Source organism: Oncorhynchus tshawytscha, linkage group LG08, assembly GCF_018296145.1.
Source record: "Oncorhynchus tshawytscha isolate Ot180627B linkage group LG08, Otsh_v2.0, whole genome shotgun sequence".
In the NCBI taxonomy this organism is placed as follows: domain Eukaryota; kingdom Metazoa; phylum Chordata; class Actinopteri; order Salmoniformes; family Salmonidae; genus Oncorhynchus; species Oncorhynchus tshawytscha.
This window is the reverse complement of record NC_056436.1, coordinates 59,644,336-59,716,424: the sequence shown is the minus strand read 5'-3', so window position 1 is coordinate 59,716,424 and position 72,089 is coordinate 59,644,336. Positions and strand designations below refer to the sequence as shown.

At 44.5% G+C, this 72,089-nt stretch overlaps 2 protein-coding genes and 1 long non-coding RNA gene across 4 annotated transcripts in view; 1 reads left to right on the top strand and 2 right to left on the bottom strand.

The window, feature by feature from the left end:
• Positions 1–17,950: 17,950 nt before the first annotated feature.
• On the bottom strand, positions 17,951–34,570 carry LOC112256223 (GDNF family receptor alpha-4). Its single transcript, XM_024429312.2, has 8 exons — positions 34,446–34,570; positions 24,934–25,215; positions 23,942–24,019; positions 23,374–23,725; positions 23,166–23,275; positions 22,761–22,895; positions 22,418–22,554; positions 17,951–18,964 (listed from the first exon to the last, which is right to left on the bottom strand). Exons 1-8 carry the CDS (start codon positions 34,483–34,485, stop codon positions 18,770–18,772), a joined length of 1,329 nt encoding a protein of 442 aa, XP_024285080.1. The 5' UTR covers positions 34,486–34,570; the 3' UTR covers positions 17,951–18,769.
• On the top strand, positions 34,560–35,252 carry LOC112256224. Its single transcript, XR_002954381.1, has 2 exons — positions 34,560–34,641; positions 34,888–35,252. It is a non-coding gene; the product is annotated as an uncharacterized LOC112256224 (long non-coding RNA).
• A 34,821-nt stretch (positions 35,253–70,073) lies between these two features.
• LOC112256225 (histidine--tRNA ligase) overlaps positions 70,074–72,089 on the bottom strand; it is a 4,739-nt gene continuing 2,723 nt past the window's right edge. For both annotated transcript variants that reach the window (XM_024429315.2, XM_024429314.2), the window contains 6 exons: positions 71,904–71,997; positions 71,688–71,815; positions 71,125–71,400; positions 70,887–71,003; positions 70,599–70,745; positions 70,074–70,510 (listed from right to left, as the gene is read on the bottom strand). In XM_024429315.2, the coding sequence (XP_024285083.1) occupies positions 70,451–70,510; positions 70,599–70,745; positions 70,887–71,003; positions 71,125–71,400; positions 71,688–71,815; positions 71,904–71,997 (822 nt within the window). In that variant the 3' untranslated portion in view covers positions 70,074–70,450. The remainder of the gene's footprint in view (positions 70,511–70,598; positions 70,746–70,886; positions 71,004–71,124; positions 71,401–71,687; positions 71,816–71,903; positions 71,998–72,089) is intronic.

Genomic DNA, 72,089 nt, shown 5'->3' with positions numbered 1-72,089 from the left:
GTACATCTGGGGAAATGGACATTCAGGAGATGTCCGTACATTTACAGAATGTTCATGTAGAAATGAATTTTGTAGATCAAATATGACTGTCAGATAGATTGGAATAGTATGGGAGATTGTGTGTGCTCTATTCATTCTATCTTCAACATGCATTTCCAGATACAGCCCTGCCATTAGTTGAAGGCAGCCAATCCAATAGTTCCTGAGATCTGTATTAAAATATATATCTTTCAATCTGTATTCAAATAGTTTTTTAAAAAAGTAATAACTTTCCAAGATCTGTATTCAAATAGTTTTAAAAAGTAGTAATTTTTGGGGATCTGTATTCAAATAGTTTTAAGAAGTAGTCATGTTTTGGGATCTGTATTCAAATAGTTTTAAGAAGTAGTCATGTTTTGGGATCTGTATTCAAATGGTTTAAAAAAGTGGTCATGTTTTGGGATCTGTATTCAAATAGTTTTAAAAAGTAGTCATGTTTTGGGATCTGTATTCAAATAGTTTTAAAAAGTAGTAATTTTTGGGATCTGTATTCAAATAGTTTTAAGAAGTAGTCATGTTTAGGGATCTGTATTCAAATAGTTTTAAAAAGTAGTAATTTTTGGGATCTGTATTCAAATAGTTTTAAGAAGTTGTCCTTTTTTGGGATCTGTATTCAAAGTAACTATTTGTCCCCCAAAATTATGTTTTTTCTTCTTTCAGAAAGCATAGTTCAACCATAGCTAGTTATCCCAGGTCTGACACACATTATTGCTACAGAGTAAAAGGTAGGTCCTTGTTCATGATGTTCATATTGATAATGGAGCTCGCACCAGAAGATGTGTATCATCTTGGCCCTGCAGGACTGACATTATCTACAGTGACTGGCACTCTGATGTGTACAGTACAGCAACCCAACAGGCTCCATTAATTCATAAATCAATTGTAAAGTTTGACTACTGCAGTCAGTCACAGACCCAGCCAAACGCTGTTAGTCAGCATCACAGTGATCACTTACAGTGCTGTGTAAAATGTGTTCTCTCTATCTCGAGCTCTCTCTCTCTCTGTCTCTCGGCACACCCTTTCTCTCAGACACAGACACACCCACCAACCACCCTCACATGCAGTTTATTCTTTTAATAATGATTGTGCCTGGGAGTTGATTTCATGAGCCTCTAGGAGAGAACAGTCTTTTGTGGTGTTTTGTTTATTGTCTCATGGGGGGGAAGAATGAAAAAATAGACAAAACCAACGGGTGTGTGGTGGTAGCGAATGTAATGAGGCTGAAGGAGAATGTGTGTGTGTGTGTGTGTGTGTGTGTGTGTGTGTGTGTGTGTGTGTGTGTGTGTGTGTGTGTGTGTGTGTGTGTGTGTGTGTGTGTGTGTGTGTGTGTGTGTGTGTGTGTGTGTGTGTGTGTGTGTGTGTGTGTGTGTGTGTGTGTGTGTAATCTTGCTCATTGTTGTTGTGTAATGGTTAGACACAGAGGCAGAGACGAAGATTCAATTATTGTAGTCTGTTCTTATTCACAGCCCATGGCAGTACACACTCAAACATATGTTTGTTTAACTATTCTTGTGTGGACCAAACAATTGAATCCCATTCAAAATCCTATTTTCCCTAACCCCTAAACCTAACCTTAACCCTAACATTAACCCCAAACCCCAGCCCTTAACCCTACTTATAACCCTAACCCTAATTGTAACCCTCACCCTAACAACTAAGTCTAAAATAACCTTTTTCCTTGTGGGGACAAGAGAAATGCCCCCACAATTTCCTTGTTTTACTATTTTTTATGAGGACTTCTGGTCCCCACAATAATTGTAAAAACACACACAAGCATTTACACACAGTTGAATTACCGCCTCACATTTCATACATTTCACTAGCTTGACAGGAGCTTAAATATTGTTCAGTGTGTGTGTATGTGTGTGTGTGTGCATGCGTGTGTCTGTGTGTGTGCATGCGTGTGTGTGTGTGTGTGTGTGTGTGTGTGCATGTGTGTGTGTGTGCGTGCGTGCATGCCTCACACATTAACACTCCAAAACAAAGTAATTTGAATATCCCCAAGGAGCAATAACCAAATCTGCCAAAGATAAAATAATGATAATTCTATGAAAAGCAATCTTGGGGCATTTTGTGATTATGATTATTTATTTGAGCCCACGGTACAGTCGGCCCCAGAATAAACGCCACTATCGATCGGTTTTAAGATATGAAAACACCTGCAGACCTCACATCACTCCTACCTGTCTCTCACCTGCTTTCTCTCTCTCCTTCTCCATCCCTCTTTTCCTGTTCCTCTCTCTCAGTCTCCCTGTGTGACCCAACCTAGCCCAACCTAGCCTAGCCCAACCAAGCCAAGCCTAGCCTAACCCAGCCAAGCCCAACCTAGCCTAACCCAGCCAAACCTAGCCCAACCTTGCCTAACCCAGCCAAGCCTAGCCCAGCAAGCCTAGCCAAACCCATCCAGCCCAGCCAAGCCCAACCCATCCTAGCCCAACCCAGCCCAACCCATCCTAGCCCATCCTAGCCTAGCCCAGCCAAGCCTAACCCATCCAGCCCAGTCAAACCCAACCCATCCTAGCCCAACCCAGCCTAGCCCATCCTAGCCTAACCCAGCCCAGCCTAGCCTAGCCCAGCCAAGCCTAACCCAGCCCAGCCAACCCATCCAGCTCAGGCTAGCCCAACCCAGCTAAATTCAGTCCTGCTTAGCAATATGTATTACCATAACAACCTAAGTGACAAGCCTGTCCTCCTTCCCTCCATACTCACCAAACAACCCTCATCCTTGAGAGAGAGAGAGAGAGAGAGAGAGAGAGAGAGAGTAAAAAAGATTGATGACCAGCAAGGAAGAAGATGTAAGTATGAATTATTTACATGCGTAAGGGATTTACAGTATGTCAGCTGGTCAGGTATCGACCCTCTCCCCTCTCTCTGTTGTCTGTACCCTTTCCTCTCATCTCTCTCCTCCTCCGCCCTCTAACCTCTCTTTTTCTCACCTCTCAACTCGCCTGATCTTTCTGTTTCACCTCCCATCTACCCTCCTCTAACCCTCACCTCTTCTCTAGCTTGCTCTCCCCCTCGTCTCGCTGCACTACCTCATCTCTAGAAAAAGAGGAGAATGACCTGACTATGGAGAGAGAAAGATGGAGAGAGATAGGAAGATATTTTGTGCCTAACATTGTGATTGACTGATTTGTGAGTGATTAACTATAATTTCTGTCACAGTCATGTTGTTGGGGTAATTTAAAATGCTATTGGGAAATGTTAAGGTCTCAAATATGACTAGGAGGGGATGTAATAGAACTGTAGAGTATTGACAGAAAGAGAGAGAGAGAGAGGGAGAGAGAGAGAGAGCGAGAGAGAGCAAAAGAGAGACACAAACAACAAGCGTGTGGTTAAAATTGTCTGAGAGACAAGGCAAGAAGTGCCTTCTATGCAATCAAAAGGAACATATTATTCAACATACCAAATCTGGCTAAAAATAATTGATTGTTATAGAACCCATCGCCCTTCATGGTTGTGAGGTCTTAGGTCCACTCACCAACCAAGAATTCACAAAATGGGACAAACACCAAATTGAGACTCTGCATGCAGAATTCTGCAAAAATATCCTCAGTGTACAACGTAAAACACCAAATAATGCTTGCAGAGCAGAATTAGTTCGATACTCGCTAATTATCAAAATCCAGAAAAGAGACGTTAAATTCTCCAACCACCTATTTAAAAAAGTTATTTTTAAAATGTAACTTTTATTTAACTAGGCAAGTCAGTTAAGAACAAATTTTTATTTACAATGACGGCTTACCCCAGCCAAACCCGGACGACACTGGGCCAATTGTGCGCCACCCTATGGGACTCCCAATCCCGGTCGGATGTGATACTGTCATGTCTGCTCCCGCTCATGCCTCCCCCTGGCGCTTGAGGATGCCAAGTTGCCCTGCATCACGCACTCCTGCCATCCATCACACACACCTGCCTTCCCTCGTCACGCTAATCAGCATTATTGGACTCACCTGGACTCACTCATCACCTGTTAATTACCTTCCCTATATTTGCCAGTTCCCAGCTCTGTTCCCCGTGGCTGCATTGTATTGTTTTTGTCTTCAGTATTAGTTTGCTGACGCTGTTCCTGTCTCGTTCCATGTCCGTTATTTATTAAATGTTTGACTCCACGTACCTGCTTCATCTCTCCAGCGTCATCTCATGTGCCAGATACAACCTGGATTCGACTGAGATTCGACTGTGCCTTGGACCACTGGAAGGAAGAGATTCCCAAACATTCCATAACAAAGCCATCATCGACAGAGAAGTGACACTGGAGAAGAGCCCCCTAAGCAAGTTGGTCCTGTGCCTCTATTCACAAACACAAACAGAACCCCACAGAGCCCCAGGACAGCAACACAATTAGACCCAACCACATCATGAGAAAACAAAAAGATAATTTAATGGAAAGAATTGACAAAAAAAAACAGAACAAACTAGAATGCTATTTGGTCTTAAACAGAGAGTACCAGGTGGCAGAATACCTGACCACCGTGACTGACCCAAACTTAAGGAACAGACTTAGTGAGCATAGCCTTGGTATTGACAAAGGCCGCCAAAGGCAGACCTGGCTCTCAAGAGAAGAAAGACACTGCCCACAAAATGAGGTGGAAACTGAGCTGCACCTAATACTTCCTAACCTAATATGGTATGACCATATTAGAGACACATATTTTCCTCACATTACACAGACGCACAAAGAACTTGAAAACAAATCCAATTTTAATTAACTCCCATATCTATTGGGTGAAATACCACAGTGTGCCATCACAGCAGCAAGATTTGTGACCTGTTGCCACAAGAAAAGGGCAACCATTGAAGAACAAACACCATTGTAAATACAACCCACATTTATTTAGATTTATTTTCCCTTTTGTACTTTTAACTATTTGCACATCATTACAACACTGTATATAGACATAGTATGACATTTGAAATGTCTTTATTCTTTTGGAACTTTTGTGTAATGTTCACTGTTGTAACGGTTTTCTAGTGGTGATGAAGAGTCGGACCAAACTGCAGCGTGTCGATTGCGATCCATGTTTATTTAAACAAACGTAAACACGACTAAACACGAACACTACAAACAATAAACTAAACGAAAACCGAAAACAGCCTATACTTGTGTCAACTAACATCAAACAAGGACATTAAGACACTCAGGACAATCACCCACGACAAACTCAAAGAATATGGCTGCCTAAATATGGTTCCCAATCAGAGACAACGATAAGCACCTGCCTCTGATTGAGAACCACTCCAGACAGCCATAGACCTTGCTAGACAACCCACTAAGCTACAATCCCAATACCACCACCAAAACCCCAAGACAAACACACCACAATTACAAAAACCCCATGCCACACCCTGGCCTGACCAAATACATAAAGATAAACACAAAATACTTTGACCAGGGCGTGACAGAACCCCCCCCCTAAGGTGCGGACTCCCGAACGCACCTCAAAACAATAGGGAGGGTCCGGGTGGGCGTCTGTCCATGGTGGCGGCGCGGGACGTGGACCCCACTCCTTTAATGTCTTAGTCCCCTCTCCCTTCGTCCCTGGATAGTCCACCCTCGCCGCCGACCATGGCCTAGTAGTCCTCACCCAGAACCCCACTGGACTGAGGAGCAGATCGGGACTGAAGGACAGCTCGGGACCGAGGCAGCTCGGGACTGAGGGGAAGCTCGGGAGTGAGAGAAAGCTCAGGAGTGAGAGAAAGCTCAGGAGTGAGAGGAAGCTCAGGCAGGTAGATAGATCTACCAGCTCCTGGCTGGCTGGTGGTTTCAGCAGATCCTGGCTGACTGGCAGATCCTGGCTGACTGGCAGATCCTGGCTGACTGGCAGATCTGGAAGAGTCTGGTTGACTGGCAGATCTGGAAGAGTCTGGTTGACTGGCAGATCTGGAAGAGTCTGGTTGACTGGCAGATCTGGAAGAGTCTGGTTGACTGGCAGATCTGGAAGAGTCTGGTTGACTGGCAGATCTGGAAGAGTCTGGTTGACTGGCAGATCTGGAAGAGTCTGGTTGACTGGCAGATCTGGAAGAGTCTGGTTGACTGGCAGATCTGGAAGAGTCTGGCTGACTGGCAGATCTGGAAGAGTCTGGCTGACTGGCAGATCTGGAAGAGTCTGGCGGCGCTGGGCAGACTGGCGACGCTGGGCAGACTGGCGACGCTGGGCAGACTGGCGGCGCTGGGCAGACTGGCGGCGCTGGGCAGACTGGGGGCACTGGCGGCGCTGGGCAGACTGGCGGCACTAGCTGCTCCATATAGGCTGACAGCTCTGGCGGCTTCTTACAGACTGACCGCTCTGGCAGCTCCGTGCTGACTGGCAGCTCCTTGCAGACTGGTAGCTCCTTACAGACTGACAGCTCCGTGCAGACTGACAGCTCCGTGCAGACTGGCAGCTCCTTGCAGACTGGCAGCTCCATGCAGACTGGCAGCTCCATGCAGACTGGCAGCTCCATGCAGACTGGCAGCTCCATGCAGACTGGCTGCTCTATGCAGACTGACATCTCTGGCTGCTTCATGCAGACTGACAGCTCTGGCTGCTCCATGTAGACTGGCTGCTTCATGCAGACTGGCAGCTCGGGCTGCTTCATGTAGACTGACAGCTCTGGCTGCTCCATGCGGACTGACAGCTCTGGCTGCTCCATGCGGACTGACAGCTCTGGCTGCTCCATGCAGACTGACAGCTCTGGCTGCTCCATGTAGACTGGCTGCTTCATGCAGACTGGCAGCGCGGGCTGCTTCATGTAGACTGACAGCTCTGGCTGCTTCATGCAGACTGGCAGCTCTGGCTGCGCTGAACAGGCGGGAGACTCCGGCAGCGCTGGAGATGAGGAAAGCTCTAACAGCGCTAGATAGGCGGGAGACTCCGGCAGCGCAGGAGAGGAGAAAGGCTCCGACAGCGCTGGAGAGGCGAGGCGCACTGTAGGCCTGATGCGTGGTGCTGGTACTGGTGGTACTGGACCGAGGACACGCACAGGAAGCCTGGTGCGGGGAGCTGCTACCGGAGGGCTGGGGTGTGGAGGTGGTACTGGATAGACCGGACCGTGCAGGCGCACTGGAGCTCTTGAGCACCGAGCCTGCCCAACCTTACCTGGTTGAATGCTCCCGGTTGCCCTGCCAGTGCGGCGAGGTGGAATAGCCTGCACTGGGCTATGCAGGCGAACCGGAGACACCGAGCGCAAGGCTGGTGCCATGTAAGCCGGCCCAAGGAGACGCACTGGGGACCAGATGCGTAGAGCCGGCTTCATGGCATTTGGCTCGACGCTCAATCTAGCCCGGCCGATACGCGGAGCTGGAATATACCGAACCGGGCTGTGCACCCGCACTGGAGACACCGTGCGCTCCACAGCATAACACGGTGCCTGCCCGGTCTCTCCAGTCCCCCGGTAAGCACAGGGAGTTTGCGCAGGTCTCCTACCTGGCATAGCCATACTCCATGTAAGCCCCCCCCCAAGAAATTTTTGGGGCTGACTCTCGGGCTTCGCTCTGCGCCGCCGTGTTTTCCTTTTCGACTCCATTCGCCTATAGCCTTCTTCGCACTGCTCAAGCGAATCCCATGCGGGCTCCTGCACTCTCTCTGGGTCGGCCGCCCACCTGTCGATCTCTTCCCACGTCGTATACTCCATGCCATTGCTGTCCATAACGTCCTCCTTTCGCTTCTCCTGCCTGTTACCACGCCGCTCGGTCCGTATGTGGTGGGTGATTCTGTAACGGTTTTCTAGTGGTGATGAAGAGTCGGACCAAACTGCAGCGTGTCGATTGCGATCCATGTTTATTTAAACAAACGTAAACACGACTAAACACGAACACTACAAACAATAAACGAAACGAAAACCGAAAACAGCCTATACTTGTGTCAACTAACATCAAACAAGGACATTAAGACACTCAGGACAATCACCCACGACAAACTCAAAGAATATGGCTGCCTAAATATGGTTCCCAATCAGAGACAACGATAAGCACCTGCCTCTGATTGAGAACCACTCCAGACAGCCATAGACCTTGCTAGACAACCCACTAAGCTACAATCCCAATACCACCACCAAAACCCCAAGACAAACACACCACAATTACAAAAAACCCATGCCACACCCTGGCCTGACCAAATACATAAAGATAAACACAAAATACTTTGACCAGGGCGTGACAACTGTACATTTTTTATTGCTTATTTCACTTTTGTTTATTATGTATTTCACTTGCTTTGGCAATGTAAACATATGTTTCCCATGCCAATAAAGCCCCTTCAATTGAATTGAGAGAGAGAGAGAGAGAGAGAGAGAGACAGACAGACAGAGACAGCGAGAGAAAGAGAGACAGACAGAGACAGAGGGGGAGAGAGAGAGAGAGACAGCGAGAGAGAGAGAGAGAGAGAGAGAGAGAGAGAGAGAGAGAGAAAGAGAGACAGAGACAGAGACAGAGACGCGGATGTGATCGATGGAGGTAGAGAGGGAGAGACAAAAAGGCAGACTGAGAGAGTGATACGGGCTCAGAGAAAGGGAGGTGTAGACAGAGGGAGGGAGGGGAAAGACAGAGAGAAGGACTGAGGGAGAGCGGGAAGGAGAAGACTCTTAAGTACAGTGAGGGGTGCTAGTCTAAATGTTGTGCCGCCACACCTGGGATGTGAAAGCCGCTGACGCCACTAAAACAAATGACAGACCATAAATAAGATGTCAGAAGCACCTTGGGTTATTAACAGAGCGAGCAGCATAGCAGCCAGCGAGGCATAGCCAGGCCAGACAACACACACTGCTGCTCTGTCCCTTACCAACACCATCTCCAAACACACACACACACGGCACCTGGAGGGAGAGAGGGAAAGAAGGAGATGGGCATGGACAGAGAGAATGTGGAAGAACATCCAGGAGAGGGCTTTTGAGAAAGAGAGGAGTGGGGGATTAGGTGGAAGAGAGGATGACAGGATAGGAGCTGTAGTTAAATAGAAGAACAGAGGATGACAGGATAGGAGCTGTAGTTAAATAGAAGAACAGAGGATGACAGGATAGGAGCTGTAGTTAAATAGAAGAAGAGAGGATGACAGGATAGGAGCTGTAGTTAAATAGAAGAACAGAGGATGACAGGATAGGAGCTGTAGTTAAATAGAAGAACAGAGGATGACAGGATAGGAGCTGTAGTTAAATAGAAGAAGAGAGGATGACAGGATAGGAGCTGTAGTTAAATAGAAGAAGAGAGGATGACAGGATAGGAGCTGTAGTTAAATAGAAGAAGAGAGGATGACAGGATAGGAGCTGTAGTTAAATAGAAGAAGAGAGGATGACAGGATAGGAGCTGTAGTTAAATAAATAGAAGTTAAAAGAGAGGATGACAGGATAGGAGCTGTAGTTAAATAGAAGAAGAGAGGATGACAGGATAGGAGCTGTAGTTAAATAGAAGAACAGAGGATAAATAGAAGAAGAGAGGATGACAGGATAGGAGCTGTAGTTAAATAGAAGAAGAGAGGATGAAAGGATAGGAGCTGTAGTTAAATAGAAGAAGAGAGGATGACAGGATAGGAGCTGTAGTTAAATAGAAGAAGAGAGGATGACAGGATAGGAGCTGTAGTTAAATAGAAGAACAGAGGATGACAGGATAGGAGCTGTAGTTTAATAGAAGAACAGAGGATGACAGGATAGGAGCTGTAGTTAAATAGAAGAAGAGAGGATGACAGGATAGGAGCTGTAGTTAAATAGAAGAACAGAGGATGACAGGATAGGAGCTGTAGTTTAAATAGAAGAACAGAGGATGACAGGATAGGAGCTGTAGTTAAATAGAAGAAAGAGAGGATGACAGGATAGGAGCTGTAGTTAAATAGAAGAAGAGAGGGATGACAGGATAGGAGCTGTAGTTAAATAGAAGAACAGAGGATGACAGGATAGGAGCTGTAGTTAAATAGAAGAAGAGAGGATGACAGGATAGGAGCTGTAGTTAAATAGAAGAACAGAGGATGACAGGATAGGAGCTGTAGTTAAATAGAAGAACAGAGGATGACAGGATAGGAGCTGTAGTTAAATAGAAGAGAGGATGACAGGATAGGAGCAGCTGTAGTTAAATAGAAGAAGAGAGGATGACAGGATAGGAGCTGTAGTTAAATAGAAGAACAGAGGATGACAGGATAGGAGCTGTAGTTAAATAGAAGAAGAGAGGATGACAGGATAGGAGCTGTAGTTAAATAGAATAACAGAGGATGACAGGATAGGAGCTGTAGTTAAATAGAAGAAGAGAGGATGACAGGATAGGAGCTGTAGTTAAATAGAAGAAGAGAGGATGACAGGATAGGAGCTGTAGTTAAATAGAAGAACAGAGGATGACAGGATAGGAGCTGTAGTTAAATAGAAGAAGAGACAGGATGACTGTAGTTAAATAGAAGAAGAGAGGATGACAGGAGGATAGGAGCTGTAGTTAAATAGAAGAAGAGAGGATGACAGGAGCTGTAGTTAAATAGAAGAACAGAGGATGACAGGATAGGAGCTGATAGTTTAATAGAAGAACAGAGGATGACAGGATAGGAGCTGTAGTTAAATAGAAGAAGAGAGGATGACAGGATAGGAGCTGTAGTTAAATAGAAGAACAGAGGATGACAGGATAGGAGCTGTAGTTAAATAGAAGAACAGAGGATGACAGGATAGGAGCTGTAGTTAAATAGAAGAACAGAGGATGACAGGATAGGAGCTGTAGTTAAATAGAAGAAGAGAGGATGACAGGATAGGAGCTGTAGTTAAATAGAAGAACAGAGGATGACAGGATAGGAGCTGTAGTTTAAATAGAAGAACAGAGGATGACAGGATAGGAGCTGTAGTTAAATAGAAGAAGAGAGGATGACAGGATAGGAGCTGTAGTTAAATAGAAGAACAGAGGATGACAGGATAGGAGCTGTAGTTAAATAGAAGAAGAGAGGATGACAGGATAGGAGCTGTAGTTAAATAGAAGAACAGAGGATGACAGGATAGGAGCTGTAGTTAAATAGAAGAACAGAGGATGACAGGATAGGAGCTGTAGTTAAATAGAAGAACAGAGGATGACAGGATAGGAGCTGTAGTTAAATATGAAGAACAGAGGATGACAGGATAGGAGCTGTAGTTAAATAGAAGAACAGAGGATGACAGGATAGGAGCTGTAGTTAAATAGAAGAACAGAGGATGACAGGATAGGAGCTGTAGTTAAATAGAAGAACAGAGGATGACAGGATAGGAGCTGTAGTTAAATAGAAGACCAGAGGATGACAGGATAGGAGCTGTAGTTAAATAGAAGAACAGAGGATGACAGGATAGGAGCTGTAGTTAAATAGAAGTAGAGAGGATCAGGTGAAGGTGATGGTAGAAGATGCAGGTGGAGGAATAGAAGAGAGGAAGCGAGGGATGAGAGATAGAGAGGTAATGAGGGGGACAGGAGATAGACGAACAAGAGCAGCACTCATTAAGAATAAAGGCTCCATTAGTCAGCAAACTGTCCGTGTGAGTGTGTGTGTGCTTCCTAAGTATAATGAAGGGACATAAAGTGATGCCACAATGATAGGTAGTGGACACACACATGCACGCACACATGTACTCCCAAACGTGCACACACATATGCGCACACTCCTGGATCTAACTGCAGCAATTCGCACTCACTAACTACATATTGATACGGCAAACAGCACAGACCCATGGTCTGAACGCTGATGAAAGACAAATGAGTTTGTGTGTGTGTGTGTGTGTGTGTGTGTGTGTGTGTGTGTGTGTGTGTGTGTCTGCCCAGAGAGTCAATGGGTATGTGTTCACTTCACAGCAGCCAGCCAAGAAACACAAACAACAATGATAACGCGCAAAGATTAATGAGCTGTACTCCAACAATAATATGCATATAGATGGGCCCTGCATGCATCCTGAGAGAAATCGATAAGGAAGATCATATTCGCCAGTTGTATAATTTACTGGGACATACAGAATGCACAACCACAGCACCGGAAAACTCCTGCAAACACCCTGCAGCTCAGCACTCCAAACATTAGTGCAGTTTGGTAGATTTCAGCCAGTGGTTTGTGCAGGTGGATGGAGATAAATTGCACAGGTGTGAATACACAGATCCTGATAGCTGGAGAGTCCCACAGCGTGTGTGTTGTAATGCAGTGTGTAATGCAGCATGTCTTCGTCTTATTAGGCTGTTTAACCCTTGTGACCCTCTAATGTTACAGGATGCAGTCTGGGGAGAGTGGAGACGGAATCTCATCACTCCCAATGCAAGCCATTTAGACGGAGTAGAATGAGTCATTCTGTACCACCCAGAGACAGACGCTATCTCTCCATCCATTTCTGAATGAAATCCATCCTTATCGGCCTGGCTATTCAGAGCCACCCCAATCTCTGACTGCAGTCTCAGCTATTCAGGGAGTACATGTCTCTCCATTCCAAAACGACAGAGACTAACAGAGAGAGAACTAGAGACAGGGGGCGAGAGAGCTTGAGAAATGAGAAAACTAGAATGTGTGAGAGAGAGAGGAGGATAGCGATAGAGAGCTAGAGGGAGAGAGAGCTAGAGAGAGAGAGTGGACTAAACTGACTAGTAAGGAAGCACAGTAAGAAACTGTGTGTGTGTGTGCACTGGTTGGATTCATACAGACAGTCAGTATCACAATGCAGTTTATTTACTGCCTATATAAGGATGACAGACGCTTGCTTTTAAAGCTGATCTGGAGTCAGATATTAGTTGAGTTTTTCAACCCCCCCCACCGATGCCTGTGCAGTTCCGAGTAGGGTTTTTAACCAGCATTGATCTGATTAGGCTGCAGTCTTCCTTTGTTATCATCAGGGTCGTAAATGTTTAAGGAGCATTAGGAAGCACAAACGAGGTGGACGGAGGAGGGCTTAATGCTTAAATGACCATTACTGGATACCTCTCTCTCCATTTACAGATTAAAAGCTTTACTGGGTCTCCTGCTCTTCCATCTCTCTCCGTCTGAACACTCATCTGTATGAACAGACTCAGGAGGAAAAGTTTGTTGGGTTCCCCAGGGAGGACAGAGGATAAGGTAGAGAGAAAGGAATAGAGAGAGAGAGTAAACAAGGCCTTTAGTCTGTGCCAACGTGCACCACACACACACACACACACTCTCTCAGCCCATGGGCAGAGTGGTCATGGAGGAGCAGAGAGCAGGAGACCTATTCGTTTTGATTAGACACAGTGGGAGAGAAACCTGTCTGATTATTTAATAGGTCTGTGATTGGGGCTCCTCTGACTCACAGACAGTGTATGTTTGTATATCTGTATGTGTCAGTGTTGTTGTGTGTGCACGTCAGTGTGTGCGGTTTAGCTGACAACGTCACCAATGTGGCCGGAAGGCTTGCGTTGTTATGATTCTAAGCCGTCGGATAGCTAGCAACAATGACAGGAAGCTGGCATGTGGGGAATCATGTGGGACTCGTTTCAGCTAGTTGCATCTTGTTATTGATACCATGTCTTGTTTTGAGGGGTTTTGACTGATGTCATGCCTATGCTAAGATGGCATAAAATCACTAGCTAGCTACCTTACAACTGTAATAATGTATTTGAGAGACAACAAGTGCTCATTGTGCAAATGTATTTATGTTTTCAATAAACATTTGGAGAGGGGAAATATAGTTTACACGTTGTCAACAAATCTAAGCCAACGCCGTCTGTTCTGCCCCACAGTTGCACAAGCCTCAGTTTTGTTGCTAAACAACCAACCCTTCTATGCGACCACAGTGTTTGGTAGTTTTGTAGTCGCTCTTCAATGCTTTAATAATGCACTGGAGAATGTACTATTGAGGAGAACTGAGACAAAGCAGAAATACATCACAGTGATTTCATTAACCACACACTGACAAAGACCATTAAACCTGATGTAGTGTTTCAATCGTCGTCATCATCATCATCATCATCATCATCACTGCCATTGCTTCAACACAGTATCACCATGTCAGAACTAGGACAGAGAATTGGTGCATGTGAAGTTCATCTATAGGCCTTTTTATATGTGCCCATTAAATGCAGTCCACTGTTGATGGAGGCACATTGGATAAGTGCCATCTCTGTGTTATTCAAATACCTTTTCTTGACTTGCTCATGTACATGGTCTAGTACATGAGCATTCAACTCTGACCCCACGAGATGATAATTCATTGCTCCCAGCTGGCATCCTAGGTCTAAATCGGTCCCTGGGAGGGGAAGCATGAAAAAAGCAGTGGGAACTGGCTTTCAGGTTCCACATTTGAATTTGATACTCTAGTCAGTGCATTCACAACAGTTCCAGGAAGAGAACGGAAGAAAACGGAAGATCATATATATATTTTTTATTATATTCATGTACACAGTGGAGGTGTGTGTCTGAACTGCAGAGAGAGGAAAATCACATAGCACAACCTGATCCAGACACTGTGCAGGGTGTGTAGAGGAGGAGTCAGAACAGAACCTGTTCTGATGGGTAGGGGGGAGAAAGCTGGCCCTCTCCTGTGGTACACAGACATGCTTAAAGGGAGCAGGGTGAAGAGAATCAGTGTATTAGCATCACGATTTGTTTTCGTATTCTTGAACACCAGCAGAACAGTTCAGTGATCCTGAATGGTCGTTCCTGTCACTTTCCATTGTCCAATCGGCACATAAAAGATAGTGGCGGGAAAGTCTCGCAGCCTGACTAGGAAGAGAGATCGGTCCACTCAGCGTTGCAGCGTTCAGGAGAGCGAGAGAGCGAGGGAGGGAAAAAAAGCCTTTCATCATCATATTGTTGCTGCGCAGAGTAGTCAGGCAGTTCAGTTCTGCCTGCTCATGAATGTGTGTCTCATTTGCAGTCCCAGCGTGCATCCTCTCTCCTCCTGAATACCATTCAGCCCATTGGGCCAGCTACCTGCAGGAGGCAAGGCCCACCGGGTGGAAAAATGCTAAAAAGGGCTGCTTCACCTCTGGAGGTGCTGGGATAGAAAACATCTGATCATTATTCAGCACCATTTAGCATTATTTGGCGCTACAGCAAACAGAGGCAGAGACAAAGCATCACCAGGGATACACAGACAGACAGATGAGTACAGATGCAGCATGAAAACAGTGTAACCATTGAGCATCCTCTGACCTGACAAGAGTCATCCCTATGTTCAAGACACGAACACACCCACACTAAGTCATCCTGATGGCCGCTACACACTCAATACAACATGACATCGTTGGTGGTAATTACTTAATGAGTATGCAGTACAGTACTGTCAATTAAAGATGGGTGATTATTGAAGATGAAAGGTGATTATGAATGTGAAAGCAGGGCAGGGCGGGTATAGAGCATAGAAAACTGGTTGTTCACACACAGAAACACTTTACACAGAAACGCTTCACACAGAAATGCTTCACACAAGGAACACTGAGCCTATGCATGAATACACTCAACGAATGCGAATGTGTCAAAGGTGTGGCGTTAAAGGAGGAGTTTAGGAAGGGTTGTTCTCAAACAAGCCTTTCTGATTTTTGTTTCTGCTGTTATTTGTTTTAAACTAACAGAAACTCTTGGAATGCTGCTCTGTCCTCCTCCACTGTGTGTCTTCCTGTAGCAGCAGAGCTTTGCGGGGAGTTTTGCGAGGCTGTGCTACAGTAGAGAGCTGATGCTTTAGGACCCAGGGAGTGCGAAATAGATCAAGAAGGGTAAGCCAAGCTACAGCACTAACACTGATACAAGCCCGCAGGCCATGTCAGCTCTCACTCTCTCTTCCTCTCCGTCTCTCATTCTCCCCCTCCGCTTTCCTCCCTTCATCTCTCCCTGTACACGTTTCTTACGGAGTGTGTGTCGTGTGTGTCATTCTAGTTCCTTGTGTCCCTTTCTGTTTGTGTTTTTCTTGCTTTGTTTTTTATTTCACTGACTGTCTCTCCGCAGTGAACAGTATAACTAAGCCATGGTGCTGCTAACATTCCTGTGTCAGACCAATGATGGATTACAATGCTCAAGTCCACGGCAATCAGACACCAATGAACTGATATTTAACTGAGTGTGAGTGTGTGTGCGTATGTGTGTGTGGGGGTGTCTGTGTGTGTGTGTGTCTGTGTGTGTGTGTGTGTGTGTGTGTGTGTGTGTGTGTGTGTGTGTGTGTGTGTGTGCATGCGTGTGTATGTGTGTGTGTGTGTCTGTGTGCGTATGTGTGTGTATGTGTGTGTGTGTGTGTGCGTGTGTGTGTGTGTGTGTGTGCATGCGTGTGTGTGTGTGTGTGTATGTGTGTGTGTGTGTGAGTGTTTATGATAGAGCTGTATTACAAGCGAACAAGAACGGTAAAATAATCCCTTCAGCTACCCTCCTACTCTATGTCAGTTGATTTAACGCATGGCTTCTCAACTTATTTATTTCAGTGATATTGATGTAAATGATTGGTATCCTTTTCTCCTTCTCCATCTCTCAGTCTGTCTGTTGGCAGTGGCGAGGTGTCAGCAGACGACAAACGGCTGCAACAACAATTAAAAAATAACAACAGGCCTCGTAAAGACCCCACACAGGCCTGACAGGCACATCAATCTACCACCTATTCTCCTCCCTGCTCTCAATTAACCCCAGAAGGAGATCTGTGAGCGGCTAGCTGACCTTGGTATTAATGATGCTCATGTTCTACGGAATGGAAGCATAGATCTTCATGTAAGCATGTTCCCCTTTCCTTTAGAAAAGAATGACTGATTGACAGACAATATGTGTAAGGGTCTGTTGTTCAGGTGGACAGTTGGTGTGTGTGTGGGGGGGGGGTTATAATTTGATATTAGGGCCTGGGGAGTGATGCAAGATGCATACTGCAGACCTTCCGTCACTTCAGCCCCTCCCTAACCCCACAACCCCCCACCCCCACCCCCCCCCCCACCCCCTCCTTTCTTTGTCCACCACCATCTCCAACCCCTCCGGATGGAAGTTAATTTTACACGTTCCACAGAAATAGAGGAGACAAAAAAAAACATTAGTGTCAGCAAAAGATTTATAAGACAGAGGAAATATAGGGCCAGCGATTCTCCATGGTATGTTTGTGCTCGAGGGTCTCTCTCTCTGTCTGGTTCACTCTTTTTCTCTCTCCCTCTATCGCTCCTCGCCAACGATTTTCCCCCCAGATCTCACCAGAATATGAAGGGCTCAATTCAATCTAACTCGCATTGCAGTATTTACGCAGTAGCTTTTTCCAATGATCAAGTTAACTGACAGATTGATCTTTGGTACTGAATAAAAACCCACAACTACTACCATGGCAACCACTCTCACAGGTATGCTTTCACTTTTCAGAATTAGAAATGTGTGGGAACGGGATGATTATTGTGAACATAAGACACTGGTGGGTTTGAATGAATTCCAGCCAAAGAGTTCACACCAGATCACATTATCTCAATTGAAACAAGTAAAAAGTGCAGAGGAAATGGACGATATACCAGAAACTCACTCCCTCTTTATCCCTTGTATTCTATTGCTCTCTCTGTTTCTCTCTATCTCTCTCTCTGTTTTTCTCTCTCTCTCTGTTTCTTTCTATCTCTCTCTCTGTTTTTCTCTCTCTCTCTGTTTCTTTCTCTCTCTCTCTCTCTCTCTGTTTCTTTTCTCTCTCTCTCTGTTTCCTTCTCTCTCCCTCTTTGTCTCATTCTCTCTCTCTCTGTTTCTTTCTCCCTCTCTCTCTATTTCCTTCTCTCTCCTTCTCTGCCTGCGAGTGTCAACCCCAGACGGGCGTCCACACCTACTGAGAAGATATTAGATTTTTTATTACTCATATTGTTTCAGTTTTTTTGATGATGCTGTTTTATTTGTATTTCTGCAGCTGGTTTTTCTCCCAGGCCTGTGCTGAGTCATTTAGACACAGATAGAGCAATAAACCAAAAGCGCTTGCATTATGAACACCTGCTCTTTGCGTGACAGACTCACCAGGTGAATCCAGGTGAAAGCTATGATCCCTTATGGATGTCACTTGTTAAATCCACTTCAATCAGTGTAGATGAAGGGGAGGAGACAGGTTAAAGAAGGATTTCTACGCCTTGAAACAATTGAGACATGGATTGTGTATGTGTGCCATTCAGAGGGTGAATGGGCAAGACGAAAGATGCAAGTGCCTTTGAGGCGCACCGGCTTGTGTCAAGAACTGCAACGCTGCTGGGTTTTCATGCTCAACGGTTTCCCGTGTGTATCAAGAATGGTTCACCACGCAAAGGACATCAAGCCAACTTGATATAACTATGGGAAGCACAGGAGTCAACATGGGCCAGCATCCCGGTGGAACGCTTTCGACACCTTCTAGAGTCCATGCCCCAACGAATTGAGGCTGTTCTGAGGGCAACTCAATATTAGGAAGGTGTTCCTAATGTTTGGTATACTCAGTGTACATTCCTTCCTAACACTGACTGTAAGCACTTCTCCATCACTGGAGAGTACAGAGGTATGAATGGACAGAGTGAAGCTTGGATATACTAAAGCGCCATCGGACTCATGGTAACCTGTCACTTCTTCACCAAAGGAGGAAATTACTCACATATCATATATCAAGTCACTCAGTTTAACCCCCCTCTGTCACTGTGGAGTTGGTTCACCTCTATGTCTGTCATACACAAAAAGTCTCCATCGGGCAAAACCATCACCTGACAGTGGGAGGTGAAGCAAAAAAAAGAAAACAGACTGTACAAGACTGTCTCAAAAGGAAGAGAGAAGGAAGGAAGCAATAAACACTAGAGGTCCTTTATCTTCTCTTATTTTCTCCCTCCTCTCTCTCTCTGTGCCTTTCTCAGAGTCTCTGTGTCTGTGTGCAAGGGCCCCGCCCCTCCTTACCCCCAGCTCAGAGAGGCAGACAGTAGCAGAAGGAGCAGCAGCAGGGAGGGAGGGGGGGCTGAGGACAGACGGGGGGACACCCCCCCACCCCCAGAACCCAGATTGGACACCGTGGCCTTCTCAGCATAGAGAGGGATCACGTCAAACTGACCCCCCTCCTCCTCTTCCTCCTCTTCCTCACTCTGCTCCACCTGAGATAGAGAGAGATATATATATTGTTAGAGGAGAGGAAGAGAGAATGAGATGAGGGATGAGTGAGGAGAAGAGAGGGGAGAGAGAGAGAGAGAGAGAGAGAGAGAGAGAGAAGGAGAGAGAGAGAGAGAATGGAGCGAGGGATTACAATGTGGAACACGGAGACGAGGGAGAGAGAGAGCAAGAGCAAAGAGGGGAGAGAGAGAGAGAAGGAGGACGGAGTAGAAGGAAGGATTAGGGGAGAGAGTAAAGGAGAGAGAGAGAGCGAGAGAGAGACAGATGGGCATGCATAAATTAATACTGATGAAGTCTGATTGATGCACAGCCTCTTGCGAACACCTTCATCTAATCCTCTCAGAGAGAGAGATGAGGGAGAGGGAGGGAGACAGAGAGAAAGAGAGAAATTAAGAGATGTAGAAAACGTGAGGGAGAGAGAGAATTGAGGAGAGAAAGAGAGAAAGGGAGACAGACAGCCAATGAGAGAGAGAGGGACAAGAGCGAGAGAGAGACAGAGAGAGAGAGAGAGAGAGAGAGAGAGAGGGAGTATTGGAATCCCCCTGGTCTAGCTCGCAGCTCAGATAATCTCTAGCTGTGTTGAGCATGCGGGGAGCAGAGGAGACATAAAGCGCTTCACTGTCATTCTGCTCAATGGACCAGACAGGGTTTAGCAGTCAGCCACCAGCGGTCACTCCTGTGGTCAATGGTCATTCCAGCAGCCTGTTGTCACTGCAGTGGTCAATGGCCAGAGTGCTAGAGGTGTGTACTAGGTTGAACATTCGGTACTTGATGGTTAGTGTTCAGTCAGGTGGTCAGTGTCTAATCGAACGGTCAGTCAGTGGTCAGTCCATCTGTTTGTGGTCAAGCTGGCAGTGGTCAGTCCATCTGTTTGTGGTCAAGCTGGCATTGTTCAGTGCAGGGTTAAGCTGGCCTGGAAGTGGTCAGTGCTGGGTGGAGTGGTATTTTACTTTGCTTTATTTGATTGCCAGTTGTGTGATTAGTGTTTGGAGGAGCAATGTATGTTTCTGAGTGATGGTAATTCAGCTAAAATGGTGAGTCGTTCAAAGTGTTGAGTAATGTTGAATAGTGTTCAGTAATGTAAGGTAGTATTGGGTAGTGTTGAGTAATGTTATGTAGTATTGGGTAATGTTAGGTGGTATTGGGTAATGTCAAGTTATGTTAGGTAATGTTGGGTAGAGTTGAGCATTATTAGGTAGTATTGGTAATGTTGAGCAATGTTAGGTAGTATTGGGTAATGTTAGGTGGCATTGGGCAATGGCAGGTTATGTTAGGTAATATTGGGTAATGTCGAGTAATGTTAGGTAGTATTGGTAATGTCGAGTAATGTTAGGTAGTATTGTTAATGTTGAGCAATGTTAGGTAGTATTGGGTAATGTTAGGTGGCATTGGGCAATGGCAGGTTATGTTAGGTAATATTGGGTAATGTTGAGTAATGGCAGATTGTATTGGTAATGTTAGGTGGCAGTAATGTTATGTTAGGCAATATTGGGTAATGTCGAGTAATGGCAGATTGTATTGGTAATGTCGAGTAATGTTAGGTAGTATTGGTAATGTTGAGCAATGTTAGGTAGTATTGGGTAATGTTAGTTGGCATTGGATAATGGCAGGTTATGTTAGGTAATATTGGGTAGTGTTGAGTAATGTCAGGTAGTACTGGGTAATGTTAGGTGGTATTGGTTAATGTCAGGTTATGTAAGGTAATATTGGGTAATGTTAGGTCATGTTGGGTAGAGTTGAGTAATGTTAGGTAGTATTGAGTAATGTTAAATGGTATTGGGTAATGTTGACTAATATTAGGTAGTATTGGGTAATGTTAAGTAATGCTAGGTAAATTGGGTAATGTTGAGTAAAGTTAGGTAGTATTGTGGGTGGGTGGGGTTATATCCTGCCTGTTTGGCCCTGTCCGGGGGTATCGTCGGACGGGGCCACAGAGTTTCCTGACCCCTCCTGTCTCAGTCTCCAATATTTGTGCTGCAGTAGTTATGTGTCGTGGGGCTAGGGTCAGTCTGTTATATCTGGAGTATTTATTCTGTCTTATCCGGTGTCCTGTATGAATTTACGTATGTTCTCTCTAATTCTCTCTCTTTCTCTCTCTCTCTCTCTGAGAATCTGAGCCCTAGGACCATGCCCCAGGACTACCTGGCCTGATGACTCCTTGATGTCCCCAGTCCACCTGGCCGTGCTGCTGCTCCAGTTTCAACTGTTCTGCCTACGGCTATGGAACCCTGACCTGTTCACCGGACGTGCTACCTATCCCAGACCTGCTGTTTTCAACTCTCTAGAGACAACAGGAGCGATAGAGATACTCTGAATGATTGGCTATGAAAAGCCAACTGACATTTACTCCTGAGGTGCTGACCTGTTGAACCCTCGACAACAACTGTGATTATTTGAACATCTTGGCCATGTTCTGTTATAATCTCCACCCGGCACAGCCGGAAGAGGACTGGCCACCCCTCATAGCCTGGATCCTCTCTAGGTTTCTTCCTAGGTTCTGGCCTTTCTTGGGAATATTTCCTAGCCACCGTGCTTCTACACCTGCATTGCTTGCTGTTTGGGGTTTTAGGCTGGGTTTCTGTGCAGCTCTTTGTGACATCAGCTGATGTAAGAAGGGCTTTATAAATAAATTTGATTGAAATGGGATATTGCACAATGTTAAGCAATGTTATGCAGTATTGAGTAATGTTATGTAGTATTGGGTAATGTTGAGTAATGTTAAGTAGTATTGGGTAATGTTAAGTAATGTTAGGTAGTATTGGGTAATGTGGAGTAATGCTAAGCAGTATTGGGTAATGTTGAGTAACACTAGGTAATGTTCAGTAATGTTATGTAGTATTTGGTAATGTTGAGTAATGTTAGATAGTATTGGGTAATGTTGAGTAATGCAAAGTAGTATTGGGTAATGTTGAGAAATATTAGGTAATGTTGAGAAATGTTAGGTAGTATTGGGTAATGTTGAGAAATGTTAAGTAGTGTTGGGTAATGTTGAGTATTATTACGTAGTATTGGGTAATATTGAGTAATGTTAGGTAGTATTGGGTAATGTTGAGTAATGCTAGGTAGTATTGGGTAATGGTGAGTAATATTAGGTAATGTTGAGAAATGTTAGGTAGTATTGGGTAATGTTGAGAAATGTTAAGAAGTGTTGGGTAATGTTGAGTATTATTACGTAGTATTGGGTAATATTGAGTAATGTTAGGTAGTATCGGGTAATGTTGAGTAATGTTAGGTAGTATTGGGTAATGTTGAGTAATATTAGGTAATGTTGAGAAATGTTGGGTGGTATTGGGTAATGTTGAGAAATGTTAAGAAGTGTTGGGTAATGCTGAGTATTATTACGTAGTATTGGGTAATATTGAGTAATGTTAGGTAGTATTGGGTAATGTTGAGTAATGTTAGGTTAGCATTGGGTAATGTTGAGTAGTAGTACTCACAGCGTTGTTACTGAGCTCATCCTGGGCGTTGTTGCTGAGTTTGTTCTGCTGGTCCAGGGGGGAGGGGCGAGGGGAAGGGGGAAGAATGCTCTCCACTGGCCGAGGTGGAGAGCTACCCATGGTACTTATGGAGTGCTCTGTGAGACGGACAGATAGACACAGTACATTACATATTGTGTGTGTGTGTGTGCATGTTCACATGAGTGCATGAGAGCGAGTGTAGCTGACCATGTGACAGATTGATGGATTGAAGTGTCAAGTAGTAAATGAATTGCTTGCCGTATGAAAATTTTATTGATTGGTTAGATGGTTAATTGACAGGTAGGTGGATGTATAGACTCACCCAGACAGACGTTATTGGTGAACATGTTCTGGATCTTCAGGCAGTTCTTCCATTGGTTGCCACTGCCCTCACAATTGCACCACAGGGCCACGTCCATAGTGCTGTTGCTAAGGTAGTTGGGGGTCATGATGGTGCCTGGAGGAGGGGGTCAAAGGTTACAGAGGTCAACTCCTACTGCAAAAAGTCAAGTCCTACCGCTGGCCATCTGACGCCCCACTCACCCACCCCTGACATGACCCGATAACACCCTCTTGTCATCTTTATCACTCTCTAGTGGTCCACCCAAATCTATATCCTAGAATACTCTTTATTCTCTCCGTCTCTCTCCTCCCTCATCTCACCCCTCTCCATCCTTCATATATCTGCATCGCTCGTTCTCCTATAGCCTCATCTCATCTCTCTTACCGATGAGTCCAGCGTAGGATTTGAGGCACACTGTTCCACTATCTCTGAAACAGGCCGAGGGGGAGTGGCCGGAGGACTGGCAGTTATGCTGGAAATCAGCCAGTCTGGACCTGAGACAGACACACAAACACACACGTACACATATGAAAATGTGAGCGCTTATAAGAGACAAATGTGTTTATGTGTGCGTACATGTTGTGTGTCTGACCTGCAGAGTTGGTCCCTCGTGCAGGAGCTCTGCAGATGCAGACAGTTGGGCTGTTCCCCGTCTCTCTCCTGGTAGGAACAGGAAGGGACAATGGTCTTCCTGCGTCTCTCCCCACACAGTTTGTCAGTACAGGGGCAGAACAACAACCCCAGGCTGTACTCCCCTGGGACACGCTCCAGGAAGCGCCGCAGCGCCCGGTGGCACTTCTGCCTGTTGCAGTGGTCCGAGCCTGGGACGCGCTTAGTGCAGGCCAGGACGTACTCAGACCTCAAGGACCCGCATTTCTCATACAGACCACAGTCCTGGGCTGCCTTCAGACACGCGTTCTGTCCATCTAGAGGAAGAGAGGAGGCTGAGAGAGAGAGGGGAATGGGGAAAGATAGAGAGGAGGAGAGATATAGAGAGGAAGAGGAGAGCGAGGGAGATAGATAGAGGAAAGAAAGTAGACATCTGGTCACTTGAGGGCTGTGTAGATGAGTTTATTGATTGGGTTTTGTAGTGTATTGATATATTGAACAGGAGTGCCTGAGGGTTTTAATGTAATGGGGGAGATTGTGTCGTTGGCTACCTGCGGCCACTATGGAGGCCATGTGAGACATTTCCACTGGCGAGTCGTCATAGGGAGACGCCTCCAAGTCCTCATAACCTACATGATCACAGAGGAGAACATCACATTACAACCTCATCATGACAACATCGGAGACAACGTTATATCACAACCCAACACCATGATATCGCATTGTAACCTAACCATGACACGCAGGAGAGATCACCACGTAATCTATGCATCCCTAATCGTATCATAATCTCCCCACACCACAGGAGACTGAATCACAAGATAACGGAACACGCAGGGAAACATCACATTATAACAGGGACTCAAATCAGACAACCACCATTTCATTATATTCACACAGCTTCTGCCAACATCATAATAACACCTACTCTTAAAATCTATCATGGATATATTTACCTAATAATAGGCATGTTGTTCCAGATTTGAAATAATTACATGGGTGTGGGTACAGCCTAAATATACATATCTTATTCTGTTCATATGTAAATCCCGGTCATTATTTTTCATAATGACACGGTAGGGGAGAGCACTCGCTCTGTTGTGTTAGAGTAGTGTGTAATTACCATATGCATGGTGACTAACAGGGCATGGGGAATAACTCCATTAGCTGTCATTCACCCTCATCGATGTGCGGACGGAATGGCACCCTATTCCCTACGTAGTGCACTACTTTTGACCAGGGCCCATAGGGAATAAGGTGCCCACTATGTAGGGAATAGAGTGCCATTTAGGACGCAGGCAGACGAGTGGCCGTGCTTTGACAGTAGCATCACACAGTGGCTGTAGGGTCGGGTCACAGAGGAAGGCTAAGGGTCCAACCTAGTCGTGGCCAAATGGTGAGTCAAGAACCAGTGGTGCTAGAAGTCTATACTGAATCCTTACTTCTACAAGCTAGTAACAAGCATACACATTTATGTCACACACACACACACACACACACACTTTTCCCTTTTTCACACACGCTCACATGTACACACACTCACTCTGCAGGATCCTGATACTCCAGTAGACTCGGAGGCAGTGCTCCTCTCTGCGTGCGCCGCGCTGACACTTGCAGGCCAACAGGGGGGGGTAGTGCAGGGCGCTCAGGGCCTCCAGGCACCCTATCCTGGCCTTGCTCCCCTGCGGAGCCACCTCCTCCTCAGACACACAGTACCGCAAGGTGCTGTACAGCTCCTTGCACTGGGGATCTGCTTCACACCCACTCTCTGCCTCCACACAGTCCATAATGCCCGGGGGGAGGGGCGGCAAGGAGGTGACCACATCTAGAGAGGGGAGACAGAGAGGGGAAGGGGAGGGGGAGAATGGTCAGCCATCTCTACATTCAAAGACTCAATCATGAACACTCTTACTAACACTTGTAAGGCTGCTTCACGTGATGCGTTGTCTCTACCTTCTTGCCCTTTGTCATGTTGTGTTGCTACCGTGTTGTTGTCATGTGTTGCTACCATGTTGTGTTGTTGTCTTAAGTCTGTCTTTATGTAGTGTTGTGGTGCCTCTCTTGTCGTGCTGTGTGTTTTGTCCGTTCTTTTTAGGTTTAATCCCAGCCCCCGTCCCGGCAGGAGGCCTTTTGCCTCTTGGTAGGCCGTCATTGTAAAAAATCATTTGTTCCTAACTGACTTGCCTAGTTTAATAAAGGTTAAATAAAATGTTTTAAAAAGCCATATTATATGGATGACATTGTAAATGGTCCTCACAATATGGCAGCCAGGGAACCCACTACAGAATGTTGCTTTGGAAAGGGAATGTCCATTCTACAAATATATTTCTCAAATACCATATCCAGGCTGTATCACATCCGGCCGCGATTGGGAGTCCCATAGGGCGGCGCACAATTGGCCCAGCGTCGTCCGGGTTTGGCCGGGTTTGGCAGGGGTAGGGGAGGGTTTGACCGGGGTAGGGGAGGGTTTGGCCGGGGTAGGGGAGGGTTTGACCGGGGTAGGGGAGGGTTTGGCCGGGGTAGGGGAGGGTTTGGCCGGGGTAGGGGGTTTGACCGGGGTAGGGGAGGGTTTGACCGGGGTAGGGGGGGTTTGACCGGGGTAGGGGAGGGTTTGGCAGGGGTAGGGGAGGGTTTGACCGGGGTAGGGGAGGGTTTGGCAGGGGTAGGGGAGGGTTTGACCGGGGTAGGCCGTCATTGTAAATAAGAACTTGTTCTGAACTGACTTGCCTCGTTAAATAAAGGTTAAAAACATGTTTTTTAAATCACTCTGTGCTACAATGTATTTGTCTTCGGGATGAATGCACTGACACTGAATATGAAAAGCCAGTACTGTCCTCTTATATATTTCATTTGCTTGGATGTGAAGGAATTTTCATTGAGTGAATCTAAATGTATTGTGATGAGTGTTCCATATTGTGTGGAGAAAAGCCAGAGCTTACACAGCACGAGGCTTCATATTTGGAAAATACTTCATATTTTACCCCCAAAAATGTTCTGCATTATATTTTTCGCTGCTCTCCACTTTAATTTGTAAGCCAAAAGCAAAATGCTCCCTTGGTAAAATTCAATGGCTCACGCACAGACCTACACACACACACACACATGCTCTGAGAGAGACCTTTTTGCGTCTGGTTTATGCTGTGGGGGAGACTGAGGGGCGGAGCCTATCATAACTACAAAACACAACACCACACATCCACAGGAGGGGGAAGAGCAATCTGTCTGTGACACACGCACACAGACACCCTGCCACACACGCACACTAGATGAATGAAGTGGTTGAGAGAGCAAAAAGAGATTAATATTCAACAGAGCAGCAAATATAAATCGAATATAATGAGTTTCATGAAATAGACTACCCGAGACACTAGGCACAGCATAGATCAACGGGAGAATGCAAATCGACTAAATAAAGTACAGTGGGGTGCATGTACGCTTAAACACCAGAGCACCAACTACAAAAACGAATGACCCAGGTCACTTAAAAACCTGGAAGCTCATCAGACTTCCCCCTAAACCAGTCACGTGTTGCCAGACATACCAGGCGAATCACTCACTGTCACATGACGTCACATTGACCTCATCACCTTTCAAAAGGAGAAGCTGAGGGCCAGTATGTATGTGGATTATAAGACATTATAAATGCTCATACACATGTTTACAGCCAAGTTATAAAGCATTACACCTATAAGGTTTAAGTAGTGTTCCCGTTTCACTTGTAACTGATCCTGGGCCAGTTCTGAGGTGTTGTTCATTAATGGGGCGGCAGGGTAGCCTAGTGGTTAGAGCGTTGGACTAGTAACTGGAAGGTTGCAAGTTCAAACCCCCGAGCTGACAAGGTACAAATCTGTCATTTTGCCCCTGAACAGGCAGTTAACCCACTGTTCCTAGGCTGTCATTGAAAATAAGACTTGGTTAGGGATAGGTCACGGATTGGGAGAGCTGGCTCTAGATCAGTGGTTATGGGTGCAGTGCAGTTTTATCCCAGAGTTCAGTTCAAGGAGCAGTGAGGTGTGATGTCATGCAGTCCCCATGGGTACAGCAGAATGGGCATATGACAGGCTTCCAGTGAAGATAGACACATACACACCAAATTTCCCAGCCAAGGAGACAAAATCCGTACACACCATCTGTTGCTCCTGTGTTTGAGATTCCAAATCCTTGTTCTCAACAAACACACAAACGTGCCCTAGTCTCTCTCTCTCTCAATTCAATTTCAATTTAAGGGCTTTATTGGCATGGCAAACATTTACATTGCCAAAGCAAGTGAAATAGATAATAAACAAAAGTGAAATAAACAATAAATTTTTTTACAGTAAACATTACACTTACAAAAGTTCCATAAGAATAAAGACATTTCAAATGTCATATTATATATATTTATATTTATTATATATATATATATATATTTAGTGTTGTAGTTAAAGTACGAATGGGAAAATAAATAAACATAAATATAGGTTGTATTTACAATGGTGTTTGTTCTTCACTGGTTGCCATTTTCTTGTGGCAACAGGTCACAAATCGTGTTGCTGTGATGGCACACTGTGGTATTTCACCCAGTAGGTATGGGAGTTTATCAAAATTGGATTTCTTTTTGAATTCTTTATGGGTGTGTGTAATCTGAGGGAAATATGTGTCTCTATCATGGTCGTACATTTGGCGGGAGGTTAGGAAGTGGAGCTCAGTTTCCAACTCATTTTGTGGGCAGTGTGCACATAGCCTGTCTTCTCTTGAGAGCCAGGTCTGCCTTCGGCGGCCTTTCTCAATATCAAGGCTATGCTCACTGAGTCTGTACATAGTCAAAGATTTCCTTAATTTTGGGTCAGTCACAGCGGCCTCTCTCTCTCTCTCTCTCTCTCTCTCTCTCTCTCTCTCTCTCTCTCTCTCCCTCTCTCTCCCTCTCTTGCTCTCTCCCTCCCCCTCTCCCTCCCCCATCTCTCTCTCCCTCTCTCTCTCTCCTTCCCTCCCTCCATCTCTCTCTCTCTCCCTCCCTCTCCCTCTCTCTCCCTCTCTCTCTCCCTCCCTCCATCTCTCTCTCCCTCTCTCTCTATCCCTCCCTCCCTCCATCTCTCTCTCTCTCTCTCCCTCCATCTCTCTCTCTCTCCCTCTCCCCCCCTCTCTCTCCCTGCCTCCATCTCTCTCCTCTCTCTCTCCCTCCCTCCCTCCCCCTCCCTCCCTCCCTCCCTCCCTCCCTCCCTCCCTCCCTCCCTCCCTCCCTCCCTCCCTCCCTCCCTCCCTCCCTCCCTCCCTCCCTCTCTCCCTCTCTCTCTCTCTCTCTCTCTCTCTCTCCCTCTCTCTCCCTCTCTCTCTCTCTCTCTCTCTCCCTCCCTCTCTCTCTCTCAAACCCCCTGAAACATACGACTAATAAAACTTCAAACGTGAAACACACACCGACCTTGGCTGTCCTTGTCCCTATCTGAACACACAATCCATATTCCAAACAAAATGTTTTATCAACCCTATCATCACATCTGTACACTATGTATACAGCGCATTTGGAATGTATTCAGGTGTGCCTTGTTAAAAATACATTTGTGGAATTTCTTTCCTTCTTAATGTGTTTGAGCCAATCAGTTGTGTTGTGACAAGGTAGGAGGGGTATACAGAAGATAGCCCTGTTTGGTAAAAGACCAAGTCCATATTATGGCAAGAACAGCTCAAATAGGCAAAGAGAAACAACAGTCCATCATTACTTTAAGACATGAAGGTCAGTCAATCCGGAAAATGTCAAGAACAAGAACTGTTCTTATAGGCACTTTAGTATTGCCAGCCTAATCTCAGGAGTTGATAGGCTTGAAGACATAAACAGCACTGTGCATCAAACAATGCTAAGAGCTGCTGGCAAACACAGTAAAGTGCTGTTTGAATGGATGCTTACGAGCCTATTGCTGCCTACCACCGCTCAGTCAGACTGCTCTATCAAATATCAAATCATAGACTTAATTATAATATAATAAACACAGAAATACGAGCCTTTGGTCATTATTATGGTCAAATCCGGAAACTATAATTTCGGAAAACAAAACCTTTATTATTTCAGTGAAATACGGAACCGTTCCGTATTTTATCGAACGGGTGGCATCCCTAAGTCTAAATATTGCTGTTACATTGCACAACCTTCAATGTTATGTCATAATTATGTACAATTCTGGCAAATTAGTTCGCAACGAGCCACTGTTGCATATACCCTGACTCTGCTTGCACTGAACGCAAGAAGTGACACAATTTCCCTAGTTAATATTGCCTGCCGACATTAATTTCTTTTAACTAAATATGCAGGTTTAAAAAAAAAAATACTTCTGTGTATTGATTTTAAGAAAGGCATTGATGTTTATGGTTAGGTACATTTGTGCAACGATTGTGCTTTTTCGCGAATGCGCTTTTGTTAAACCATCACACGTTTGGTCAAGTTGAGGTAGGCTGTGATTCGATGATAAATTAATAGGCAACGCATTGATAATATGCAATGCAGGACAAGCTAGTTACCCTAGTAATATCATCAACCATGTGTAGTTAAGTAGTGATTATGTGAAGATTGATAGTTTTTATAAGATAAGTTTAATGCTAGCTAGCAACTTACCTTGGCTCCTTGCAGCCACCAGGTCCTTTTGATGCTGCACTCGTGTAACAGGTGGTCAGCCTGCCAAGTAGACCATGCCGATTAATCGGTTGACCTCTAAAAGAAACCACTACTAAAGGACACCAATAATAAGAAGAGACTTGCTATGGCCAAGAAACACAAGCAATGGACATTAGACCGGTGAAAATTTGTTCTCTGGTCTGGAGTCCAAATTGGAGATTTCTGGTTCCAACCGTTGTGTCTTTCTGAGACGCGGTGTAGGTGAACGGATGATCTCCGCATGTGTATTTCCCACCTTAAAGCATGGAGGAGGAGGTGTTATGCTGTGGGGGTGCTTTGATGGTGATACTGTCTGTGATTTATTTAGAATTCAAGGCATACTTAACCAGCATGGCTACCACAGAATTCTGCAATGATACGCAATTCCATCTGGTTTGGGCTTAGTGGGACTATCATTTGTTTTTCAACAGGACAATGACCCAACATACCTCCAGGCTGTGTAAGGGCTATTTTACCAAGAAGGAGAGTGACGGAGTGCTGCATCAGATGAGCTGGCCTCCACAACCACCGGACCTCAACCAAATTGAGATGGTTTGGGATGAGTCGGACTGCAGAGTGAAGGAAAAGCAGCCCAAAAGTGCTCAGCATATGTGGGAAGTCCTTCAAGACTGTTTGAAAAGCATTCCAGGTGATGATGGTTGAGAGAATGCCAAGAGTGTTCAAAGCTGTCATCAAGGCAAAGGGTGGCTATTTGAAGAATCTCAAATATAAAATATATTTTGATTTGTTTAACTCTTCTTTGGTTACTACATGAATCCATGTGTTATTTCATAGTTGTGATGTCTTCACTATTATTCTACAATGTACAAAATAGTAAAAAATAAAGAAAAACCCTTGGATGAGTAGGTGTTCTAAAACATTTGACTGGTAGTGTATATACATTTGAAAAAATTTCTAAAAACCTGTTTTTGTTTTGTCATTATGAGGTATTGTGTGGAAATTGATAAGGAAAAAAAACTTAATCCATTTTAGAATAAGGCTTTAATGTAACAAAATGTTGAAAAAGTCAAGGGGTCTGAATACTTTCCGAATGCACTGTACCTTTTTCATGCATGTTTTTTTATTTCCCTTGTCGTCATCCCTCTTCATGAGGAAATCATAATGGAGTTTACAGTTCCGTCTAGGTTGTTCCAAATGATTTCAATCATTTTCTGATTTGAACGAAACCATTCATACATGTTTTTCCATGGTGGAAGTAGTCAGCAAGTGACTTTTTGGACCTGATTGTGTCTTCACCACTGAAAAAGATAAACTGTTCAGTTTGATATCATTTGAAAGCTTAAAAGCAGGTTTGTCAAACAATTCTAGGATTTCTTTAAAAAATGTTTGAATGAAAAAAATGAATGTAAATGATCTAAAAATGTGTAAACTCCCCCCAAAAATATCATTTTCAGAAATGTTATACTTTAAGACCCTATTTTACATAATCCGAGGTGTTTGTGTTGTGCCCAACATTGGTTGAGACACTGCATAGTCTTGAATACATGGTGGGTGTCATTTCAACCATAGAAATGGAACTCATAGAATGGACCTATCCCTTCAGACCCCTGCAATTTAGCTGGTACACCACTGACATTTAAATTGAATTGAAACTTTAACTTCCGATTACTACCAGAAACATGTCCACCGGTCCACCCACTGTTGAAAGTTAACTTGGGAATGTCTATTCTATTATCTATAGTTCTGTGATTTCAGTAGGTTTCATATGGAAGATAGATAGTTTAATTTATAACAATGAATATTCCCACTCAAGTCAACATTCTACGATGTGTGGAACTCCAACCATCCATGTGGTACCATATGAAAGTTGAAATTTCAACATTATAGTACATTTATAAACAAAAACATGACACCCATGCAGTATTCTGGGTGGGGTGGCAGGTAGCCTAGCAGTTAGAGCGTTGGACTAGTACCCAAAAGGTTGCAAGATCAAATCCCTGAGCTGATAAGTTAAAAATATGTTGTTCTGCCCATGAACAAGGCAGTTAACCACTATTCTTGTCGTTGAAAATAAGAATTTGTTCTTAACTGACTTGCTTAGTTAAATGAAGGTCAAATGTAAAAAAAAATCTATATGATAAACTGGGTGATTCCAGCCTTAAATGCTGATTGGCTGACAGCTGTGGTATGACAACAATTTATTGTTACTGCTCTAATTACATAGGTAACCAGTTTATAATAGCAATAAGGCACCTCGGGAGCTTGTGATATATGGCCAATATTCCACGGCTAAGGGTAGTGTTCAGGCACTCTGCGTTGCATCGTGGGTAAGAACAGCTCTTTGCCGTGGACTATTTGCATTGTTGCCCCCCCCCCCAACCCCTCTTTTACGCTGCTGCTACTCTCTGTATATCATATATTCATAGTCACTTTAACTATACATTCATGTACATACTACCTCAATTATCCCAACTAGCCGGTGCCCCCGCACATTGGCTACCTGGACTATCTGCATTGTGTCCCGCCACCCGCCAACCCCTCTTTTACGCTACTGCTACCCTCTGTTTATCATATATGCATAGTCACTTTAACCATACCTACAAGTACATACTACTTCAATTAGACAGACTAACCGGTGCCTGTATATAGCCTCAATACTGTTATAGCCTCACCACTGTTTTTTTCACTGTCTTTTTACTGTTGTACTTATCTATTGTTCAACTAATACCTATTTTTTAATAAAAAATTGCACTGTTGGTTAGGGCCTGTAAGTAAGCATTTCACTGCAAGGCCTGTTGTATTCGGTGCATGTGACAAATAAACTTTGATTAGATTTGATATTGGCCATATATCTTACCCCCTCAGGCCTTATTGCTTAAGTAAGCTGTACCTCAACAAATGACGGGCTCAACACAAAAACAACCCAGATGACGTAAAATACAGTCTGAGCTACAATATATCTGAACATTATTTTTAAAATTATTTACACGTTTGTAGATAACTGACTTTAAAGCTTAAAAAAAGATTGTTTTTATGAAGATTTGTATTTATTTATATAAATCATAAAGCAATTTGACCACCCTGTTTGTAAGCTTTCAAATGTTATCAAACTGAACCGTTTTCTTTTTCAGTGGTGAAAACATGTCTCATGGTAGGGTGGGGTATGCAAAATGGGTCAACTTTGAGCACCTCTATCTCCTGAATGTGTTGGTATTCAGGTCCAAAAAGTTACTTTCTGACCACTTCCACCATGGACAAACATGTATGGAAGGTTCAAATCAAAAGGGGTGCATTGAGAAAGTGATTCAAATCATATGGAACCTCTTTATGACCTTTTCCAAAGCCATGCTGTTCAAACCCCAGCCTCCCGCTATGCGGTAAAATCCCCTCCGAAGGAAATATCAGGTGGGCTGGAGTCTAGGCCTAATACACTTTGGAACACCTGTCACCGGAGTGTGTGACACGAGATGGGCGCGCGCCCCGGGAGGCAGTCAACACATAGTGCGCGACCCCGCCGTGTGGCGCCCAGTCCCGGTGTCTGTCTCCGCGGCTATTCAAACACACCTGGACGCGCATCTGGCCACAAGCACCTGCGTTGCCGATAAGACGTCAACCTCGATTCCGCTGTTTGCACACCGGTGTCGGTTGAATGCGCTTCCTCATTGAACAACAACTTTACAATTTATTCTGATGTGCGGTTGGAGGTGAGGTGGAATTTGTATTAAGATTTTTTTTAAATCAAGAGACCTGTAAGCCAAAAAGGTGTTCGCGTTAATCAAAACACGTTCATTCGGGACGAGGGAGAAAAAGACACCGCGCTGATATACGATGCGACCCTTGTCGACTAGGCCTAGACCAGCACATCAAACACACAATAATTAACTCGGCTAATAAATACAACTGTCGATCCGTGGGGGAATTATGCGTGCAGCCTATGCCTTAGTCGGCAGCAACTCACAGAGGGAGCGGAGGCTTGGGGATGCCAACTTCCGAATATCCAAAAATAGTGGTTGTAACAAGAGATCATCAACCTTTGCCCAAAGTCTGGAATGGAAATGTCTTAAGTATTTTCCGTAATCAGATCACAAAGTTGAAATTCAAGTCGTTTCCATTTGTTTCCTAAAGTCTCTAATTTCATCAAATATTCCTGCTGTCATAAAGGTTTTATTAAGAGCAGCCTAGATTCAAGGAATACAATCCTTGCAAAGAGTACATTTATTTGGAAAATTAGAAGCCATGCCTGTATCCAAAGCTCACTGAAAACGCGCATTTGAGCCATGAATGTCAAATGTTAAATCAAAGAATTGGCGTTGTGGGCAATTAGCCTTATTACGTCTTCAGACTTTAAATACGATATTAGTAAGGTGTCATGATTGCCGATACAATCATATTGCTAAAAAAGTGATTTTAAGGCTAGAATGACTGACGACAAAAATGGATGTAACACCATTGGACCCCTTCCTGCATCTTACCTTGTATGAAGATGCTGAGCAGTATTCCGAGGAACAACATCTCCGTTATGGGGCGGGAAGAGGCACGGGGACACGGAAAGGGAGATGGAATTTGGACTTCGTGCGTTTGCTCCGCCACGGCTCTATTCGCCCGCACACGACCCGCGTCACTCCGTTCAACGTTACATCCAGCGGGAGTCACGCTCCACAGTTCTGGGTACGTGTTGCTGGTGTATAGTCCTGTATAACGATTAATTCCTTAGATTACACTGGTTGAGAAAACAGCTAACATAGTTTGACTGTCACCACCGCCAAAGTGCGCAGCGTGTAGCGCGTGCACCGATAGACTGAACACAATTAACCAAGACTCCCAAATACAGCTGTGGAACATCAGGTTACTCTGCATCCATAGATAGTGTCAAAATTAGAGAATATTTTTCTAATGCCATTTCTCTCTCCGCAGTGGCACTAGAGGAGCCCGTCTACATGCTGCCGGAGACGTCGGGAGACCATGAGGATGACAGATGCAGTGCAGTTGGGTTATTAACCGGCGGTCCCTCCTCCTCGCGCTCGTCCGTTCACTGTGCGACAGTGGGTTAAATGCCATACACAGCTGCGTCCTGATGATTGGCTCAGAAGTAGAAGTTCTCAGATGCGACCACGGGGGACATATAGTAAGGGGTGTACCAGGCTATATTAAGTATGGACATATTCGAGTGTCCTCATAGTTTCAAACTAAATAGGATTTCATGGACGTTTGTAATTTCATGTAGCTTACCATATTACAACAGCAATGTCTGAATACAGGTCCCCTTATCTTCAGACTAATGACACGATGCCCTGGTGTGTTTGTAAATATTGACCTTCAGACTTTCCTGTCAACACCTCTTACTGTTGTGAAAGATATTGGCTAGTGCACAGGCTATGCTATCATGGCCCCATATCTGTCTGTGGCTTGCCAACTCAAATGCTTATTGTCAAGCCAAACACTCCCTTTATATTGACTGACAAACTTTTCCATTCGGTATATTCTGTTGCTGCCATGCAATGCCATTCTATTCTATTTCACAGTCTATTCTGTTCTGTTCTATTCTATTGAGGGGGTGAGCGTTGAAGTGGATGTGTAGCCTAATGTGCAAGTGGAGAAGAGGCTCAGGGAGGTTTATGGCCGGGCAGCCATAAATAATCATGACAGAAGCGATGAGAGGAGGATCATGAGTCTTTAAATTATTCACGCAATTTCATAATTGGCAAACTCACTGGCTTGAGAACTGTGTAGTTTACGAGCTGGAATCTGCATGCTAATGAAGCCAACCTGTCAGGATGTCACTGATTATAAGACAATGGAACAAGAAAACAATTGGGGTGCTTATGAAAAACATTAGCCTACTGTGTTAGGCCTACTGGTTTCTTGTACAACGATGTTCAGAATATTCAACTTCAAATTTCTAGACCGATGAGAGAGACAGAAACACACCCTATATGACTTCTGCTGTTGCTGGTATTCACAATCCGGTATTCACTGCTTGTTTGCTATTTTCAACATCAAATTGCCAACAGCAATCATTGGTGGTGTCATTTTAATGATGACACACACAGACATCCACATGTTATGGTCTTGTCCGGTCAAATAAATGACAGGCCTTTGTGTTGTCACCCCAGAGGTCGTATAACCCTACAGCCTGCTGGGTAATCACCAGGACCTATCCATTCAGCTAATCAGGGAAGAGATCCTGGACAATACTATGACAACACTGTGACAACACAATGTAACAGCTTCACCACCATCTGGCTAGAATTACTGTTCCACCTTCCTTCTCAACTACCTCTCTCCCTCTCTCTATTCTCTCTTCGACCACCCTTACCAAGGTTTCCAAACAGCTTCTCCCAAACGCAACCTTCTCTGTCTTCCCCGGTTCTCTCTCACACTAGTCCTGCTAAAACTGCTGTCTACTACAATAATATCATACTGTACACTAATACCATTATCCTAAATCAGACCAGATTTATAGACTTATCTTTTCATTAATGTGTACTATGCCTTTGCATCAACATCCATTTGAAAAGGGGGAGAGACATGACCCACTGGCACAAACGTCAATTCAACGCCTATTCCATGTTAGTTCAATGTAATTTCATTGAAATGACGTAGAAACAACGTTGATTCAACCAGTTTGTGCCCAGTGGGGAGGAGAGTAGGGTGAATATCCACACAGGCATATAATACCCAGATATTGTTACAAAATCTCACAAACAATTTCACACGCAATTTCTCTCACTCTCTCTCCCGTTTTATATTATTTTTAGTTCCACTTGATATGGCAAATGACAAAACAATCAAAGGCAGTGAGACGGTAGTTTAACAGCTCACAGCACCAGGAAGACAAAACAAACAAGACATTCAGTGAAATCTACACGATACAGGGGGAAGTGGATACTGAAGGCATTCATCTGAAATGTGTCTTCCTCTCTGTGATTGATTGATTGATACATTTTATTTGACCGTTTAAAACCTGACAGGGATCCTATAGACTTATTTCCATTGTTGCCCCCAAATTCCACGGTGCAAAAAAAAAGAAAATGACATAGATACAGACACATTGAGATACAGACACATTACAGAGATGCAGACACATTACAGAGATGCAGACACATTACAGAGATGCACACATTACAGAGATGCAGACACATTACAGAGATACAGACACATTGAGATACAGACACATTACAGAGATGCAGACACATTACAGAGATGCAGACACATTACAGAGATACAGACACATTGAGATACAGACACATTACAGAGATGCAGACACATTACAGAGATTCAGACACATTACAGAGATGCAGACACATTACAGAGATGCAGACACATTACAGAGATACAGACACATTGAGATACAGACACATTACAGAGATGCACACATTACAGAGATGCACACATTACAGAGATGCACACATTACAGAGATGCACACATTACAGAGATGCAGACACATTACAGAGATGCAGACACATTACAGAGATGCACACATTACAGAGATGCAGACACATTACAGAGATGCAGACACATTACAGAGATGCACACATTACAGAGATGCAGACACATTACAGAGATGCACACATTACAGAGATGCAGACACATTACAGAGATGCACACATTACAGAGATGCACACATTACAGAGATGCACACATTACAGAGATGCACACATTACAGAGATGCACACATTACAGAGATGCACACATTACAGAGATGCACACATTACAGAGATGCACACATTACAGAGATGCACACATTACAGAGATGCACACATTACAGAGATACAGACACATTACAGAGATGCAGACACATTACAGAGATGCAGACACATTACAGAGATACAGACACATTGAGATACAGACACATTACAGAGATGCACACATTACAGAGATGCACACATTACAGAGATGCACACATTACAGAGATGCAGACACATTACAGAGATGCACACATTACAGAGATGCAGACACATTACAGAGATGCAGACACATTACAGAGATGCAGACACATTACAGAGATACAGACACATTACAGAGATACAGACACATTACAGAGATACAGACATTACAGAGATGCAGACACATTACAGAGATGCAGACACATTACAGAGATGCAGACACATTACAGAGATGCAGACACATTACAGAGATGCACACATTACAGAGATGCAGACACATTACAAAGATACAGACACATTACAGAGATACAGACATTACAGAGATGCAGACACATTACAGAGATACAGACACATTACAGAGATACAGACACATTACAGAGATGCAGACACATTACAGAGATTCAGACACATTACAGAGATGCAGACATTACAGAGATGCAGACACATTACAGAGATACAGACACATTACAGAGATACAGACACATTACAGAGATGCAGACACATTACAGAGATTCAGACACATTACAGAGATGCAGACACATTACAGAGATGCAGACACATTACAGAGATACAGACACATTGAGATACAGACACATTACAGAGATGCACACATTACAGAGATGCACACATTACAGAGATGCACACATTACAGAGATGCAGACACATTACAGAGATGCAGACACATTACAGAGATGCACACATTACAGAGATGCAGACACATTACAGAGATGCAGACACATTACAGAGATGCAGACACATTACAGAGATACAGACACATTACAGAGATACAGACACTACAGAGATACAGACATTACAGAGATGCAGACACATTACAGAGATGCAGACACATTACAGAGATGCAGACACATTACAGAGATGCAGACACATTACAGAGATGCACACATTACAGAGATGCAGACACATTACAGAGATACAGACACATTACAGAGATACAGACATTACAGAGATGCAGACACATTACAGAGATACAGACACATTACAGAGATACAGACATTACAGAGATGCAGACACATTACAGAGATGCAGACACATTACAGAGATGCAGACACATTACAGAGATGCAGACACATTACAGAGATGCACACATTACAGAGATGCAGACACATTACAGAGATGCAGACACATTACAGAGATGCAGACACATTACAGAGATGCAGACACATTACAGAGATGCAGACACATTGAGATACAGACACATTACAGAGATGCAGACACATTACAGAGATGCAGACACATTACAGAGATGCAGACACATTACAGAGATGCACACATTACAGAGATGCACACATTACAGAGATGCAGACACATTACAGAGATACAGACACATTACAGAGATACAGACACATTACAGAGATGCAGACACATTACAGAGATACAGACACATTACAGAGATGCAGACACATTACAGAGATGCAGACACATTACAGAGATGCAGACACATTACAGAGATGCAGACACATTACAGAGATGCAGACACATTACAGAGATACAGACACATTACAGAGATACAGACACATTACAGAGATGCAGACACATTACAGAGATGCAGACACATTACAGAGATGCAGACACATTACAGAGATGCAGACACATTACAGAGATACAGACACATTACAGAGATGCAGACACATTACAGAGATGCAGACACATTACAGAGATGCAGACACATTACAGAGATGCAGACACATTACAGAGATGCAGACACATTACAGAGATGCAGACACATTACAGAGATGCAGACACATTACAGAGATGCACACATTACAGAGATGCAGACACATTACAGAGATGCAGACACATTACAGAGATGCAGACACATTACAGAGATACAGACACATTACAGAGATACAGACACATTACAGAGATACAGACACATTACAGAGATACAGACATTACAGAGATACAGACATTACAGAGATGCAGACACATTACAGAGATGCAGACACATTACAGAGATGCAGACACATTACAGAGATGCAGACACATTACAGAGATGCACACATTACAGAGATGCAGACACATTACAGAGATGCAGACACATTACAGCGATGCAGACACATTACAGAGATGCAGACACATTACAGAGATACAGACACATTACAGAGATACAGACACATTACAGAGATACAGACACATTACAGAGATGCAGACACATTACAGAGATGCAGACACATTACAGAGATGCAGACACATTACAGAGATGCAGACACATTACAGAGATGCAGACACATTACAGAGATGCAGACACATTACAGAGATGCAGACACATTACAGAGATGCAGACACATTACAGAGATGCAGACACATTACAGAGATACAGACACATTACAGAGATACAGACACATTACAGAGATACAGACACATTACAGAGATACAGACACATTACAGAGATGCAGACACATTACAGAGATGCAGACACATTACAGAGATGCAGACACATTACAGAGATACAGACACATTACAGAGATACAGACACATTACTGCAGACACATTACAGAGATGCAGACACATTACAGAGATGCAGACACATTACAGAGATGCAGACACATTACAGAGATGCAGACACATTACAGAGATGCAGACACATTGAGATACAGACACATTACAGAGATGCAGACACATTACAGAGATGCAGACACATTACAGAGATGCAGACACATTACAGAGATGCACACATTACAGAGATGCACACATTACAGAGATGCAGACACATTACAGAGATACAGACACATTACAGAGATGCAGACACATTACTGCAGACACATTACAGAGATGCAGACACATTACAGAGATGCAGACACATTACAGAGATGCAGACACATTACAGAGATGCAGACACATTACAGAGATGCAGACACATTGAGATACAGACACATTACAGAGATGCAGACACATTACAGAGATGCAGACACATTACAGAGATGCAGACACATTACAGAGATGCAGACACATTACAGAGATGCAGACACATTACAGAGATGCAGACACATTGAGATACAGACACATTACAGAGATGCAGACACATTACAGAGATGCAGACACATTACAGAGATGCAGACACATTACAGAGATGCACACATTACAGAGATGCACACATTACAGAGATGCAGACACATTACAGAGATACAGACACATTACAGAGATACAGACACATTACAGAGATACAGACACATTACAGAGATACAGACACATTACAGAGATGCAGACACATTACAGAGATGCAGACACATTACAGAGATGCAGACACATTACAGAGATGCAGACACATTACAGAGATGCAGACACATTACAGAGATACAGACACATTACAGAGATACAGACACATTACAGAGATGCAGACACATTACAGAGATGCAGACACATTACAGAGATGCAGACACATTACAGAGATGCAGACACATTACAGAGATACAGACACATTACAGAGATGCAGACACATTACAGAGATGCAGACACATTACAGAGATGCAGACACATTACAGAGATGCAGACACATTACAGAGATGCAGACACATTACAGAGATGCAGACACATTACAGAGATGCAGACACATTACAGAGATGCACACATTACAGAGATGCAGACACATTACAGAGATGCAGACACATTACAGAGATGCAGACACATTACAGAGATACAGACACATTACAGAGATACAGACACATTACAGAGATACAGACACATTACAGAGATACAGACACATTACAGAGATGCACACATTACAGAGATGCAGACACATTACAGAGATGCAGACACATTACAGAGATGCAGACACATTACAGAGATGCAGACACATTACAGAGATGCACACATTACAGAGATGCAGACACATTACAGAGATGCAGACACATTACAGAGATGCAGACACATTACAGAGATGCAGACACATTACAGAGATACAGACACATTACAGAGATACAGACACATTACAGAGATACAGACACATTACAGAGATGCAGACACATTACAGAGATGCAGACACATTACAGAGATGCAGACACATTACAGAGATGCAGACACATTACAGAGATGCAGACACATTACAGAGATGCAGACACATTACAGAGATGCAGACACATTACAGAGATGCAGACACATTACAGAGATACAGACACATTACAGAGATACAGACACATTACAGAGATACAGACACATTACAGAGATACAGACACATTACAGAGATGCAGACACATTACAGAGATGCAGACACATTACAGAGATGCAGACACATTACAGAGATACAGACACATTACAGAGATACAGACACATTACTGCAGACACATTACAGAGATGCAGACACATTACAGAGATGCAGACACATTACAGAGATGCAGACACATTGCAGAGATGCAGACACATTACAGAGATGCAGACACATTACAGAGATGCAGACACATTACAGAGATGCAGACACATTACAGAGATACAGACACATTACAGAGATGCACACATTACAGAGATGCAGACACATTACAGAGATGCAGACACATTACAGAGATGCAGACACATTACAGAGATGCAGACACATTACAGAGATGCAGACACATTACAGAGATACAGACACATTACAGAGATGCAGACACATTACAGAGATGCAGACACATTACAGAGATGCACACATTACAGAGATGCAGACACATTACAGAGATGCAGACACATTACAGAGATGCAGACACATTACAGAGATGCAGACACATTACAGAGATGCAGACACATTACAGAGATGCACACATTACAGAGATGCAGACACATTACAGAGATGCAGACACATTACAGAGATGCAGACACATTACAGAGATGCACACATTACAGAGATGCAGACACATTACAGAGATACAGACACATTACAGAGATGCACACATTACAGAGATGCAGACACATTACAGAGATGCACACATTACAGAGATGCACACATTACAGAGATGCAGACACATTACAGAGATGCACACATTACAGAGATACAGACACATTACAGAGATGCACACATTACAGAGATGCAGACACATTACAGAGATGCACACATTACAGAGATACAGACACATTACAGAGATGCACACATTACAGATACAGACACATTACAGAGATGCACACTACACATTACAGAGATGCACACATTACAGAGATGCACACATTACAGAGATGCACACATTACAGAGATGCAGACACATTACAGAGATGCACACATTACAGAGATGCAGACACATTACAGAGATGCACACATTACAGAGATGCACACATTACAGAGATGCACACATTACAGAGATGCACACATTACAGAGATGCACACATTACAGAGATGCACACATTACAGAGATGCACACATTACAGAGATGCACACATTACAGAGATGCACACATTACAGAGATGCACACATTACAGAGATGCACACATTACAGAGATGCACACATTACAGAGATGCACACATTACAGAGATGCAGACACATTACAGAGATGCACACATTACAGAGATGCACACATTACAGAGATGCACACATTACAGAGATGCAGACACATTACAGAGATGCACACATTACAGAGATGCAGACACATTACAGAGATGCACACATTACAGAGATACAGACACATTACAGAGATACAGACACATTACAGAGATGCACACATTACAGAGATGCAGACACATTACAGAGATACAGACATATTACAGAGATACAGACACATTACAGAGATGCAGACACATTACAGAGATGCAGACACATTACAGAGATACAGACACATTACAGAGATGCAGACACATTACAGAGATGCACACATTACAGAGATGCAGACACATTACAGAGATACAGACACATTACAGAGATGCACACATTACAGAGATGCAGACACATTACAGAGATGCAGACACATTACAGAGATGCAGACACATTACAGAGATGCAGACACATTACAGAGATGCAGACACATTACAGAGATACAGACACATTACAGAGATGCAGACATATTACAGAGATGCAGACACATTACAGAGATGCAGACACATTACAGAGATGCAGACACATTACAGAGATGCAGACACATTACAGAGATGCACACATTACAGAGATGCAGACACATTACAGAGATACAGACACATTACAGAGATGCAGACACATTACAGAGATGCACACATTACAGAGATGCAGACACATTACAGAGATGCAGACACATTACAGAGATGCAGACACATTACAGAGATGCAGACACATTACAGAGATACAGACACATTACAGAGATGCAGACATATTACAGAGATGCAGACACATTACAGAGATGCAGACACATTACAGAGATGCACACATTACAGAGATACAGACACATTACAGAGATGCAGACACATTACAGAGATGCAGACACATTACAGAGATGCAGACACATTACAGAGATGCAGACACATTACAGAGATACAGACACATTACAGAGATGCAGACACATTACAGAGATGCACACATTACAGAGATGCAGACACATTACAGAGATGCAGACACATTACAGAGATGCAGACACATTACAGAGATACAGACGTAGATTACATAGATTTCTATTGCTCGATCATTAGCCAGCTTTTGACATTCATGAGGTTATTGTCGGCATGGCTTTGAGTTGCTGTGGTAGTTTGTTCCATTCAACTTCGCCGGTGTACACTGAGTATACCAAACATTTGGAACACCTTTCTGATATTGAGTTGCACCCCCTTTTGCCCTCAGAACAGCCTCAATTTGTTGGAGCATGGACTCCACAAAGTGTCGAAAGCGTTCCATTGGGATGCTGGCCCATGTTGACTCCAATGCTTCCCATAGTTGTGTCAAGTTGGTTGGATGGTCCTTTGGGTGGTGGACCATTCTTGATACACACAGGAAACTGTTGAGTGTGAAAAACCCAGCAGTGTTGCAGTTCTTGACACAAACTGGTGTGCCTGACACTACCATACCCAGTTTAAAGGCACTTCAATCCTTTACCTTGCCCAGTCACCATCTGAATGGCACACATACAATGAGTATACAAAACATTAAGGACACCTGCTCTTTCCATGACATAGACTGACCAGGTGAATCCAGGTGAAAGCTACGATCCCTTATTGATGTCACTTGTTAAATCCACTTCAATCAGTGTAGATGGAGGGGGTAGACTAAAGAAGGATTTTTAAGCCTTGAGACAACTGAGACATGGATTGTGTATGTATGCCAGTCAGAGGGTGAATGGGCAAGACAAAATATTTAAGTGCCTTTGAATGGGGTATGGTAGTAGGTGCCAGGAGCACTGAAACACTGCTGGTGTAACAGTATAACTTTAGACCGTCCCCTCGCCCATACCTGGGCGCGAACCAGGGACCCTCTGCACACATCAACAACAGTCACCCATGAAGCATCGTTACCCATTGCTCCACAAAAGCCACGGCCCTTGCAGAACAAGGGGAACCAGTACTTCAAGGTCTATAGCGCGCACCACCGCTAACTAGCTAGCCGTTTAACTGGGGGTTTTCAAGCGCAACAGTTTCCTATGCGTATCAAGAATGGTCCACCACCCACTGGACATCCAGCCAACTTGACATAACTGTGGGAAGCATTGGAGTCAACACAGGCCAGCATCTCTGTGGAATGCTTTCAACACCTTGTAGAGTCCATGCCCCAACGAATTGAGGCTGTTCTGAAGGTAAAAAAAATCATTAACCTGTCTCCTCACCCCTCACCCTTCATTGAAGTGGATTTAACAGGTGACATTAACATGGGATCATAGCTTTCACCTGGTACCTTGGGGTTCCTAATGTTTTGTACACTCAGTGTATAAAAAGGTGTTCTTACCAGATAGACTCTTAACTTTAAAATGTACAATGGACCAAGAGACCAGAGGTGGTAGAATGGAGTGATGGGGTTGGGTTGTAGGGTTTGAGCATAGCCTGAAGGTAGGGAAGGGCAGTTCCTCTTGCTGCTCCATAGGCAAGTACCATGATCTTGTATTGGATGCGAGCTTCGACTGGGAACCAGTGGAGTGTGCGGAGGAGTGGGGTGACATGGGAGAACTTGGGAAGATCGAACACTAGGCAAGCTGCAGCATTATGGATAAGTTGCAGGGGTTTGATGGCACAAGCGGGGAGCCCAGGCAACAGTGAGCTGCAGTAGTCCAGACTGGAGATGACAAGTGCCTGGATTAGGACCTGTGCCACTTCTTGTGTGAGGTAGGGTCGTATGTTGTAGAGCATAAACCTGCAGGAGCGAGTCACTGCTTTGATGTTTGTAAAGAACAACGGGGTGTTATCCAGGGTCACGCCAAGGTTCTTTGCACTCTGGGAGGGTGACACAGTGGAGTTGTCAACCGTAATGGAGAGGTCATTGAGTGGGCAGGCCTTCGCCGGGAGGAAGAGCAGCTCCGTCTTGTCGAGGTTGAGCTTGAGATGGTGGGCCGACATTCAAGCTGAGATATCTGCCAGGCACGCAGAGATACGTATCGCCACCTGGGTGTCTGAAGGGGGGGGAAGAGAAAAGTAGTTGAGTGTCATCTGAATAGCAATGAGGAGAGACCATGTGATGATATGACAGTGCCGAGTGACTTGGTGTATAGAGAGAAAAGGAGAAGGCCTACAACCAAGCTCTGGGGGACACCAGTAGTGAGAGTATGTGGTGCAGGCACAGATCCTCTCCACGTCACCTGGTAGAAGCGACCTGTCAGGTAGGATGCAATACAACAGTGTGCAGAGCCTGAGATGCCCAGTCCTGAGAGGGTGGAGAGGAGGATCTGATGGTCGAAGGCAGGGGATAGATCTAGGAGGATGAGAACAGAGGATAGAGATTTAGCTTTGGCAGTGTGGAGAGCCTCCGTGCCACAGAGAAGACCAGTCTCGATTAAGAGACCCGTCTTGAAGCCTGACTGGTTAGGGTCAAGAAGATCGTTCTGAGAGAGACAGTGAGAGAGTTGTTCAGAGGCAGCATGATCAAGTGTTAATCTATGCCAGATTAAGTGATATGACATGCTATTCTACAAATTACGTCATAAAGGAAAATGTCCCTAGCGGACAAAACAGATATGACAGCTGGTTGCCCAAAGAAAAGGGGGCTGGGTTTGAGTGAAAGAGTGGGAAGACTGAAGAACAAAGGGAGAAGCGATGTCTCTATCGGGACGTAGGCAACTACTCCATCGTAAATACAGAATCGTATACATTCTAAATTACCGCCCATTTGGAAAAGGAAAATGCAATAAATATTTACTCTGAGCTGCGCTTCAGTAGGTTGGTGGTAGATGGAAGGCCGTGATGCCCAACAGAGTCCTTTGTCCTTTGAAGAATGTCTCTGGTGGTAAACAGGTTACGTTGTAGTAACGTCGTTGTGTGGTAGATGGGATACTCTGTCTGTTCTTTCCTAGCCCATGTTTGCAGCTGCTGTTGCTAACTCAACGGCTAGGAGGTATCACTTCTGTAGTGAATAAGAGTTCAAAGTTCATACCATTCGCAACCAAAGCTCACGCTGAGGTTGGCTTCGTTCTGTAGTTATTATCTGAACCCTTCTGACATCGGATCGTCATCCTAATGTACCCGGAACAGATAGTTATATTGTCGTCAAGGCTTTATATAGGAAGGGAGAGGAGGGTGTGTTTCATAGTTTATAACCAATGTCTCTTCACATGGGCGGGCCACTGAGTCGGGCCTAATTCACCCATGAAAACCCAATTCTCACATTTTAGAAGCTAAAATCACAATTCATCCCCATCCCAAATAATTTCATATTCAAACATTTAAATTGCACAACAATTCCATGTGAATCTGATAACTATAATGTGTAGACTTTCCACTGTTCTGTTTATGCCATCCTATCATTGATGAGCATGTCTCAGATGACAACCGAACTGACATCATATTCATTAAGTACCAATGCATATGTTCAACTGGTTGGATTACCAAAATATAGTTAATTTCCCCCCACCTTCTGATGTTCCCAGAATCTCTGTTTAACAAAGGCTATTATAGAGTCCCTCTGTAGAGTCAAGAGAGAGGGAAGGGAGAAAGGTATTTATTGGGGGGGGTCATAAACCTTACCCACAGGCTGACATCATGACAGTCCCCCTATGTTAGGTTCAATCTTGCGATTAACCTGCATGTTGCCAACCAACATAAAATTGACCGTGGGTTGTCCTGGTTGTGGACCATCGTTGTGGTCCCCATCTGGTGGTTGACCCGGGTAGGGTTTATGCGAATGAAGTCCGCTCCAAGGCTGGGCAGCATATGTCCAGTTGGTGATCGCTGTTGCAGTGCCCCCTCTGGTGGTCGACCCGGGTAGGGTGTCTGCAAATGAAGAAGTCCGCTCCAAGGCTGAGCAGCGGATGTCCGGATAGCGTTGCCGTTCCAGACCCGTCATCTGGTCTTCCAGACTGGAAGATCTGGGCAGTAACTTAGGCAGATGTTAACGCACACACACTCATGAAATATATCATTACATTTCCTCCCAAATGAGCAGCGTTGTGGCACTAACTGATGGTTGTATGGGGAAGTTGTTTATGGCTCTATCACTTTCTACATGCCGAAGAAAATGACACAAAATGAATGAAAGCATAAACAAAACAAAATATAGTTATGCCACCTTAATCATCTAATTGGACTGTATTCTATCTACGTCCATGGTCTTGGCAAAATGACCCTATCATGGCATTGTCTAATGTCATATCTAGGGCTTTCCTAATTTGCGGGGTGTGTTGCTTAGGGCACTATCCTAAGTGGATAACTACATGATAAGTCTACAGCTGTAAGGCACTAGTTTTGGGCAGTCTACAGGGATGACCTATGGACTTCTGAGAAGAAAACTAGTGAATGCTGTAGCTGTAGAGTTGAAGGCCTCAAAATAAATGTTAAACTTCACTAAGGCTGGTATTTTGATCACACCCTTAAGTGATACTAGCAAAAATCCTAATTGGATGTTCCGTTGTGCATGTGCGTTTATGCTTACGCAAGCGCACATGTCAAGGGAAGGAAACCAAGTGTCCTGGCAGATTACCACTTGGTCAAAATGAGTCTGACGTAGTCAGGTAATTTTCAGGTCAATGCCTGGAGGTCAGTCAGAATTGGTGTCGAGGGAGTCTGTAGTGGTTTTACTACTAGTCACTGTCTTCCACTATTGTAGTGGCGGTAGGTATGAAGAAGTCTACTTCATAGCTATGTTATCCACGGAGGAGCTAACCTCATTACGGAAGTACTCTAAGTATTAGACCAGTCGTACGTGGTGTGATCATGGTTCATGACTTCTAATAACTTTTCTCCTGAACGGAGGGTTCTATTTATTAGTGGCGTGTGTTAACCATTAGAAGAGTGCAATGGAGATTCCCTTCCCCGTGTTGCACTCTGAGTGACTCCTATGTCACTATTATCAATAGCAATTTAACTTGTGAGGTTACTAATCCTCTTACTGAGTGTTGCTGGACTGACTGTCGTATTGGTACTGGTACTCAAGGGGTCCAGTTGTCCTACCGATTTATTCTGAAATGTTATCCTACAGGAATACACGATTAGAGCATTTTACTAGTTGTCTTGTAGTGACTACAACACATGGCAAGGAATGATTATTGTTGCCATTTGTTTTGGAGGTGGACAAGTCCACTGGACTTCCTTTACGACCAGTGTGGTACACCTCAGTACTATCTTAGATGTGTTCTAAGATAATCCCCGTCTGGGGGCCTGTCTGCTCCTCACTGTTCTCAAAGGGGATTTTACAACTAGATTTGATTTATGCTCTGGTGGCCTCGTACGGTGTTGTCCATAGTCTCAACCCCCCCACCGGCCTCGATAAGGCTCATCATGGGTCTGGGCTACTATTCCCCCCCTTTGTGTCTCGGGACCCCCCCACCAGCGGGTGGTGTTGGTATCCGAGGCGCAAACGAAAAGTTCGGACCCTATGTACGAGTTGTCAGTGGCCACATTATTATGCGAATGGCTGTAACCTTTCAACCAAATCTCCTGGTGTTTGTGCTTCAACACCCTCAGTGGCGGTCGAGGTCTGCCAGTCACCACCTTGTCCGCGTGTGGCAACCTTTTCAGTACCTGCAAACTGAGATGAGGATATCGGTCTGTGATATCGCAAAGTGTTTCACCAGTGGGGGTCATCGAGTCAGTTGCTGGACTGACGCCATTAGTGTCATTGTAAGGGTTGACAGTCCCCCACAAAGCAGAAGGTGTATCATCGGAAGCAGAGTATACTCTGCGCATCAATGTTTTTCTTGCTGAGACGGCCGCAGTGCTTGCGGAAGTGTACGAAGGGCAAGAGAAGTTAATCTCAACTACCGTATTGCACGACTGCAAGGAGGAGGGAAGTTGCTCATTCACAGAGACAGCTGGCTCGAAATCATGACAAGAATGCTCAATCAGATTGGCTGATGGAATGTGTCGAGATATTGTAATATCTCCTTGGATCGGATTCTGCACCAAGAGGTTTCTAAACGTCTTTCTCCCAAGGGTTGCTTTCGACAGATACCCCTCGTGAATGACTGCGTTGCAGCTAGCATTAGAGGAAGACAGTGTGGTCAGTGGAGAAGGCACTGCAGCCTGTGACCATACCTGGTTGGTTTTCCAATGGGAGTAACCGATCCATCAAGTCTGCTCCAAGTAGCAGGGGTACAGTTGAGGCTGGTAACATACACAGGGTGGACGAGCAATACGTCCTTGAAGTGTAGTTTCAGCATGACTCTCAATGTGAGAGGCAAGGTAGTCTGAGTGACCCCTCAAAGTGTAGTGTCGCATCGTTCCACTTTTAACCAACGTTTAGTTGGCTTCAAAGCTCTTTTGAGATCATTTAACAATGTTTGAGAGATGAGTGATATTGTCGCACCCTAATCAATTAGCGCATGACAAGTTAAGCAGTCCTCCAGGACTGCAGGTATGGTCGTTTCGATTCGTGTTTAGTGGACATATTCCCCACAAAGTGGAGTGATCGTTCGCAATGACGTGATGTGTCATTTCTGTTCAGCAGATCGACTTTTCAGATTTTGAGTGGGCTTGGCTTTAATGAAGCATTTGACCTTTTTCTTCGCAACCTTCGTATCAGAGTCTATAGACAAAGCCTGTGGGCTTGTTTCTTGATCAACAAGCGGGCCCTGGATAGGGTCTCGAGTGAGAGCGGGAGAGATTTTAATTTTAACGTCTTTGCTATGGGTGTTAATTCCTGCAGACCTGGTGTCCGGTAATTCCTTGTCTAGTCCTTGTGACTTATCTTTTACCCTTTTCGCAAATGTTTCTCTCTTTAGTTCTTCACGTAGTGGAACTTCTGGAGAACATTGGTCTACGTTTTGATCATCCTTCAACCCTTTCTTACCCTTGTGCTCTGACACTTTGTGTGGGTTGGAAGCAGGAACGTAGCGAACAGGTCGATTGTAGCGGTAGTCGTTTTTATGGCGACGTACTTAAGTTATTTCGACCACGGTGGTTATTGGATTTGTGGTTTTGTGGTAGAAACGGTTGTTATGCGTCATCTCTCAACGCTCCAATAGCTGATAATGCACCCTCTAACTGGAGTGAGTGCTCCTGGTCAAACTTCAAAACCGAGTGGTAGGACTCTTAGCGTTGCAAGCTTTTGATGCCTCAAAAGCTGTGCTTGCAAGCTCTCTGAGTTGTAAGATAGGCAAGCCAATGTGGGCTGCAGGGCCCAAGTAGGTAATGAGGGTGGGATACATGTTCGACAGAAACATTTGTTTAAATGGTAACCGGTCTTCCATTCTTGTTTCAGTGAGTAGGCCAAAGTAAGCTGAACGAAGCCTATGATAGTAAGCTTGTGGGTGTTCGTTCCGAGCTTGTTTGACCATGTTAGCCAGTGAGCTATCGTGTTTGCTAGTCACAGAACCACTGAATTCTAATTTCAAAGCTGTGGCAAGTTTAGCGTAGTCATTTAGCACGTGTTGCTGTTGTAGGTGAATAAACCTTGTCACGTGTCTATTTGATGTTCGATTTAACAGGTAAACCCTGTCAGAACGTTCTGCGTTCTGGTAGCCACCCAACGCGTCCTCTATGTCAGCTAGGAACGTCTCAGTATCGTTTGGCTGTCCTGGAACGGGGTCAAAGGTGGGGAAATTCTTGATGAGTTTGTCAAGGTATTCCGTGTCAAGCGGGCGGAGAGGGTTGGCTTCATCCTGTGGGGAAAGTGGGGCCGAAAGGCCAAGAGGAGAAGCCAAGCTTAGGCTTTGTTGGCCAAGAGGCGCCATATTACTCAGTGTCGAATGGCCAAGAGGAGAAGACTGAGGGACACTTGATGGAGACAATGTCTGAAACCTATTGTCTTCACTCCTTTGAGGCTGCGGTTGCTTGGATGGGTAGTCACGCTGAAGAGCGTGACCATTCTGGATTTCCTCCAGATGGTACCTAAGGGTGGTATTCTGCTGCATTGCAGAGTCCACTTGAGAGCTTAGAGTACTGATTTTGGACATGTGTTGCACTTGCTCCTTTCGGTCTCAAACTGATCTGTCATGGTTTGCAGATAGAGGTCTTGAGTACGGAGCGAAGGATTCTGTGATGAGATTTCTTCCGTTTGCTTAGAAATCAAGATTTCCATCTTTATCACATGAGTTCTCTCATCATTAATTTGGTCAGTGACTTCAATGAGTTCTGCTGATTTGTCATCCAACTTAGTCATTGTGTTCCCTGATTGATCGTCTTTGGTCTGCAGGATTTGGAGTCGAACATTGTTACCTTGTGTAGCGTTCGACAAAACCGCCTGCATGTTATCAAATTGTGCACTCCTGTTTGTAGATAACTCGACAGATTTATCTGGTTTGGACTGGACTACATCGTATTTAGTTTTGGCTAAATCGAGTTGTTCCTGGAGACAACGATTTTGTTGGAGAGTTTGTGCTCGTTCATCATCATATGCAATTACTTTTAATTGTTCAGATTTCAAACGCAGTTCCTCGACTAGAAGAATGTTTTAATTTCATGCTTTTGTCAATAGTTGCTCAGTTCGCTCTACCTTCATGTTAGCCATGTATGGCACATGCTTCAGCTGTGCTCTGTGGTATTGGACTGATGCCACATTTTTATGGCGATACATAAGTGCAAAAGTGGGGAAAACTGTCACAAAGCCTGTGTTTGATGGTTGATTTTGGAGAGCGTTCGCAATTTCGCCTGTTTTTTCGCTAATGGCATAATTAGGGTTGGTATCGCTGCTGAGGTCAGAGATCAATCCTTTTATGGGTGGAGGTTCACTAATTAGCAGAGGAGTGGTGACCACCTTTGATAGCTTGCACATTATTAGAAATATTTAGAGGAAAAATGTTCCTATTTTTTTTCAAAGTTTGGGTTTGGAATTCATTGGAAGCTGCAAAGACAAGTTTAATCTATTAATAGATGTTGAAGAACTATCAGAACCGTACCAGTAATGTGGAAGTTGGACGTGAATTAATTTGCAAAAGCAAATTGAATTAATGAATCAATGCCAATGATTAATCCTATCTGGGTAGGCTATCTGGGTATTACACTTTAATTCACCTGAGATGTTGCTTCACCCAGGTTAATATGAGAAGTTTAAAAGTGTCTCATTTGATTGGAAGAACATTAAATTATGTTCAACAATTGAACTTATTAAATTGAATGAGACGATAATCCATGCAATCTCCATTGATTGGATATCATAAGTGTAAAAAGTAGATCAAATGTTGGGAAATTTCACCACTATGGTACACTTCTCCCTAAGGCCGAAGCCACATGGGATTCCCGCTGGGGCGGGACTTCTGTCCGTACTGGATTACTGAATGGTTTTGAAAAAAATCAGATTTTATTGATTGATCAATTTAATTATAAATCTGACCTGTATAGGCTATTTGGGAATTAAACTTTATTTAACCTGAGAAGTTGCTTCATCTAGGTTAGTTTGGAAAAAGTTTACAATGTCTTATTTAGAAAACTCATCAATTTGGATATTATTTAAAAGATCCATTTAAGAATGTAAATCTGGCAATTTCACTTATTAGTTCAATTGGATAAGACATTGATATCCGTCTGTATATCATAAGTAATGACTTGAGTGTAACCTGAATAATTCTTCATGAAAGAATATACTAGGGCCCACTTCAGCGGTCACAGATTGTACCCGCTGAAATCAAACGGAAGTACAAAAGGGCGGGACTTCCGTTCCGCGAGGCGGAGTAATTTCAATGTGGCACAAGAAACAAAATGGCGAATGTTCCCTTTGTTAGCTTTAGTATCTTGTGCAAGCTAACCCTACTTTGTACCTGCAAAATGCAACACACAGGATTCCCTTAACAAGGGAAAGGTTTTACTTATAACGTATTATGTTCAAACCCTTTTTGGCGTTATTTGACAATGTTTTAACCGGAACTCGCGGCAAACAATGAAAAGCACCGTGGTCTCCTCGCGTGGAAGATAATTATCGCGACAGAGATAATTATCGCTGGTCAAGCTAATATCTCCTGAATGTCAATCGGCTGGCTCTTTGTCCTTTCTCGAGAAATTAATAATGAGCGAGACTACACGCGTCTGAAACACGCGAGGCAGAAATAGCCCTGCGTTTGGCCAAACGCTCTATTTCTCAGATTTCTATAATTGGCTTTATCAGCCCTCATACAGAAATGTATTCGCTTACGTTACCCACTGACTACGTCAGAACACAACACGAAGGCATTTCTCCAGAGCGCACCAATAATTCCTGTCTTTAACTTCCATAATGTGTATAATAAACTTGGTATATTATGTAAACCTTACCCACAGGCCAACGTCATGACACCTGTCTGTAGGTTTGGACGTCAGAGGAGTCGAGTGTTGGTTTCTTGAGGAGGGGAGCACCTCGGGCCATTTTGAAGTCAGTGGGATGCGTTGATGAGGGAATTGACGAATGGGAGAAGGTCTCCAGAGATGGTCTGGAGAAGTGAGGAGGGGATGGTGTCCAGCGGGCAAGTTGTCAGCGGCCGGACCTCACTAGTCACAGCATTTCAACTGGAGAGAGGGGGAAAAGAGGTCAAGGCATAAGGTAGTTCTGTGTGAAAGGGAGGAGAGTAGGGTTGAAGAGGCAGAATCAGGAGAAAGGAGGGTGAAGGACATAGCAGAAAGGAGAGATGATAGGATGGAAGAGGATAGAGTAGTAGAAGAGAGAGAGCGAAGATTGCAACGGCGCGTGACCAACTGTGTAGGGGCTGAGTGCTTAAGGTTGGAGGAAAGGGGGACAGAAAAAGAAACAAAGTAGTGATCAGAGACCTGGAGGGGGGTTGAAGTGAGATTATTAGGCGAACATCCTCTAGTAAAGATGAGGTCAAGTGCTTTGTAACAGTATTTTTATTGGAATTTCACAATTTTCACCCATATTAAGAGATACAACAACAGAGACAAAGCACACAAAAAAAACAGCACTCACTTACACATATCTACGCATATATATATACATACATACACACACATACATACATATACATACACTCATGCATATACACATATATACGCGTATGCACACACATACACACACATACATACATACCACACACACCCACACATACGTACACCATTTTCCTCTTCCCGCTCGGTGCTTCTCTCACCCCATCCCCATCATTGCGTCTCTCAATACATACATTTTAAACAAACTTACAAACAGAAATTAAACAAAAAAGCTCAGTTTAAACCAAGAGGTTAGGTTCCACACATGGAACGTACAGTGTAGTTCTGAAATACATAGATCCCCGCCATTCTAAGAGAATCCTTGCAGCATAATAGCTGATACCTCAGGTTCTAGGTAATTTAGATGAGGTTCCCATACTTTGTAGAACTGGTCTGTTTTAGAATGCAATGTACATGTCAGATATTCCAGAGGCACCCATTCAAATAGTATCTTATGCCAATCTTTAATAGAAGGAACCTTATCACTAATCCACTGTAAAAGGATGTTTTTCCTCGCTGCGAAGGTAAGGATGTTGTAAAGCCTCCTTTTACCGACAGAAGTAACATGCCTACTAGGTAGACCTAACAGTAAAGAAACTGGGTCAAATTCTAGATCAACCCCTAGGATCTTTTAAATTTCTTGCAGAACACCAGACCAGTATCTTTGTATTTTGGTACATGACCATAAACAATGTGTTAGGGTGCCTGTATCAGTTTTGCATTTAAGACACTGAGAGGAAGAGGAACTGGGGCTAAAAGCATGTCTGCGATTTGAGGATATATGCAATCTGTGTATTATTCTTAATTTCAAGTGCTTTGTGAGTGGGAGGTGACTGGGAAAGGGTGAGGGCAAAAGAGGAAAGGAGGGGAAAGAGAGTTGCAAAGGAATCGAAGGCAGACGTCGGGAGGTTGAAGTTGCAAAGTACGAAGAGCGGTGAGCCACCGTCAGGAAATGAGCTTATCAATGTGTCAAGTAATTGAGGAACTCTCGAAGGGAACCTGGTGGGAAATAGATGACAGTAATGTTACGCTTGAGTGGAGAAGTAAAAGTGAAAGCATGGAATTCAAATGAGGAGATGGACAGGTGCGAGAGGGAGAAAAGAGAACATTTCCATTTAGGAGAAATGAGTAGCCCTGTGCCACCACTGTGACGACCAGATGCTCTCAGACTATGAGAGAAAACATAGTCCGATGAAGAGAGAGCATCTGGAGTTCTCGTACCATGTGTCCATAGAAAGAGAAGTGGGCTAAGAATGCTCCACTGCGGGACCCCACAGCTAATCCCCTTTGCACAAAGAAAGTTTTCCATTAAATCCACCATTTGGTCTCTACCTGTTAAATGGGACTCAACCCAGTTAATTGTCCTGCTGTTAAAACCAAGGGCTTTTTACTTGTAGAGAATCTGCATTCTGCAGATCCAGCATTACCATTCCACAAAAATGTCCCCTTTCTCCTGATGAAGTCCGTTAAAACAATAGACGTGTCAGTGGAAAGTCATGCTATTAGCACATTCATAAAGACCTATAGACGTGTTGGTTGTTTTGCAACAAAACCGACACGTGCGGAAAACAGACGGGGTTGGCTTAGATTGTTGACAACATGTAAACTATATTTCGTCTCCAATGTTGATAAAAACCCTAAATAAATGTGTACAATGAGGACTTCTTGTCTCTCAAATAGATCGTTACAGTTGTTAGCTGTTCCACACTCTCCGCAGCCGATGTGAGTAAGACCTTTAAACAGGTCAACATTCACAAGGCCGCAGGGCCAGATGGATTACCAGGACCTGTACTCCGAGCATGCGCTGACCAACTGGCAAGTGTCTTCTCTTCACTGACATTTTCAACCTCTCACTGTTTGATTCTGTAATACCAACATGTTTCAAGCAAGACCACCATAGTCCCTGTGCCCAAGAACACTAAGGTAACCTGCCTAAATGACTACTGAGCCGTAGCACTCACGTCTGTAGCCATGAAGTGCTTTGAAAGGTTGGTCATGGCTCACATCAACACCATTTTCCCAGAAACCCTAAACCCACTCCAATTTGCATACCGCCTCAACAGATCCACAGATGATGCAATCTCTATTGCAGCCACACTGCCCTTTCACATCTGGACAAAAGGAACACCTATGTGAGAATGCTATTCATTGACTACAGCTCAGCGTTCAACACCATAGTGCCCTCAAAGCTCATCACTAAGCTAAGGATCCTGGGACTAAACACCTCCCTCTGCAACTGGATCCTGGACTTCCTGACGAGCCGCCCCCAGGGTGGTAAGGGTAGGTAACACACATCCGCCACGCTGATCCTCAACAAGGGGGCCCCTCAGGGGTGCGTGCTCAGTACCCTCCTGTACTCCCTGTTCACTCATGACTGCACGGCCAGGCATGACTTCAACACCATCATTAAGTTTGCCGATGACACAAAAGTGGTAGGCCTGACCACCAACAATGACGAGACAGCCTATAGGGAGGACAGAAACCTGACCATGTGGTGCAAGGACAACAACCTCTCCCTCAACGCGATGAAGACAAAGGAGATGATTGTGGACTACAGGAAAAGGAGGACCGAGCATGCCCCCCTTTCTCATCGATGAGGCTGTAGTGGAGCAGGTTGAGAGCTTCAAGTTCCTTGGCGTCCACATCACCAACAAATTAACTTGGTCCAAGCACACCAAGACAGTAGTGAAGAGAGCATTCCCCCTCAGGAGACTGAAAAGATTTGGCATTGGTCCTCAGAAGGTTCTACAGCTGCACCATCGAGAGCATCCTGACGGGTTGCATCACTGCCTGGTATGGCAACTGCTTGGCCTCCGACCGCAAGGCACTACAGAGGGTAGTGCGTGCGGCCCAGTACAACACCGGGGCCAAGCTTCCTGCCATCTAGGACCTCTATACCAGGCGGAGGAAGGACCTAAAAAAATTGTGAAAGACTCCAGCCACCCTGGTCATAGACTGTTCTCTCTGCTACCGCATGGCAAGCGGTACCGGAGTGCCAAGTCTAGGTCCAAGAGGCTTCTAAACAGCTTCTACCCCCTGGGTAGCTGGGTAGCCATTTGATTAGATGTTCAGGAGTCTTATGTTCAGGAGTCTTACATCTAATCAAATGGCTACCCAGACTATTTGCATTGCCCCCCTCTACGCTGCTGCTACTCTCTGTTATTATCTATGCATAGTCACTTTAACTCTACCTACATGTACATATTACCTCAATTACCGCAACTAACTGGTGGCCCCGCACATTGACTCTGTACCGGTACCCCCCAGTGATGCCAACTTAGCAATTTTGTTGCTAGATTTAGCAACTTTTCAGACTGCCCCGGCAACTTTCTTTACAGACAGCACCTAGCAACAAATTTAGCTACTTTAATTTTTTTATTTGGAACTTTTAGCAACTTTTGAAAAGTGACCTAAACGCTAAAATTCACGCATTTTCCCTCGAAAATGATACAAAAACGGTGTTCTTTGTCACACACTCAGTCACAACACACGTGCTTGGCTGCAAAAGTGCATTGTGCGTGACGTCAGCAGCAGGCGCTCAGTTCGTGTACAGGCAGCAGCAGGCCAGCAGCAATTTCAGTAAATTGCAAATCATTGTTGGCTGACTGCAGCAGCAGTAGTACGGGTTCAACGAGCCAAACCCAATGAATATAGTTGGTCACGAATGTTTGATCTTGAACAAAACTTACAACATCAATCAACATGTCTCAATCAAAATTGTACAGCCAGAAGTACAGAAAGGATTGGGAGTCTGTACCTGAACAAATGTCAAATCATATTTTTTGCTGAGACGGCCAGTCAATTTGAGTAACGTTATTATGTATTCTACGTAATGACGCAGTTTTACGTTATCACGCAATGACATCACAACGTCATTTAGCAACTTTTAGCAACAAATCAACCTGCCTCTAGCAACTTACCCTGAAAATTAGTTGGCAACACTGGTACCCCCTGTATATAGCCTCACTATTGTAATTTTACTGCTGCTCTTTAATTATTTGTTACTTTTTTGTGTGTTTTCTTAAAACTGCATTGTTGGTTAAGGGCTTGTAAGTAAGCATTTCATTGTACGTTTGTATTCGGCTTGTGACAAATAAGATTTGAGCCATATTAACATTAACATGAAATCAGTCAAAACACATCATCAAAACAAGACATGGTGTCAAAAACAAGATGAAACTAGATGAAATGAGTCACTTACGATTCCCCAGAGGGCAGTTTCATTGTTGGTAGCTATCTAACCATACAGAATCACAACAACTCACAGACTTCTGCCCCATTGAAGCGTGCACAGTGTTCTCGTGATGTTGTCAGCAAACCCATACACATTATAGATTCCCTCAAACGTCAATGACACCATATACAGACTTACTCTGAAATAGATTTGTTCTTATCCTCATCCGTCTACACACAATACCCCATAATGACAAAGCAAAAACCAGTCTATAGAAATTTTTTCAAATGTATAAAAACACGGAAATATCACATTTTCATAAGTATTCAGACTCTTTACTCAGTACTTTGTTGAAGCACCTTTAGCTGCCATAACAGCCTTGAGTCTTTTTGGGTATGACGATACAAGCTTGGCACACCTTTATTTGGTGATTTTCTCCTACCTAGCTTTCCGATTTGGTCCTGCCGTACATACAGTGCCTTGCGAAAGTATTCGGCCCCCTTGAACTTTGCGACCTTTTGCCACATTTCAGGCTTCAAACATAAAGATATAAAACTGTATTTTTTTGTGAAGAATCAACAACAAGTGGGACACAATCATGAAGTGGAACGACATTTATTGGATATTTCAAACTTTTTTAACAAATCAAAAACTGAAAAATTGGGCGTGCAAAATTATTCAGCCCCCTTAAGTTAATACTTTGTAGCGCCACCTTTTGCTGTGATTACAGCTGTAAGTCGCTTGGGGTATGTCTCTATCAGTTTTGCACATCGAGAGACTGACATTTTTTCCCATTCCTCCTTGCAAAACAGCTCGAGCTCAGTGAGGTTGGATGGAGAGCATTTGTGAACAGCAGTTTTCAGTTCTTTCCACAGATTCTCGATTGGATTCAGGTCTGGACTTTGACTTGGCCATTCTAACACCTGGATATGTTTATTTTTGAACCATTCCATTGTAGATTTTGCTTTATGTTTTGGATCATTGTCTTGTTGGAAGACAAATCTCCGTCCCAGTCTCAGGTCTTTTGCAGACTCCATCAGGTTTTCTTCCAGAATGGTCCTGTATTTGGCTCCATCCATCTTCCCATCAATTTTAACCATCTTCCCTGTCCCTGCTGAAGAAAAGCAGGCCCAAACCATGATGCTGCCACCACCATGTTTGACAGTGGGGATGGTGTGTTCAGGGTGATGAGCTGTGTTGCTTTTACGCCAAACATAACGTTTTGCATTGTTGCCAAAAAGTTCAATTTTGGTTTCATCTGACCAGAGCACCTTCTTCCACATGTTTGGTGTGTCTCCCAGGTGGCTTGTGGCAAACTTTAAACAACACTTTTTATGGATATCTTTAAGAAATGGCTTTCTTCTTGCCACTCTTCCATAAAGGCCAGATTTGTGCAATATACGACTGATTGTTGTCCTATGGACAGAGTCTCCCACCTCAGCTGTAGATCTCTGCAGTTCATCCAGAGTGATCATGGGCCTCTGGCTGCATCTCTGATCAGTCTTCTCCTTGTATGAGCTGAAAGTTTAGAGGGACGGCCAGGTCTTGGTAGATTTGCAGTGGTCTGATACTCCTTCCATTTCAATATTATCGCTTGCACAGTGCTCCTTGGGATGTTTAAAGCTTGGGAAATCTTTTTATATCCAAATCCGGCTTTAAACTTCTTCACAACAGTATCTCGGACCTGCCTGGTGTGTTCCTTGTTCTTCATGATGCTCTCTGTGCTTTTAACGGACCTCTGAGACTATCACAGTGCAGGTGCATTTATACGGAGACTTGATTACACACGGGTGGATTGTATTTATCATCATTAGTCATTTAGGTCAACATTGGATCATTCAGAGATCCTCACTGAACTTCTGGAGAGAGTTTGCTGCACTGAAAGTAAAGGGGCTGAATAATTTTGAACGCCCAATTTTTCAGTTTTTGATTTGTTAAAAAAGTTTGAAATATCCAATAAATGTTGTTCCACTTCATGATTGTGTCCCACTTGTTGTTGATTCTTCACAAAAAAATACAGTTTTATATCTTTATGTTTGAAGCCTGAAATGTGGCAAAAGGTCGCAAAGTTCAAGGGGGCCGAATACTTTTGCAAGGCACTGTACCTACACATACACTACGGTCACAAGACGCAGGCCTCCTTGCTGTCCCTAGAATTTCTAAGTAAACAACTGGAGTCAGGGCTTTCTCCTATAGAGCTCCATTTTTAGGGAATGGTCTGCCTATCCATGTGAGAGACGCAGACTGGGTCTCGACCTTCAAGTCTTGATTGAAGACTCATCTCTTCAGTAGGTCCTATGATTGAGTGTAGTCTGGCCCAGGAGTGTGAATGTAAACAGAAAGGCTCTGGAGCAACGAACCGCCCTTGCTGTCTCTGCCTTCCCCTCTGTCCACTGGGATTCTCTGCCTCAAACCCTATTACAGGGTCTGAGTCACTGGCTTACTGGTGCTCTTCCATGCCATCACTGGCTTTCTGGTGCTCTTCCATGCCATCACTGGCTTTCTAGTGCTCTTCCATGCCGGGGTGCGAAGGGTGCGTCACTTGAGTCACTGATGTGATCTTCCTGTCCGGGTTGGCGACCCCTGCTGGGTTTGTGCCGTGGGGGAGATCTTCGTGGGCTATACTCGGCCTTGTCTCAAGATAGTACGTTGGTGGTTGAAGATATCCCTCTAATGGTGTGGGGGCTGTGCTTTGGCAAAGTGGCTGGTGTTATATCCTGCCTGTTTGGCCCTGTCTGGGGGTATCGTCGGACGGGTCCACAGTGTCTCCCGACCCCTCCTGTCTCGGTCTCCAGTATTTATGCTGCAATAGTTTGTGTCCGTGGGCTAGGGTCAGTCTGTTATATCTGGAGTATTTCTCCTGTTCTACCGGTGTCCTGTGTGAATTTAAGTATTCTCTCTCTCTCTTCTCTCTCTCGGAGGACCTGAACCCTAGGATCATGCCTCAGGACTACCTGGCCTGATGACCCCTCGCTGTTCCCAGTCCACCTGGCCATGCTACTGCTCCAGTTTCAACTGTTCTGCCTGCGGCTATGGAACCCTGACCTGTTCACCGGACGTGCTACCTTGCCCCAGACCTGCTGTTTTCAACTCTCTAGAGACAGCAAGAGCGGTAGAGATACTCTGAATGAAAAGCTAACTCGGCTATGAAAAGCTAACTGAGATTTACTCCTGAGGTGCTGACCTGTTGCACCCTCTACAACCACTGTGATTATTATTATTTGACTATGCTGGTCATCTATGAACATTTGAACATCTTGGCCATGTTCTGTTATAATCTCCACCCGGCACAGCCAGAAGAGGACTGGCCACCCCTCATAGCCTGGTTCCTCGCTAGGTTTCGTCCTAGGTTCCGGCCATTCTAGGGAGTTTTTCCTAGCCACCGTGCTTCTACACCTGCATGGCTTGCTGTTGGAGGTTTTAGGCTGGGTTTCTGTACAGACTTTGTGACATCAGCTGATGTAAGAAGGGCTTTATAAATAGATTTGATTGATTTCTCTCATTATTCTCTGCAGATCCTCTCAAGGTCTATCAGGTTGGATGGGAAGCATCACTGCACAGCTATTTTCAGGTATCTCCAGAGATGTTCGATCGGGTTCAAGTCTGGGATCTGGCTAGGCCACTCAAGGACATTCAGAGACTTGTCCCAAAGCCACTCCTGCATTGTCTTAGCTGTGTGCTTACAGTCATTGAACTGTTGTCCCAGTCTGAGGTCCTGAGTGCTCTTGAGCAGGTTTACATAAAGGATCGCTCTGTACTTTGCTCCATTCATCTTTCCCTCGATCCCGACTAGTCTTCCAGTCCCTGCTGCTGAAAAACATCCCCACAGCATGATGCTACCACCACCATGCTTCACCTTAGGGATGGTGCCAGGTTTCCTCCAGATGTGACGCTTGGCATTCAGGCCAAATCTTGGTCTTTATCAGACCAGAGAATCTTGTTTCTCATGGTCTGAGAGTCCTTTAGGTGCCTTTTGGCAAACTCCAAGCAGGCTGTCATGTGCCTTTTACTGAGGAGTGGCTTCCATCTGGCCACTCTACCATAAAGGCCTGATTGGTGGAGTGCTGCAGAGACAGTTGTCCTTGTGGATGGTTCTCCCATCTCCACAGAGGAACTCCATCGGGTTCTTGGTCACCTCCCTGACTAAGGCCTTTCTCTCCCAATTGCTCAGTTTGGCCGGGCGGAGAAAGAGTCTTGGTGGTTCCAAACCTCTTTCATTTTTAGAATGATGGAAGCCAATGTGTTCTTGGGGACCTTCAATGCTGCAGACATTTGTTAGTACCCTTCCCCAGATCTGTGCCTCAATACAATCCTGTTTCGGAGCTTCACGGACAATTCCTTCGACCTCATGGCTTGGTTATTGCTTTGACATGCAGTCAACTGCAGGACCTTGTATAGACGGGTGTGTGCTTTTCTAAATCATGTCCAATCAATTAAATTTACCACAGGTGAACTCCAATCAAGTTGTAGAAACATCTCAAGGATGATCAATGGAAACAGGATGCACATGAACTCAATTTCGAGTCTCGTACCAAAGGGCCTGAATACTTATGTAAATAAGGTATTTCTGTTTTTTATTTGTAATAAATGTACAAAAATTGCTAAAAACATATTTTCGCTTTGTCATTATGGGGTATTGTGTGTAGGTTTATGAGGGAAAAAATTATATAATCCATTTTAGAATAAGGCTGAAACGTAACAAAATGTGGAAAAAGTTGGCACTGAAGGCACTGTTCACAACGACACATTCATGTGCACCCACAAACACGCACAGACACAGACACACATCCAATGATGCCAGCAGCATACCACCCTGCATCCCCACTGCTGGCTTGTCCTGGCTAAATTCCCCAATCTGGCCCTCATACCATCATGGTCACCTAATCATCCCCAGTTTACAATTGGCTCATTCATCCCCCCTCCTCTCCCCGTATCCATTTCCCTGGTTGTTGCTGTAAATGAGAATGTGTTCTCAGTCAACTTCCTTGGTGAAATAAATAAACATACAAATGTATGCAAAAAGTTTCCATGTAGGTTTAATTGAAAATCTCCTTTATATTACAGTCACACTGGGATGGTCAGGTCAAATTTAAGCTCAGTTCTACTGCCTCAACACACGCTGCTCCACACACTTCCTTATTAAACATCTGCTGGTGGCTGTGTTTTAATGTTGTCACAGTACATAGACACGTCTCTCCTGGTGAGTGACTGCTCGGCTCCACGCGTATCACTATCAGGAGCATCAGGGGGCGGGGGTTGGGAGGTATGAGGGAGGGAGGGAGGGAGGGAGAAAAGGAGAGCAAACACATCCCTTTGAGAAAGAGCCTCCAGAGCTAATATTGACCAACACGCTCAACTACACACAGTAATACAAATTAGCTACAGTACTGACCCCCGCACAAAGGACACATGTTATCACCTGGTTGAATTAGGCCCGTCTGCCACTGATCAGCCGTGCCCAGACACACATCTACTGGGAGGGAGAGAGAGAGAGAGAGGGAGGGAGACTGAGAGATTTTTCACAACTGGAAAAGATGGAAACCTAGTCAGTTACACAACTGAATGCATTCAACTGAAATGTGTCTTCCGCATTTCACCCAGCCCCTCTTAATAAGAGAGGTGCGGGGGATGCCTTAAATCGACATCCACGTCATCAGAGCCCGGGGAGCAGTTGTTGTCGGGGGTTAATTGCCTTGCACAAGGGCAGAATGGCAGATTTTTCCACCAGGGATTCGAACCAGCAGCACTTTGCTTACTGGCCCAACTGAGCGACATACACACGTACACGTGCACACACACACACACACACACCATAAAAAAACATGACAGAACACAGTAAATCCTACTTTTAAATATCATTGAATCTAGTAATCTGGCTCTATACACAGGTACCATAAAAACAACACATTTTATTGACCAACAAGTGGCTTCTTTTTCACAGTATCTATAGTTATTTTCAAGAAAGACCAACTCCAAAACATACTGCATAAATAAAATGCTGATACATATTCTGAATGCTGCCGAGGTAACCGTTTGAAAAATACATGAACAAAGTCCTGAGTAAGAAAAAGCCCTGCTAGCCCTCAGCAATTCAGAAGCCAACATCAAGGTCCTTCTCATAACCAAGCAAATACACTGAGTGTACAAAATATTAGGAACACCGTTCGCCCTCGGAACAGCCTCACTTCGTCAGGGCAAGGACTCTACAATGTGTTGAAAGCGTTCCACAGGGACGCTGACCCATGTTGATTCCAATGCTTCCCACAGTTGTGTCAAGTTGGCTGGATGTCCTTTGGGATGGTAGACCATTCTTGATGGTCGGGAAACTGTTGAGCGTGAAAATACCCAGCCGTGTTTCAGTTCTTGACAAACCGGTGCGCCGGGCTCCTGAGACCATACCCCGTTTAATGAACTTCAATATTTTAGTTCACCCTCTGAATGGCACACACATCCATGTCTCAACTGTCTCAAGGTTTAAAAACCCTTCTTTAACCTGTCTCCTCCCCTTCATCTACACTGATTGAAGTGGATTTAACAAGTGACCTCAATAAGGGATCATAGCTTTCAGCTGGATTCACCTGGGCAGTTTATGTCATGGAAAGAGTAGGTGTTCCTAAAGTTTTCTACACAGTATACGATGCTGATGTTGAAACTCACACACTCAGATTATTAAAGTCTGTTTCAAAGTCTTGAAGACTTGTTGGGAGTTGTGTAACGGCAGATGCAGGGTGACAGGAAACAGATTGACGCTGCCCAGGGCACGCCCTCAGGTTAGACTGGGGAAAGAGATCACTCCCTGTCCCTGATGTTTAGGTGAGAGAGGCGGGGACACAGCTGTGTGTGTGTGTGTGTGTGTGTGTGTGAGAGCATCCCAAGGCCCTACGGCTCAGAATCTGCTGCCGCTATGCAGCTGACACTTCTTAGCAACAGAGTGACACAGTCTCAGAGACTAATTGGACTCTGACAGGAGTAGATATTCTGGAACCTTCACCTCTACTTCAAATGTACCTCCTAGTTTTTAAAATTAAGAGATACAAAAGCTGAAAATTAACCAAAGGCAGCAGCATAAAATAGCAGAAGCCAACTCAGTTTGAAATATTTTTTCAATTACGAAGACATTATATTTCTTCACCAACACAGTTGCTCACAACTTCACAGTAATAAAATGTATTTTCAATGGGAAGACTGTCCCCTGTGGCTCCCTGCTACTGTCATGTACCGTATCTGTCTCCTAACCAAGGCCAATATGGCAGGCAGCAGTTATGCTACCAATGATGTAACAACTTGCAGCACTAAATAATCTAGTTGGTTTTGTGTAGACTAATAAACACATTTACGCGTGACACAGTGCCGTGTAACCACTCAATGGCCCTGTGCTGTTGTGTGTAATGGGGGTGTGTGTTCCTTTGCCGCACACGTCAACACTTTATATTGCACAGTCACTCACCCAATCATGGAAAGGCACACAGACACGCACAGGATGGTGTAGAGAGAAGGGAGGAAACCTTCAAACAAGCACACAGGGGGAAACCCATTCATCTATATCCACCTCAGCATCAAGTCCAGAAGCCATGGTCAATAAAAATGTTCAGGACCTTGATGTAAATCTCATTAGCTTGAAGCAGGGCTCTTATCTGGCCAGTCTAGATACAGTAATTCACTTTGTTTCATAGAGACACTTCAGATAAAGCACTCTACTGGGAACAGTCTAAGAGGAAACAGTGTGTCCCTCTCTTTCTCTCCAACTTTCCATCTCTCCTTTTTTTTGGCAGAGGGAAATTAACAAGCTGCTCCGAAAGCCATTATCAGAAATCCATAAAAGTCATCCGAAGGTGCAGTGCACCCCTGCAAAGACATGGCCAAACTACTCCACAGTAGTCAATTCTCCAAACACGGTTTATCCACCACCCCCACTGTGTTGTTTTGGACCCAGACAGACAGCCCCTGCTATCACACAGTGGATCACAGAGCAAGCAAGTTCAAAGCCAATTCTTATTCCCCTCAGACTCAAATGAACAGATTTAATTACCAACGGTAACACACACACACACACACCAGCACCACAACACAGACCACCCACCCGACCCAACCACCCTCACACGGTTGGTCTTTAAAACATGTTTTACAGGATGTATGTGTTACACACACAGAGAGATAGCAGACCTTGATATGCAGATGTGAGGGAGAATGGCTAGCAGCGGGAATGACACACTCCTTTAATGACCGACTCAGACACAGAGACATCTGTAGTGATGCCTGGCTACGTCACACTACAAAGCAAAACCACACCAAACAGTCAAGCAATTCTAGTTAGCGTCACTCGCTCTGAGACCTTGGAGTAGTTGTTTCCCTTGCTTTGCAAAGACCATGACTTCTGTGGAGCGATAGGTACCGATGCTTCATGGGTGACTGTTGTCGATTTGTGTAGAGGGTCCCTGGTTTGAGCCCTGGTTGAGGGATGGATACAATACTGTTACACACAACCCAGAAACACTGGCAGCGCACAGACTATGTGCTTGAGGATGTGCTGAGAAGCTCAAGATCCTATTGAGAGTTTGATGATGATGACTATAAGCCTACTTACAACAGACCTGGTGAGATGCTGACATCTTGTGACAGAAAAGTGTAGTTTGCATCCCTCCAAATAGGGGACCACCGTCATCCTTGTAGAATCCTGTTTCCCTTTATAATGTTTTTCATTCAAAGATTAAAATGATACAGCTCTGAAATAACGCAGGCTGAAGGATGCACCTGTTAGAAATTCACCTAGGACTACCTCTCTGAGACCCCGTGCAGTTAAAATACTTGAGGTTTCTTCTCGGGATGATTTTCAACATTTGTCTTGCTGCGAATGGCCTTTCCGTCACCACAAATGTATTGTCAGTCGCCCTGGCCTTCAAACGTGAGCAACTTTACAACCTTTTGCCCCCTCCCCCGACAACATCAGCGATGTAATCGCTTTTTACCTGATGGCACGGTATATCTCAGTTGTACTTCACTAATCAATAGGAAATGGGAATCTGCAATTGAAGGCTAACGTTACATTTTCGAGAGTTGGGATGATGGAGGACCGCTCAAGTCAGGTAAACTAAAATGACTTATACCGTTATTGTTTTTAAGCATTGTTGATTGACATAACATCCACGTGTTTCTGATGCAGTTTCTCACTGGTTTTTGCTGGCATTCGCGTAATATGATGCACGCACACACTGGACAATGGTGTGCAATGCCTTTTGCGTGTGACAGTTTATTTTTTCACCGAAAACAAGTGCACATACACTTCAACATCCTTAACGTACTTATTTGTCAGCATCACCCAAAGTGTCTCTGTTTATATTATGAAGGGCGCAAAATGTTTGAAACTTTTTTTTTCTCCGAGGCCTGTTTGCAAAAGCAGCTAATTGGCTGGTGTTTTTGCTAGTCTATTGCAAGACCCACATGTCTGTCATCAAATAGTGATGACATTGTGGTTTTTTTCTCGGTGAGCCGGCAGGCCCATTAGGCTCCCAAACCGCTCTTTGTTCAAAACTCTTAAATTGAACGAGAACCATGATTTTTAGAACCAATATTTAGAACCAATCTCCAATGATCAGAGTATACACCGCTTTCTGTTATCATCTCGTTTACATTTGAAATGCTCGCACCTCTCCGTCAATCATCCCGTCCCCTCTCCCTATTTCTGCAGCCGTTAATTAAGAAGCGCTTCAGACTGGCCATCATTGTGAAGTGGCAGGCCCAAGCACGACAAGCCTTCCAGGCCCCCCAACCTCTCCCTGCCGCTTCCTCCTCGACAGCCCCCGTTCTCCCATGCGTTCTGCTGGGCTGTGGGGGGGATGTCTAAGGTGCCTCCTGTGGACGCAGCAGCTCTGCTCCAGGGTGTGTGTGAGGTGTACGGGCAGGGTAAGCGACCTGCAGTCGTTGAGGAACCCTTATGGGTTCCTGAGCTATACAGGAGGCTCGCAGAGCTACATCCCAGCAGGTCCTCAGCGCGGGGCCTGATATCACCCAGAGCCGCTACTGTACTTCACGTTTTGTTTTAATTGTGAAAATACTTGTCTTGCACTCTTTTAAATGTAGTAAATCGTGAGTAGATGCGTAATTTTACTTTTGCCTGTTTTCTCATTTGAATAAAAATATTTCTAATAAATGTCAGTTGTTTGGCTGTCTAATATGGAGTTCAGGGTGGTAGGTATTATACATCTGAAATATCCCACATGGATTCCATAAATGTACATTTGAGGTCTTTTCACAAGGACTGGATGTAACCCCTGTAGTATTAGGGAATGCTGGTGGTGGTTGGGAGCATCCTGGAGGAAGCTACAGACTAGGGTTTTACATCCGTCAACAATGAACACTCAACAGCTCGATAGTTCAGCTGAACAAATGTACATTTAGTAAGCATTTACATACTGCATCTTTTCAGGATGCTGCAAACCACTTAACAGCATTCCCTTTTAGTAAAACACAGGAAGAATTCACAGGGGGTAAATGTCCTATATTGTTTTGGGAATATCCAACACTCGTGGACTGTGTAGCATTTATTGCAGGCCAATGTTTTTACTATTGTAATTTGACAGTTTCTCGTTTTAGTTATTCAAGTAAGGTTTTCTAAAACACGACAGACCACATTAAATTGTAACCTGCTGTTGAATACACCGGTTGTAAATCAATCTCTTAAGGTGGAGGTAAATATCCGTTTATTGGTATGCTGATAAGACAGGCATTTTAATTTTTCCTTTGTAGGCAGATTAACCTTTAGGGCTAAGACTAATACAGTGATTATTGAAATGTTACTCATATCATACTATTGTCTTATGTACATTATCAAAGCTCCTCGTCCTTGAAGGTACGCAGGTGTCTGGGTAGTCGGCATGAAACCACTGCCTTTTGAGACCACTAATATGCAAAGCCTGGACAAATGAAACTATTGGGAAATCTTCTGCAGTTGAGACGTGATGTCTTGGTGGGCTTTGTGTGGTCAGAGGTGAGACCTGTGGTAAACAACTTCTTGAGCCAATCGGATGATGAGGCGGGGTGTTGTCAGGCAAAACCACGACTTAGACGTCCGAGGTCCTTCTCTTGATCTCCTCCACTAGTTTATCTCTGGACACGTCAATCTGAGAAAAAAACAAAAACGTGGTGTTTTATTCAAGAGTGTGTGTGTGTTTAACTGACAGAGATGCTGTGTGTGTATGAGAATCTCACCTCCTCTCGGCTGTGGACCGTTCGGAGCTTCACCACCCCGTCCTTGAGCTCCTGCTCCCCCAGGATCGCCACCAGGGGGATCCCAGAGTCCTCACAGTGCTGCAGCTGGCTCAGCAGCTTGGGGTTCTTCTTATACATCACCTCTGCCTGACAACACACACAGTTATATAAAGGTTCCTCTTATGAATAGCCACAGCTCACACTCAGCCGTTTCACCAGTGGAAATCAACTCTACACACGCACCATCTCTGACTCACCGTGTCAATCTCAAATCGAACACACACACACCTTGATCCCAGCGTTCCACAGTTCAGCGGTCAGTCGGAGTCTCTCCTCCAGAAGATTTTTCTGTGCCGAGGCCACCATGACTTGAGTCTCTGTGGTTCGCACCTTCTCCGCCGATGCCTAGGGGAGCCAGACCCCAACACACCAGTCAGCCACACAGAGTTTCTCTCTGACACATTCATGAACAGACCAGCCTGTGGGGAGAGCTGGCTGTTGATAATGCCCCGTCCCCCTTCCTTACCTCAGCCTTCTGCTCCATGATGGAGAAGACCCTCTCGATGCCGATGCTGACCCCCACACACGGCACCTTCCTGCCCTTGGGGTCGAACATGCCCACCAGGCCGTCGTAGCGCCCACCGCCCGCCACGCTACCCACGCTCACACCTTCCTCAGCCTTCTCGCCCGCCCCGTTCTGTGCTGCCGCCACTGGGACTGGGCCGGTCTGGGTCAGAATGGCCTCATAAATCACACCTGTGTAGTAGTCCAACCCACGGGCCAGACTCAGGTCAAACACCACCTGGGAGAGGGGGAAGAGAGAAAGAAGGGAGAGGAAAGATTAAAAGGAGACAGTAGGAAGGAACACGAGGCGAGGGATTTGGAAAAAAGGACTGCATCCTCAGACTTATTTCAGCTGATCATATCATGACATTATCTATCTAACCCCTGACCCCCCAAAAAACAATTACTGTTCATTGAGAACTAAATGCCTCTACGGAGTAGGCTGTTGATGGACAGATTTCTATAGACGCATTACCTGTCATATCACCTTGGTCACCAGATAACCTGTCACCTCTGACCCCTCACCTTGTCTGTAACCTGGAAGAGCTGCAGGTAGCTGAAGAGCTGCTTCATGTCTGTGAGGCCGGCACATGCCTGCTTGCTCTGTGACATCTTAGCATCCTGCAGCAGGCGCTCAGCTAGGTCCATCCCCCCTGGAACACACACCAATCACAAACAGGGTCAGACCAGGGGAAAGGTCAAAGGTCAGTCTCTGTGTGTGTGTGTGTGACCTGTCCTCACCCTGCAAGCTGACATACTGTCCGATCTGATCGGCTGCTTCCTCAGACAGACCCTTCTCCTTCACCATTTCACTCCTCACATCCTCCCAAGACACCTGGGGGGTGGGGTGAAGAGAGAACACAAAGGTGGGAGAGAAAAGCAGGGAGCAGCATAGAAAAGGTGGAGAAAAAAAATCCTTTATTTACT

Excerpts from the sequence above, each read along its gene's own strand:
- LOC112256223 (XM_024429312.2), bottom strand. The coding sequence starts at position 34,485 with ATGTTGTTCCTCGGAATACTGCTCAGCATCTTCATACAAG. Across the intron at positions 25,216-34,445 it reads GCTCAGCATCTTCATACAAG|ATGTGGTCACCTCCTTGCCG; the intron begins GTAAGATGCAGG and ends TCCCCTCTCTAG. Across the intron at positions 23,276-23,373 it reads ACGAGGGACCAACTCTGCAG|GTCCAGACTGGCTGATTTCC; the intron begins GTCAGACACACA and ends TGTCTGTCTCAG.